The sequence below is a fragment of the Phalacrocorax aristotelis genome, chromosome 5, assembly GCF_949628215.1.
Source record: "Phalacrocorax aristotelis chromosome 5, bGulAri2.1, whole genome shotgun sequence".
NCBI lineage: Eukaryota > Metazoa > Chordata > Aves > Suliformes > Phalacrocoracidae > Phalacrocorax > Phalacrocorax aristotelis.
Window position 1 is genome coordinate 6,900,718 of NC_134280.1, and position 72,089 is coordinate 6,972,806.

The 72,089-nt window shown below is 43.6% G+C and overlaps 1 protein-coding gene across 2 annotated transcripts; it reads left to right on the plus strand.

The window, feature by feature from the left end:
- Positions 1–12,882: 12,882 nt before the first annotated feature.
- Positions 12,883–57,021, plus strand: NXPH2 (neurexophilin 2). 2 transcript variants are annotated; one of them, XM_075092832.1, is made up of 2 exons: positions 12,883–13,474; positions 54,243–57,021. In XM_075092832.1, exons 1-2 carry the CDS (start codon positions 13,421–13,423, stop codon positions 54,984–54,986), a joined length of 798 nt encoding a protein of 265 aa, XP_074948933.1. In that variant the 5' UTR covers positions 12,883–13,420; the 3' UTR covers positions 54,987–57,021. The 2 variants fall into 2 exon arrangements, with proteins under 2 accessions (XP_074948933.1, XP_074948931.1); XM_075092830.1 differs by lacking the exon at positions 12,883–13,474 and adding an exon at positions 19,541–19,741.
- The last annotated feature ends 15,068 nt before the right edge of the window (positions 57,022–72,089 follow it).

Genomic DNA, 72,089 nt, shown 5'->3' on the forward strand with positions numbered 1-72,089 from the left:
AGATAGAAGTGCATAACAGACCTCTTCATTTGTACTAAGAAGTTAAGCAACAATGAGCCTACTTACGCCTGCAGATGGTTCAGTGCCTATAATGTTTGGCTTGGGTTTTAATGCAGAAATATCAGAAGCTGTTAGTGGCAACGCTGAATGACCTCCTGCCTACAGTCAGTGATTTTCTTTTAATACTGAACACACACTACAGAGTGACTGATCATATTTTGAGTCTCATTAGGCAGCCACAAATGGAAGGAAAAGAGGCACCAGCTAACTATCCCTGCCCTAAGGAGCAATTGCAGGATAAACCACCGTCAGACCTCATGGATAAGAACCTGCATGCTCTGGGAACGCTTCAGCGTAAGAAAGGTTGCTGTGTATAACTGGCCTATGCAACATGTGCCAGATGTGACACTGCAGGAAAAACACAGAAAGAAACAAAGAGGCATAATGGATATAACAGCCTTACACGTGGCACTCTGTCTCTCCTGTGAGATGAAGAAATTTCCATATCTTGCCCCGTAATCACATTTAACGGCATAAACCCACTGCTTTATTAAGTTGAATGGCTAAATCAGTGTTTTCCACCTTTCTCAGCTGGCAGGCCCTTAAAAATGTTCCAATATTCCAGTACTGTAAATGTGAAGCAACTTATAATTAGCACGTTGTTCCCAGTTACACTTCTTGGTCCCTGAAAGGAAACGTATTAACCTCAGGACAACAGGTCAGAAGCCACTGAACTAGGCCATTTGGCATTAGCACTGGCCTGCGCTTGGACCATTCCCATTCACACATACACACAGCTGCTAAAAGAAGACTGCAGTAGAAGTAGTTAAGTTTTTTCAAAGCCCCTCCAGCTGCTGTGAAGAGAAGGAAAAATGACAAATCCAGCAGACATAAGAATCATAGAATCATTAAGGTTGGAAAAGACCTTTAAGATCATAAGGTCCAACTACCAACCCAACACCCCCAGGCCTCCTAAACCATGCCCTGAAGTGCCATGTCTACATGTTTTTTGAACACCTCCAGGGATGGTGACTCCCCCACCTCTCTGGGCAGCCTGTGCCAGTGCCTAACCGGTCTTGCAGTAAAGACATTGTAAAATGTGTTCATCTGATTCGTGTCAATATGGAACAATGCTAGAGTCACACGGTGACCCTCTAGCATTTGACCGTTCTGTTTGTGCTTGTGTAACCGAGGGCCGTTCAATTGACTTGTTAACTGTCTTAATGGGTTTGTGCTTGTGTAACCGAGGGCCGTTCAATTGTCTTAATGGTTGGAATGTTGATTGGCGATTTAAGTTAATTGTTAAGAAAGAATTTTAGTTAGGAGTAGAAACTAACACCTGCTTAGGCCAGTCAAGACGGCGTTAGCAATGAATGCTGCATTGACAAGAAGCCTCCTAAAAAGATACAATTCAGTAGAACTTCAAGGACTAACAGTGGAAACACCCTGCTACAAAGGAGAGTGACCAAAAAGACTTGCCCCCCCACACCCGTAAAGAGCATGCGGGCTAATCTACATGGCAAGCGTGGCTAATTTAACTACGGCTGACCAACGGCAAGTGGGATGCTTATCACTGACCAATGAGTGTAAACTTAGGCGTGTTTTTACTAATTGTTATTAATTAAGTAACTGAATATAATGTAATACAATGTAATATAATGTAATTTTGTATGACGGTATGCACGTTAGGCGGAAGGATCCCCCGTGCATCCAGCGCTGCTTGCTTGTCTCTATTCAATAATTTGTAAACTTTGATTGAAATTCCGTTGAAGGCTAAATTAATTATAACAGACATTTTTCCTAATATCCAATCTAAACCTCCCCTGACATAACTTGAGGCAGTTTCCTTTTGTTCTATTGCTTGTTACTTGGGAGAAGAGACCAACCTCCACCTTGCTACAACCTCCTGTCAGGTCATTGTAGAGAGCGACAAGGTCTCCCCTCAGCCTCCTCTTCTCTAGGCTAAACCCCCCCAGCTCCCTCAGCCGCCCCCCAGCACACTTGTGCTCCAGACCCTGCCCCAGCCCCGCTGCCCTTCTCTGGACACGCTCCAGCCCCTCAAGGGCCTTCTTGTCCCGAGGGGCCCAAACCTGAGCCCAGCATTCGAGGTGGGGCCTCCCCAGGGCCGAGCACAGGGGCCCCATCCCTGCCCGGCTCCTGCTGGCCACACCAGTGCTGACACAAGCCCGGGGGCTGGTGGCCTCCTTGGCCACCTGGGCACTGCTGGCTCATGCCCAGCCGGCTGTCAGCCAGCACCCCCAGGGCCATCTCCGCCGGGCACTTCCCAGCCCCTCTGCCCCAGGCCTGGAGCGTTGCCTGGGGTTGGTGTGACCCAAGGGCAGGACCCGGCCCTTGGCCTTGTTAAACCTCATGCAATTGGCCTCGGCCCGGCGATCCAAAACTGCCTCACTGTAACACTTTTTCCTTTTTAAATGTCCCAGAGTCTTTCCATTCCTTACAGTAAGGTTTACCTTGCCAAATACGTTGTATTAAGCACTAGTATCAACAGAGTTCATCTTGAATATCGGTTGTCCTAGAAAATTAACTATGGTAAGTGTTTCTAGAAAACTGTTACAAATGCTGTAAGCGTCTGGAAATTGCAATTACTAAATACAGTTTCCTGGTAACTTAAAAGCTTTCTGACATAACTTTGAAGGACTTGATATATGTCAGATTCCACCTGCTTAAACTTATGTCCACTATTGCCTTGAAATCACTGGAAGCATTGCCACTGATGACAAAGCATGGAGTGGTATCTGTTTATACCAGTGCGTTTGACTCCTAGAATGCATTTTGAGCTGTAGGCCTTTCAACAGTGAACACACTATTGAAGATTTCTACTTGCTACACTTAACTATTCACATTCTGACCACAATGATGTGCCTTACATGATCTGAGAATAAGGAGGGAAACACATGATTGAGTGAAATCCCAAGCTATCTTTTATTAATTATCTAATACTACAAAGCATATTTCCCTCAATTCATTACTTTATTGATGATATTTGCTGATCGAAAAATTACAGTAGTACTTGCCTCCGCTAATCGTCAGATCAAAGAAGGCTGTTAGGGTTTTAATTTTGGTAACTCTTCTGAAGAATGTTTTCTGATTTGAGAAACCTAACTTTTCTCAAGTTTCACCTGGGCATTTTCTTTTCTTCCTCCCTCCTGATTCCAAAAGAAAAGAAAAATTAATCTGCCAAATCTTTCTTTCTCTAATTCTGAGACTTTTAAAGATGGTAGAGGCTTTCGTGGGCCTTTTCAACTTAGTCTTACAACAATAAAGAATTGTCAGAACTCTGCAAGCAAAAAAAATGAGACCATAATAGATTTGTCAAAGCCTCAGTGGATAAAAATGAATGTAACAGGACATATATATGCCTCTTTCTGCTGTAAGTGAAAGAAAACCTATTCAGAGTCACCAGCAGGAACACTCTGTTCCTCATCTTCCAGTCACACCAGGTTTATGGCTTTGTCTTCCTGTGAGGAAAGGGATGATGTCTGCTCTTCAGTCCAGCAGTATCAGACCTGATGACATTGATTATACCTGATGATGCAATTTTAGACTTCTGTAACCTCAAGGCCATTGCAGACTAATGGCCACCACACTTTCCAGGACAGGAGAATCTTAGTCTGTTCCAAATCTCTCAAACATAATGTAACGTCCACTGCCGTATCTCAATTTTCATACAGGTATCTGTCCCCTCAGCTGGACAGTAGAGTGAAATCTGAGGTCAACACCGAACAAACTGCAGTGTCACCTTACATGGAAAATGTTAATAGGTCACTCATAAACTATTGCTGTTCTGAGATAAGCTAACTGGTCTCAATATACCATTTTAGACAGCTAGCCCTTATTGAGACAGGTTTTTCAAAGCAACAGGCAAAGCTAAATAGCATTGACTGGAATATGTGGCAAACTTAACTGCAAACCCAGGGATGTGCCCCCGGGCTTCTGGTCCAGCAAACAACTTCTCCCAGCCAGGCTTCTTTTACCCCACATTTTATTTGAATTTCAAGCACCTGGTCTCCAGAGGCCACAGATTTTTGAAACAAAATCCCAGCAAATAGAAAACAAAAAGCAGCAAAATGAACTACCTCGTTTCAGGGAAGACTCCTTAAGCCCTCTGATTTACTCCAGTGCTGAACAAACCGAGCACCTCTGCAGCAGGCTTTGTCACTTCTCCAAAAGAACTGTGCTGGAAATTAGAGTCTGCCTTTCTCACTCTCTTCATCCATAGAGGGAAGCTGTTTTTCCAAGGGTCAAAGCATAGCTTCATCCAGAGTTCCTCGGTGGCTCTGGTCTGGATTCTAAACAAAAATAAGAGGCTTGTGTTAGTTTTCCCACCCCGGAACTACCCTTCCAAAGTACTTCCCTCCTCCCCCAGAAGCAATGAACCCAGCTGGGCCACAATTTAAAAGTGAATGCAGCAGGATGGTGGTTGCTCCAGGGGCTGCTGTGCCTGAAAAAGGAGTAGATATTTGAAACAACATGGGAAAGGAATTATGAAGCAAATTAAAAGAAAAAAAAAAAAAGGGATGCTGTTTTCAGTCTGGAAATAAGGCGCTGAAGTACACAATTACCTTTACAGTGAGAAATAAATTCCATTTTAGATGTTAAGGATGTTGAACAGGGTTTTTTGCCTTATCATTTAAATTGCAAAGTTTTATATTGAATGTCAGAATAAACTTTTTATTCGTGAAGCAGAAGAAAGGTGCATTTGGAAGTCTGAACTCACAGATGAATGAGTAACAACAGGCTCCAATGGTCTACACCACATTTAGCAGCAGCAGGGTTTGCATTACAGGCTGTAATTCTTTGATCTCATAAGTGTGGCGCCGACTATAGGAAATCAGTGGAAGGAGTTGCACTTACTCTCCACCTCCGCTGCCTAATGACAAGGTTGCAGGCAGGACCTGGGAAACACCAACTCTTTTGTAGTGGCGTGATCGAGCAAAGCATGAAAAATCCCCCGTTTCCCTGGGATATAAAAATGTCTTGTGAATAGCTGCTTTGGTATTGTGGAAGATGATAAAGAAAACAAATAATTTGTGCTAATTTTCAAAACAACCGATTCTGTACTTAGCCTAAGAGCTTGCATTATTTGTCAACCTGCTATAACTGTTCTGATAACATAACACATGTGTGGGATGTTTTATGAAGAATTTTATCTCATGAGGTACCAAAGGCCACTGGGATACGTGCTGCAGTCTAGCCTGGGTAGATTTATAATCATAAAAAAAGAGAGTAATACTATCTGACAATTGCTGGGCAACAATGTGAAAATAGATGCAGAGCACACTGTCTTCGCCAGTGATTCATGTCACTGCTTATGTTGGAAATTATGTAAATAAAGAGATTCCCATTCTGGTCAATTTGGCTGGAAAAATGATCTTTCTAAAAACGTGGGACCTCTTTAAGGAAGAAAAAGATATGTTCTTCTCTATCTTTGAAAAAGTTCGCTTGGGCACATTATCATCTCTTTGGGCTATTTATATCCCTGACTTGCTAAAACTCTAAAAAACATTAAAAATATATTCGTGTTGTCTTTTAGAACTAGCCAGAGTTCACCTTGACACTTAGTAACCGTGCATACCGTTCTACACAGGTTTTTTCTTATCACTCCTCATATGAAAGTTGACAGTAAAAAAATTGCATCTTTTTGTATAAGAGATTATGACTTAGAAGTGTAATAAAAGTGAAAGTGAAGTGGGTTTGGAAGCGTTCACTGAACATTTTTTTTTCAATCCTAAATGAATGCAATAGCAAATTCTAATCTCTCAAGTCACAGTCATCTTTTTAGCACAGCTCTGTGACTTTTTATTTCATAATATTAAGTTGGAATTTTTTTAGCAGAATTACACAGCAGATACTTTTGTCCTAATGCAGATTTGCCTATTTTGTCTCCTGGATCAAACATAAACCACATGGTACAGGTGTGCTGATATGGTTTCTTCATATTCTATGGAAAAACAGTTAAAAAATTAAAATTCAAAAGAAAAATCTTCAAAAATAAAACAATTTTAGAACTCAGAACCTTAAAGCTAAAGTAAACAGGGTAGCCCTAGTGTAAATGAATCTCACACGAGGGCCCATTCTAAGTGATAAAATATCCCTTTGCAAGAAATTAACTGATGAAATAATAGACCCATTTATGATTAGGAAAACATATTAAAAAATCTGAAGGTGGGAAAAATACCCCTGAGAGTATTAAAGCAGGGACACTTTGCCCTCAAACGCTATGATTGCTCTATGTGAATGTTTAGCATTGCAATACATCTAGCTAGTATGACTTCTAAAACCAATTTTATTGAATAGCTCTTTTTACCCAGTTACAGATAACTCATTTTCCTTTAAAGCAGAGTTTTCATTACTTTTTTCTCATTACTGTATCTTCCAAAATCTTTTCCATGTTCCTGCTCTGACATGTCTAGCTATAGTTTATAAACTTTGGAAGTTTAACTCTCCTGGTAAATTATAATACATCTAGTACATTTTAAAATAAAAAACTGTGGACAATTTGAGCAATCTTAACTTTACACCAAGTGTAAAGCACTATCTTACATCAGAATTAATCTCTGCCTAGAGTATCCCCTGCACTTTCACATAGGAACATAAAAACATTGAGGGTGATACAGTAGATTAAATAGCGAACTTGTTTCACCTGACAGTTACTCATATGCCTCAAGTTCAGGAAAGTTTCTCTCTTCAAGATGTTTATTGGAGACTAAAGTCAATTAAGTTGGGCAGATGCTGAAATACTTTCTCAAAAAGGACTTCAATACAGTCTGCAGCACTTATCAAAAAACATTTGATTCACAAAGCAAAATATATAAATAGATACAAAACTAAAAAACAAAACAAAACAAAGCCCATCACACGAATAACTCACATTTCTTGTAACTATTACAGCTGAAACCCTTCTAATTCTTCCTCACATGATAAAATATTATTATTAATGGGAATAGACGTAATCAGGGAAAAAAATGCTGGAATGTTACGTTTGGTCTAGTCTTTGTAGAAGCAGGAAGATCAGTCACCAAATTGTCTTCTAAGTCCTATTGTATGAATTAGTTTAATATTTGCTCAGGTATTCTGCCTGGCATTAGACTTAGACTAATGATCACTGATTTCCAGATGTCCCTTTTTATTCATCCCTTCATGCTCATAAAAAGGTTTAAAATGTATTGATCATCACCAGTGCGTACCTCTCAGTTTCATTTAGTGACTTTCTCTCACCAGTCTTCCTCCAGTATCGTCAGCATGTCTACTCAAATGTTTGTTTTATCAAAAGGTTGTATTTGTCCACAGAATTAGACCTGGATGGGCCTTTGTCTTTACTCACGGATCTGTGCTCATTGGTAAACTGTGTTATACTTTGCTTGCTTGGATTTTAAAACTTCTTTGAGTATATGGAAACTCTAGGAACTCAGAAGGAGTTAGTAAGTACTAGTGACTCATCTCTCTTTCTTTCAAATGGGTTTCAAGATCAAGAATCAAGTTAAAGGGTACAGAAGAAAAACAGCTCAATACAGTGGTCCCTCATAGCCTTCTAAAACCAGGCTTTAAATCTAAATGTGTAATGGACTCCTCTGAGGATCTGAACTAGAGTTTCTCAGTGCTACAGCACAGATCCATTACCTGAGTTCAAGCAGGAGCAGTAAATAGCAGTAGCAGACTATTATTCTCTCTTTAGAATAGTCACTATGGAGAAGCCCAGTACACTAGCTGCACTGAGAAAAAGACTTTGTGTGTAACCCAAATTAAGCAATGTGATGGAAAATTCCAGTGGACAGGCAATCTGAGCTCCAAGCCGAGGTTACAGGTCAACTTAAAGACAAGGGAGATGAGTGAACATGAGTAACACAAATGAGAAGGCAAGAGGATGGATGGCAGAGAGACAGGAAGTGCTGCTGTTGATGCAGCTGTAGAGAAAAAAGTGATAAAAATAAGACTTAAAAATTATATTAAAGTCATCACATCTAGTGAGAGAACAAACTAAAATATTCTGGCTGCAATGTATGGAATCTGGAGAACAGGAGGACCCAGGAGTACCGACGCAGAATATGTCAGCTTGCCGAGTCTTGCTTGGGGAAGCAATGCTGCTAACATCCCTGCATGGACTGGAGGAAAACAACTAGGTATTGGTATACAAAAAAATGGGAAGCTGAAACAGGCGTATTTGCTCAGGGTGTAGCCAGGCCATTTTGAGGAACCAGTTGTAGAAAATCAACCTGTAATGATTTTTAAAAAAAACTTCACATAGTTAAATTAATGGATAAACAAAAATAGGCTACAGCTTAGGTTCCTAAGGTCTGAGTGCCAAGTGTGCTAGGCCTAACTAGATAAAAATTAATATTTAAAGATAAGCACAGACCACAAACAATGGCAAAATATTGATAAACAAAGCTAATGTGCTTTTTAGTGGTCAGAAAGTGCAATAAAGTGAGGAGCATAAAAACTCACTTGAAAAAAGTAGCCAAGATTCTTCAGCCTCGTACAGGAGTATATGGAAAGAAAAAACCAAAGGCACTCTTTCTTTAGGATGAAGAAAGAATTAAAGATAGTCTAGATGTGCCCTCAAATGAATCTCCTCCTTTAGTTTTCAATATGAATGAAGATTCATAGAATCATTAGATTCTCAACATTAGGGCAAATGCAGCTAATACAAAGGGCAGGAGAAAATGGAAGTGGAAGTTGTAACACCCGTGGTAAAACTGAAGTCCAACAGTTGCTATGTTCAGACAAGAGGAGATGCAGAAGCGATGGGAGGCAATCTCCGCTCCAGAATTTTGAAATAACCAACATGGGAAACTGCAGGTCAGGTAGAAGAGATTTGTAATGAATCTTTAAAATCAGGAATGGTATATACGTAGAGCAGCAAATGCAATTCTTACCCGTAAGTATATGGAAAGAAAGAAGAACACAGCATCAGCAAAGACAAGCTTTAGAAATATGCAAAGCTGCTGAAAGCAATCTGCCAGAGGAAAAAAAAGGCTTGGAAACATGGGTAAATGGAAAATTGGATAAATTTGTTTGGGTTTTGGTTTGGTTTGGATTGAGGGTTTGTTTTTTGGTTTTTTTTCAGAAAGGTAGATTATCCTAGGATGACGAATATTTCATTACCAGCCTTTGATTGGGTTACTAATTTTCCAGACAAATGAAATAGAGTCATCTGTCAGGACTTCACGTCAAAATGCGATTGGATGTCATGAGGGGAAAAATTAGATAGGCTGGAGAAGGTGATTAGGAAGATATTGTGAAGATGGTAAGGTATGGTTTAACAGGTTGTATTCAAAGTCTGGAAGGAAATAACTAATAGGGTTCATCAAAGATTGATCTTGGGACTACTACTATTCAAGAAATTAATTAGCAATACTGGCATAAAATTTAGGACCTTGCTATTGAAGTGTGCTGCTGACACAGAACCGGTAGGCAGTCAGCAGAGTAAAGGATCTGGATAACATATTGGAACAACGGGAACAATAGAGAAAAAATATAATTGTGATGCATTCTTGACAAGGAGAATACAATAACAGCGTGTATCAGAGAATATACTTCCAACAGAGGTAGATTAGGCATTAATGATGTTCCACAAGACCACTAACAGTTTGTATGTTCACCCACATTCAAAAAAGATTAATTAATTCCACTGGGAATAGACAAAAGAGAAGTTTTACTAGACTAGCACAAGAAATGGAGTGCTATTGCCTTGAGAGAGATGGCCTGGCTGACATAGTTAATAAAATTTGAGAGGGAATCTGTACCTTATAAATTTTTTGGGCTACACATTGTCAGAAGGAGGAAGAGGAGATCATGAGAAAGCAGTGACTGTAAAAGGACAAGTGTGTATAAAACCAGCTATCAAATACAGTGTATCTGGAAACTAGAAGTTAGAATAAGGTTTCCAAATGCCAGAGGAGTTTATTTTTGGAACAGCTCCCTAATGCAGTGTGGGACTTCCCCCCCACTCCCAATTAGCTAATTTCAAGATGGATCTTGAAGAGTTTCCAAAACGAACCTACACTTCAAGGTCTGCAGTCAAGGGAGATGGACTGAATGACACAGGCCGCTCTTTCCAGTCCAGTGTTTCTAACAGCTGGAAACAGAGTGAGGAGTCTTAGGACTAAGAAGAGCAAAGGTCGATGTCAGTGTTTTGAATTAACTCAGAGGAATGAGATTTAAGAATTTAATTGAGGTTGAATGACAGATGGGTTTGATGCTAACTACAGGTTTTACTTGTTTGCTCTTGTAAATTACTTGATAAAGGAATAAAAATTACTATTGACTTTGTGCACAGGCATTAGAGATCATGTGTTAATCAGATATTTTTCACTGTCTTGTAGCAGCCAAGATGGTTTAGTAGGACCCTGAGCTCTTAGTTTAGTTTCCCCACAGCTGGATCACCAATCTATTTCGAGAGAGATTAGGATTACTTCCTGCAGTGTACAGCTGTTATTTCCTGAGATGAACCAACTCTTTGTTATTGTGTCTGAAAATCAGACCAGCAATTTTTCCTTTCCCCATTTAAATGACGTTTGAAGATCACGCTAACATGCCAAAGCAAAGGAATGCAAAGCGCCAGCCTTACATTCTGTTCTTAACCAACAGCACCGTGACTTTTCTGGGAAGTAATACAAATAACAATAATACTTATCACTTACTGTGCACGGTGCTTTTCATCTTCAAAGCGCTTTACAAATATTTACTGCTAGTTAATCTGGAAAAAGTATGATTTAAGGCCAGCTTCTGATAGCTTGTCTGACAAAGTTAATGTCATTTAAATCGAGTCCGTTTGTATTTAATAGGATAGAACTACAGTACTTTAGTTTAAACACTATTGTTCCATTAAAAGCCAATTATAGAAATTCAGCTTTCCTTGAATTTATAGAGCACAGCTTTTCATTTAAAAAAAAAAGATCTATCTAAATACTTCATCCGAATTTAGCCTTCGTAATTCTAACTAATTGCATAGCAGCCTTTTCACCCGGCTGCATAATGCCAATTCGCCAGGAGGCGCGACCACCCCCGCGCCGCGCTTGCAGGCAGTACCGCCTGCGAGCAGTAGATCGCGCTCAAGATGTTTCCATTTATTTGAGGGGCCGGAGCCCGGCCCGGCGCCGCCGTGCGAGCCCGGCTCAGGGTCAGCTCCCGCCTCCCGGGCTCGCCCCGGCACAGGGTGCTGGGGCCGAGAGCCCTGGGCAGCTCAACAGGGCGCTTCCTCACGGTTAAGCCAATAACGGCTTCATTTACATGTGCAAAAATGTAGTTTCAGTACCATAGAAAACATTATTTTTCGGTACTGAACATATGTGCAGCAGCATTTAACTACTTTCCATCCAGGATGTGAAGAAAACTTTTCGATTTAAATTCTAACAGGTAAATCCTAACGTATTTTATGCTGGTCATTCTATATTAGAAATAAAACCAAATGGTAGCACAGCAGCTTGAAGACCACTAAAATACATTATAATATATTGACTCGGTGACCATTGCTGTTTCAGTTGTTTCTCCGAATCTTTGAACCTCCTGCAAATGAACCCATTTCAGAGTAGTTCGGTTTGTATGTAGTTGCCTTTGCTATACACCAAGCATGTTTTCTGAACCCAAAAGAGAGAAGGCGATCCGTGGCTCAGTCGCATCCAGGTGATACGTTTCACGAGACACCCGGCAGCAGAGCCAGGAAAGGAACCGGTGGGATTTAACAACTAAATAACCACAATCGTTACCTGGTAAAATCATGGCTGCTCTCAGGTGCCATGAAAGAGCTTGCAAAGCTGCTTCCACTGGCAACAGTGTTAGCGGTTGAAAATACAAAGGTAGTCAAGATGTAACCTGAACACAGAGCTAGTAAGAAGATGAGACAGGGCAACCGAGAATGAAGAGGAAACTAATCTGCAAACGACAGGTAGGGTTTGGAAACTGAAACTGCTACCTCCACTTCAGCCCAGCGGCAGAGAGCTCGCGTTATCGCATCTCACGTGAATGTGAATTACCGATGAGCAAACGCCGGCGCTGCTGGCCTCGACGCCGGCGTATCCGACACCAGTAACGGTGCTACCGCGTCAGTCCCCGGCGGCGTGGGAGGCACGTGCGCCGAACGTGGCCGGGGTTTGCGTCCCGCCTCGGCCTCCCGCGCTCAGAACTTTGTGTCCCTTTTCAAGATTGCCATGTTCGGAGGTTGTCCCCCCTGCAGCTCAAAAGCACAGTTTCGGGACAAAAGTTTCAGGCCGCTCACGCTCATCTCAAAAAAGGTTCTGGAGTGTATTCGTTAATTTAAGGTTATTAAATGGATGTATGCTCAGAGTGACTTCTTTGGAGACGCGTTCTCCAGCCCCGGGGCTCCCAGCTCGCTCGGGCGCCATTGCTTGCCCAGTGGCACCAGCAGCACCGCTCTCCCCCGCTCCCTGCGCAGCTCAAGCCCCACGCACGGACCCGCTGGGACAGCACCCCGTCCCTGTGCCCACTCGAGGGGACGCGCCCCCAGCTGTGGGGCACACGGTGTCCCCAGGGCAGGCTGAGGGCCCGGCCGTCCCGCCACGCCGCCTCACAGCCGGGGAGGGGAAACACGTTGTTTCTCCACAAGTCCCACGGCTGCCCACCCGCGTGGGGGCAGATCCACCCGAGAGAAACGCAGTTGTGACAGAGGGATTCCTCATAAAAACGGGACCGGGAGGGGGTGAACGTGAAGCCAAGCCCTTCACCTGACTCTCCTTTTACACCAGAGCGGGAGGCCACGGCGGAGCCGCCAGCGGCCCCCTGAGGGGCGGCGGAGCCGGGCTCGGTCCCCGAGGGCCGCCGCTCCCGCCCGGGCAGGGCGGCGTGGGGGGGGGGCGGCGGCCGCGGGCGGAGGAGGGGCCGCCGCAGCTTTAAACTTCCCGGGAACGGCCTCCCCGCCCGGGACAACGGGGTCTCCCCAGCGCCCGGGGGGGGTGCGCCGCCCCGCTCGCCCTCCATCCCTCCATCCATCCCCCGCGAACGGCTCCTCAACTTCGGCCCGGCCGGGCGGCCCCCTGCCCCGGCAGCACCATGGCAGGCAGCGGGGCGGCGGGGTCTGTCCGCCGGCACGCCGCCGCTCCGCCGGTCGGCGGCGGGCTGTGAGGGGACCTCGCTCTGCCCCGCGGGGGGGGGTGCGGCGGCCGCCCGGCCCGGCAGCGCCGCCGCCTCCCGCCTTCCCGCCTCCTCCTCCTCCCTTCCCGCCTCTCGCCCGCCCGCCATGGCCGCCCGCGGAGCCGAGCGGCGCGGCGCGGAGCGGCGCGGCAGTGCCGGGGTCTGGGCGCTGCCCGCCAGCGCCCGGTGAGCGGGGGGACAAGCGGGGCGGCGTGTCCCTGCGCTCGGTCCTGCCCCCGCTCCCTCCTCCCAGGAGCGGAGATGCGCGAGACCCGTGCGAGGGGAGCCGCCTCCTAGACCGGCAGCCAGGATGGTGCACCTGCAGCCCCTGCCCCTCGTCGTGGTCCAGGGCGTCCTCCAGCTCGTAAGTCTCCTTCCCCCCCCTCGGCCCCCCGCCGCAAGACCTCGGGGGTCGCGGCGCCCCCCCGGCCGAGGCGCCGTCCCCTCCGGAGGCAAAGCAGGGCTGGCTCCGAGCATCCCGCACCGCGCCACACGGGCGGGCAGCCTCCCGCAGCCCGGCGCCGCTTCTTGGGTTTGTTGTTTTTTTTTTTTCCCCTTTTTCTTCTTTTTTAAGCGGGCCCGCGTGTTGCTGGGCCGCCTCGCTGGGGCCGGCGGGGCTCGGCGGGAGCCCCGCAACACCCCAAACTCCCCCTTCCCGAAAAAAGTTTTCCGCTGTCCCCAAGCGCCTCTTTGCGTGTGCACGGCATCGCGGGCCGCGTCGGTCGAGCCGCCGGCGCTTTGAAAGCCGCCTCGCTTTTTCGGCTTGCTGCAGCGAAAAACCCTTGCAGGGTTGTTTGTTGTTGTGGTTGGTTTGGTGGGTTTTTGTGTGGGTTTTTTTTTTTTTTTTGTTAATTTTTATTATAAGCTGTCGCACGTTGTTATGCGCTACACATTCCTTCGCGCGCAGCGGGGAATGTGGGGACCGACGTGGTGAGAGGGTGCACTGCTGCAGGTGCGCGGTTGGAGACCGGTAACGCGAAGGGCGCAACTTCTCCCGAGGCCAGCGGCCGATGCCGCTCGTGGGAACTCGCGGCAGAAACGGGCTTAAGGTGCATGTTATGGCGGGAGAGGTTAGGGGGAGAAAGATCGGATTTGCGAAAGAGTTCGGCAGTCTTCACTTTAACAAGTGTCATTACGATATTGAATTTATTTTTTTTTTTTCCCCCGGAGGTTGTTAACCACTCCCGTAATTATTTCTAATTCGTGCAGCCAAAGTTATGCCTCTCTTCCCCAGCTGCCTGGTATCTGAAAGTTTGTCACTGTAGTCAATAGGGAGCGTGTAATAAACCTTGAAGGGATTAAACACCCTCCTTAAGAACTGGAGTCTAATATTACAGCGTGAGTTGATTGATTAGTTTTTGAGGGAGCTTATGTCAAATTCTAATCCGGTTTTGGATTGTGCTTGTCGTGTAATGTTTTTTGCTCCAGCACTTTATCACAGCAATGAAGTAGCGAGCTGCAGTCCTGCGATAAGGCACCCATTTCTTTCACACTCCTATCCTTTTGGACAAGAAAAGGCTGTTTACATTCTTCACATTCTTGCAGACCAGTTTCCAGCTCAACAGTGCGCAGGGGTGAGAGATGGGAAAGGAAAAAAGCAGTAAATGGATTGCAAAGTTGCTGAGCAGAAGGGAAGGAACTAAATAAAAACGCTCCTTCCTCACAACCTACGACCTCTCTCACTCACTCACACCCTCCTTTTTAGTTTTTTAGATATCGATGGGATTGATTGAGACTTGTATCAGCAAGGATTGGGTTAGTTACACAGTGTTTTGTGGATGATGTTGGGAAGTTGCTTGCTGTGGTCTTACGTGCCTTGAGTGAAGGTTGACTAAAGAAGCAAAGTAGCTGTCTTGACTCAAACAAAAACCACGCAGAGTCAGTGCAGGTGTTCAGGTGGATGTGGTGCTCGGCTCACCCGGGAGTATTCATTCTCTCTGCATTCTTTATATACAAACCAACAAAGTTTTGGTGTCAATTAGTTTTATAGCTTACATAAATCAGTTTAAATAAAAATCAAAGCAAAATGAGAGTGTGTGAGATTTTTGAGGCATTTTAGGTGTACCTTTTAATGCTAATCTATTCCGAAAAAGTTGTGTAAATACATTTTGGCGTGCTGTTACCAGAACTCCTGGTTAAAGTCTGGTTAAAGTTACAGCTTGCTATAAACTGAGTGTGGAAATATTTGACGCCAGTCGTAATGCATTGAATACAAGTCTCTGTACTATTCTTTGTTCTCTGGCCAGTATTTGGAGTAACCAGTGGCTTCCTGGAATCTAATTAGCAGTTTTAACATGCAGGCGTTGGTGGTACTAATTCTTGACTTTTTTAACCAAAGATCAACGTGGTTAATATTAATACAACGCTAAAGGCTCAGCAGTTCAGCCAAGAAAGAAAGAAAAAAATGTGGGTTTCAGTGTTGCAGTACAGCAGCATTCTAGTCACCCAGAAATGCTACCGTCAAACCCGTCCTGATGGTGCAATTTTTAATGAAACAGAAATGATGGAATGCAAAATATTTTTGCACTACATTTTACTGAAGGTAGAAGAACTTTTTTTTTTTTTTAATTAGATTTAACTTCAAAAGCTTGCTTGGCTTTCAAAGGCAGAAGTGTGTTATCTACTTACCTACTTTTTAAAGATGCATAAATGTAGGCTAAAACCCATGTAAAACTTTACAAATCTGAGGACATGCTAAAGATTATGGCAGACAATCTCACTAGATTTCAGGGAGCAGTGTTACTAGCTGATTGTTTATATGCTGGACCTAATATTCTTCAATCAGAAGTTCATGTTTTGTGCTTCTTTAATAGAGTATGGATGTATTTTTGTAGAATATTCTTGGATTATTATTTGCATTACTAGGCGGTGTACCAGTATGCATGCAGTATGTGTATATTTCTTAAAACTACTTTGCATGTTTGTGTATATTAAACAGTAAGGAAGCCTGCTGTCGAGTCAGGTTAAGGTGCTAACTTGCTTCTGTATAAATGCATTCATTTTAAAAGACAGGTTTACCTTCTATTGTCAATATAGATCAAAACAATTTGCAATGCACAGTCAGTACACGCCTGGGCTGTTATTGATAAGAAGACCAAAAACTGTTGTGTTGTGTTGTATTATCGTTAGTAGGTACTCTTGCTTTACTGTTCATTTTCAGTAAGATTTTCCAATTGTCACATAATTGCTGAATGCCCTGTTAGTTCTCACTTTATATATACAAATAACGGAGTTCTACATGTTGGAAACTGAAAAGGCTGAGGTGTTAATGGTTTATCGTATGCCTGCTAGTGTTTTGTGAAGTTAGTTTTAAATGCCTTAAAGGAGGGGAACTTCTGCCACTTCCCTGGAAATATTATTTGCCATTTTAAAGAAGTCTTGTTCTTTTAAAAAAAAAATGTCAGTATTCAGTATTTTCTTTACATGTTATTAATTTGCACCTTTAAAATGTCATGTTTCATAACATTGTTTAAAATAGCTTATATGGGGTCTTCAAAATGTGTGAAAATTACCCATTTAAGACAGAAAGAGTGGAAAAAAAAAAAAGCTGTATATAGGCTTTGAATCAAGAAGTAGAGTTTATTTTAGCTATAGAGATATATATATATATATAGTATAGCCACTACTTTTTCCCTTTGTCTTGGCAAGGTATAGTTACAGACAAACACTCACAGACAGGACAGGGTAATGGAGCACCTTAACTATTTGTTAATTCCTGCATCTTTGCAATCCGAAGTTAAGAAAGGATTACAGCAGCATTTTCTAGTGCCTGTAGTTAAAGTTGCATCAGCATTCCTACCAAGAAACTATCTTCTAACACTGTCATTGGGCAGAGTTGCCACCATGCTGTAAACCTGGGAATCAATTCTTTTACAAACCCTTAAAAGCGGTTAATTTCTTCCCAGTAGTGTTTGTGTAGATGAGAAATAATTCAAAAAAAGACAAAATATGTTATTTTATGATTTTTTTTCTCCACAAAGATTGAATAGCATTTGATATGAGTGATATTCAATGATGGATTATGTTTGTCCTGGACTCTTCAAGGGCAGAAATTTTAATGTATAATGGAAAACAATGTGTCAGACAATTAAGGCTAAAGGTTTTTAAAACAGAGTTTAACAACTTGACCTGAAAAGAGCATTTGTAACTTTCTATAGTACAAGACGTTGCTTCATACACAGAACTAGCTTGAAAAGTGAGATAAAGATGCATATTCGCTTAGAATACGTATACCACGTGAGGTGTGGAAACACAGAGTTTCCTCCTGGCTACTTTAATTTTTGTCTCTGTAGCCTTGCAAACGTGGTCTGCGTAGCATGCTCTTGCAGTTAGAATCAGATATAGGCACCATACAAAACTCTCAACTCTGTTTCGGAAAGGTAAACACTTCCCTCTGGTCATCCTGAAGCGCACAGGTCGAATTCCATCCCCCTTAATTTCAGGGAGATCTTTGTCATGAAATATACTGGGGCCGACATGTCATGTGGTTTATTTTGGTATTTTTCCCGATGCTGTAGGCTTTGTAAGCCTGCATCTCATTCCTGTGTAATAAAGTAATAGAAGTAACCCAAGGAATGCAGGCAGGTTGAAGTTGAAGACAGCTCAACAAATGCTGGTTTCAGTCATTTGAGAATTTATTATCCTGAATGAGGAGTTATGCGTTAAGGTGGATGGGGCTGGGTTTACTTTACGTAGGAGGAGGTTAACATGCAACGCTAAACTCAACTTGTCCTTACGTCACATCTTTTGACCTAGTTCTGTGGAATTGGTGACTGGTATTTTTCGGTTTATTTGTAGGTTGACTGGGGCACAGAAAGGTTATGGATCCTGTTTAAAATCTACAGCAGGTCTGTTTCACTGATGTCCACTAGAGCACAAGATACCTCAGGCTTCCGTAGCACAGGGCATGTAAAATCCAAGTCTCAATCTTTGCATCTGTAACATAGCAAGTATTTTTCTGTCATTGTAAAACACTTTGAGAGCTATGTGTCAGAGATGTGCTGCAAGTACTTCTTGTGACCGGCAGTGCAGTGTAACCGACAGGGAAGCGAAACAGAAAGATTGGCGGAACCCAAACACTGATTTGGGATGCACTGATCAGTCTTGCCTTTCCGTTTTGCTTCCTGAGCCTTGGTTTCTGCAAGACGGGAACTCGGGCATGGGAGTTGAAAGGGTGTAACAGCAGAAACCACTCACTGGTCTGGACTTTAAGGGCATCAAGACCCAGAGAGGTACAGTCCTGCTTTAGGTGCAGCAAATTCCTCCTATACTGTTGAAAATTTTACCCTTAATCAACACTACACAAACAAAAATGTACAAGGAGAAGCAAGAGCTACTCACCATGGCACGGCATGGGAAATGAGCACTGGGCAGTAACCGTCACTGGGGTGCCAGCAATTCGTAGCCTGTGACCCATGGGTGACATGTTAACCTGCATCTGGCTGAAGTATTGAATAAGACATGGTAGTTCTTGGGCACTTCTGGTCAATAGCTGTGATAAGGAAAGATCGGCACTAGTCTGTGCAGAAGGGTTTTAAGACAAAAGCTGTAATTCCATAGGTGCAGAGAGCGAGCTGTTCTGGTGCTCGGGGAAGACTGTCACTTTGAGTCTTTCACATGTACTTGTCAATGTAACAAAACCAAATGCTGCAAGGAAAACGGAAGGATTCTTTGCTTTATCACAAAATTGCTTTGGTAAGTGACTATTTAAAAGCATGTGTACTTCACAGGACAGTGCATTTGCTCTGTTAATCTGTCTTCTAGTACTGATTTTTGCCCACCTCTTTAACTGACCACTCCGCTATACCCATTATAAAGCAAAAATACTGGCCTTGAACTTTTTACTAGATCAAATGTTGCAGAACTAGAAAAGAGGAAAGTGAAAGTTCCTGTTCGCATGACTATTATACATTCATCCTGAACTTGATTTCCAAACATCCTATTTTGCTGCAGCTTTGGCCTTTCACTTCCAATCTTAAACATGGTTGTATATTTCCCCAAGCCCATTCATTGTTCCCATTCCATTTTCATTCTCTCAATTTCCCGCGGTGTTTGTAGCTGTAGTTTGTTTAGGTAGTTAAAGAATCAATCAGAGTTAAAGAAAACAACAGGTGGGCCTGCTAGGTAGGCTCAGCGTCCAGCAGAGAATCACTACTGTTAAGTCCATGAGAGTCACGTTTCACCCTCTTAGGGTCTCATTCCCCCAGTTTAGCACTTTTCACACATGCAGGTTTTCTCTGATACTCTATCTATATTCGTCCCATTTATCTTTTTCCTTGTGGTTCATACTTTAGAAACTATTACTGTACTTCTGTAGCATTGAAAATGTGCTGGCATCTGTGCAGAGTCGCGCAACACCGTCGTGCCTGCACGTCGAGTCGCGCAACACCGTCGTGCCTGCACGTCGAGTCACGCGGTAGGGAAACACCTTGCATTAAATGAAGCGATGGAGGAGCCTCAACATAAGGCTGCAGCCCAGGAGTCTGTACCTTGTGGCAGGGCTCTGCAGCATGGAGCACGGGCTGGAGCCCTAATGTTCACCTGCTCCCAGATTCCACATACGAGGCACTTGGGATGCTGGAAAACCTGTGGGTCCTGTGCAGAAACGTGGAAGTTGCCGGCGCTCTGCCAGGTGAGCGAGAGGTGGGATGGTGGTGGGGTGGATGAGTTTCTGGACGAATCTCGCACAAAACCTATGAGATCTGCAGGTCAGGACTTGGAAAACAATGGTAATTCCTTTCCTGTAGGGAATCTCCTTGTGGGCTGGTGTTCTGTGTCAGCTACAAGCTCCACTGCAGTTAACAAAGACATTCAAGGAAACAAATTAAGAGTGGAGAGGAAATAAAGGGCTATGAAGATGGGTCCACAGTTAAGACCAAGTAGTTTTGCCCTTGCAGCAGAGATTTCAGTGCTGGTGTGATGCTCTGCTCTCCCTGGAATGGCAGCACTTACTGTAAATACAGAATTTGAATGACTTGACTGTAATTTAAGGTAGAATTAAAGAGCTTTAAGAGCTGTAGTTCTTGAGATAGGTTTTCTCTTTGTTCCAAACGATTGGTAGTAATAGAAGCTATTATTAGCATGGAAGTGAAAATGAAAGAATAGGGAGAAATAAAAAATAAAACTAAGAATCTAATGTCTCTAAAACCAGTTTTTATGTGCATTGGGACCAATTATGGTTATTGTGTCATTACAGTTGCATAGTTGAGGCTACTTCGAATGCCCTAGTTCTGCTTCTCCAGATCCAGCAAGTTTGGTTTATGTTTATGATCACTTTAGAATTTCCTGACTTTATAGAACTTGGTTTTGGTGATGACCAGGTATTTCTAATACTATGAATCACCAGTATAAACACAACCTTAATTACCCATTATCTAGGAAAATAAAACACTGTGTATAGAAGTGCTTCCATATTTGTTCTGTTATTATGTAGAAGTAATGGCTTTTATGGTCTGGATGGAGAAGGAGCTGGCTGTGCTTGAGGCTGACCTGAAGAAAAAGAGCACAGGGACTTGGCTGAGGGAGTTAGAGGTGAATATGAGTGGCGGGAAGAAGATGGAAATAAAGCAGCTCCCTGGGCAGGTGGAGTGAGCCTGAGCAGTTGCTGCAGGAAGAGAGAGACAGACTGACAGTAGCAAAGAATACTCCCACAGTGACACCAAGTTCTGCATGTGAGGGGCCGTGATGGGTCCTGTCTGCTGTTATTCTTCCCACTGGAGAAAATTTGGAACTGGGATTTGGAAAATTTGGAACTGAGATTATTCTTCCCACTGGAGAAAACTTGGAAGTGGGATTTTTCTGACCAGCCCCTCAGCAGGGAAAAGCAAGGAAGGAAGATTTGAGCTCTCTGACTTATTCCATCTCTTTGATTGTAAAGTCTGGTGACTGCCATGAGCAGCTGAATTTTAGCGGTGTACCACATGCTTTCCTCAGATACAATTCTAATGTATCTACGTTTTTAATACAATAACACAATAGTCTGGTATTTTTTGTCTCCAAAAGGCAAGCAAATATATAATGAAGAGTATGTATTTAAATAACAATGAACTTTATGTTGGTTATTGTCATCTTGGCGCCATGTATTTGGAAACTGAGTAAATTCAGGGTTTGTACTAGAGAGAATACGTGAAGGTCATAAAGCTTTATCCCTCCTCCTAATTGACACTTTGAGGAGAAAAACCTAAAACACAGAAGAACCTCCTGAATATATTTACAATATATTTTAATATAATTTCAGGACAAACCATAATTATAATATTTCATAAAATGCGGGGCAGAGGTTGCATTATGAGGCCATGGTCTACATGAGTACATGTAAACTCCAATGTACTTCTTTGGTTCATGGGGTTCAACCCAATGTCAGTCTGGAAGTCAAATATGGGAGCACAAGTCAGTGCCGCTAAATCTTGCTGAGAGACCAGAGCAGCAAGGTTTAAACCTAAGTATGTCTAAGCAACCTCCAGATATAAATGCAAATTTAAATCCAGGAGAAACAAGGTATGACTGCTGGTTGTAGGCCACATGGACCTGTTTGCATGGTATTGCATGTGAGAAACTAAACCCCTTATTTCATAGATTTTAATGTTTAATTTGGGGATAATTACAAAATCCTTCTCTGGTGCTTTATTTTGTTATGGATTCTTAAAATACACTTTTAGTTTGGAGCCTCCTTGGTTTAAAAGCAAATAAAAATCTCTCTAAGATATTCAGAAATAATAAAAAAGAAAAAATTGGGAAGTAATATCTTAAGTAACTTAAAAATGAAACTTCAGTCTTCAGACTTATTGTTTTTTACTTTAAAATTAAAGCACTGTAACAGCTGAAAAAAGTTACTGAATCTGATCTTAATTGGACAGTGACAGGGACGTTTTTGGAGCGACATAATGTGGAACAAGGGAGGAACGAAGCCCAGTCTTTCAGTTTCTTGAGCAAACAGTGTGCCAGGGAGAAGGCTAAAGCCTGGGCTGTTTTCCACTCATTAAACTAACAAAATGCTAATCATCTTTGTGGAAAGATTCGTAGTAGATAATGTTACCTCTGTCGCTGTGGCACCACGGAAGAGTTATCGGGTGTGTTAGCCTGGGCTGCTCTAAATTAGATGTTTGAAACACTTATGTGTGACAATCACTAACCAAATTGCACCTCACCTCCTTTTAAAACAGATTAAATTTTATCCATTGGCTAATTTCAATTCTGACACCATTCAAAGCAAGGAAAAGACTGATGTTAAACTCCTCATCGGGCTGGGACAAATCCTGTGATACAGCTGCAGTCGTATCTGACTGCTTCATCCCGCTGCTGAGCTGATGTGTAGTTTACAGTCATTGAATTAGTCATCCAGTACTGGAAACATCCATTTCTGAGTTAATTTTGAATTAAACTGCATGGTCTTCTGTGCTGAATGACAAATCCATCAGTCTTCACGTTCCCCTGGCTTGGGTCTGCTCTCTGCTGTACAGAAGTCTCTGGCCCTCCAGGGAGCTTTTGCAACCTGTACTCTGCCATGAGCTGCCTGCCTGCCATCTCTTTTTCTGCCTCCCTCCCCGCTCCATCCTCCTGATGTTTTTTTCAAGTAGAGAATGCTCAGTTCTTCTGGGAGAAGCAGCGGCTTCCTCACTTGCCTCTTCCTCCTGGAGACGCCTGCCTCATCCGAAGTATGGTAGCCAGGACCAGGTAGAAAGACTATCTTCCTTTCTACTGCCCAGTAGAAAAAATATTTCACCTTTGTTTTTTAAAGCAAAACGTACTGTATTTGTACACTAAACATATTAAATAATTAGAGACACCTTACTGGAATATATTAGTGGTCATTAGTTCACCCCTTGCTGTCAGCTGTCTGTCCAAACTCTCTGGCAGCAGATCAATCAAAGGCTTTATCAGTTTTGCATCCTAGGTTGTATAATGTACTTCTACAGTTTCCATTTAACATTGCTCATTTTTTAAACTCAGTTGTTAAAAGGCAAAATCTGAGTGGATATCCACTACTAAAGCAAAAGACCAGAACATGATGTGGGAGATGTCATGCTTTTTTTTTTTTTCTTTTTTAAGAAGCAAGTTTTACAGAACTGCAGATGTTACAGACACTGCACTGTTTCTCTAAAAAGCCTATTTTTCCTTTCTGACGCCCTCTCCCTGTCAAGGTCTTGCTGTGGCAGTGAGCTCTGGTGTGTAAAATTTAGATCAAGACCAACAGATACAACAAACTGCATTTCTATCACATTAGCATTCTGGGGGCACAGAAGGTTTTTTGTTTCTTTTCGCTTTCTCTCCTTCCTCCTAGAACCCAAAATCCCAGATTTTTTTTTTCTACAGCAGTTCTGGTGAAATCACGGCTGATGTTTTTCCTTAAAGTTCTTAAAGTAGGAGAGCCATTCTCATCCATCTCACTCTTCAAGCCTCTTCTTATTTTTCTTGTTGCTAAAACTCAGTATCCAGTTCCTGCCACTAACTGAAGTTAGCTTAAAAAAATACCAATGTAGTTGAGTGTCTGACAGGAGAATAAATTCATTGTTGAGTTAGAACCTATTTGATTTAGAATAAATGAAATGCCTCTAAATGTAAGAATGAAAAAACATGGCATACCTCATACTCAGATCCACTTTATGGTATTCAACCCATAATAATTCTATTCAGATATGTATGACCTAGGTATTATCAGCAATGGACAGCCTAATGCTGCTGTAACTAAGGAATTTAACAAAACCTTTTTGTGGATATTGGATGGGATCTGTTACTCTCCTTGCTTAGACTGAAAGTTCAGTGTTGCAGGTTTTAATACTTAATGTTGAACAGTGGGGGAAGGAATGAATTTGAAATGGCTAACTTTGTCTTTATGATGACTAAGAATACCATTCTGCAGAAATTTGCCTTCTGATGAGTTTGCAATATTCTTTCAATGAACAGCACAGTTATGTTTTTGGTGGAGTAACAAGATTAGTATAGTGAAAAATACAAATATAATAGGTGGTGTATGTTTCTTGGGTTCTGATGGATTGGGTTGTCCAATTCAAATTAACTACTAGATTTATTTTTACTTGATGTCAGTAAAGCTAGTAACTGTGAAGGAAATTCAACTTGATGTTGTATTTAGATATTAAAACCGTAGTCCTGATAACACAAACCAGTAGTCACTTAACCAACTTGTCCCATACCAGTGATATTAATATCCTGTGCATTCAGGAAATATAGATCTAAACTCATCTATGAGCAAGCAATAATAAAGCTTGCTCTACTATGAATATGTGTCCTATGTCCTGATTTCCGTCTTACCCACTACACACGCAGAGTCATGTAGGTTGGAAAAGACCTTAAAGGTCATCGAGTCCAACCATGAACCTAACAGTGCCAGGTCACTACTAGACCATGTCCCAAAGCACCACATCCAAATGTCCTTTAAATACCTCCAGGGATGGTGACTCAGCCACTTCCCTGGGCAGCCTCTTCCAATGCCTGACAACCTGTTCAGTGAAGTAATATTTCCTAATATCCAACCTAAACCTCCCCTGACATAACTTGAGGCAATTTGCTCTCATCCTATTGCTTGTTATTTTGGAGAAGAGACCAACCCCCACCTCACTACAGCCTCCTGTCAGATCACTGTAGAGAGCGACAAGGTCTCCCCTCAGCCTCCTCCAGGCTAAACCCCCCCCCAGCTCCCTCAGCCACCCCCCAGCACACTTGTGCTCCAGACCCTGCCCCAGCTCCATTGCCCTTCTCTGGACACGCTCCAGCCCCTCAAGGGCCTTCTTGTCCCGAGGGGCCCAACCCTGAGCCCAGCATTCGAGGTGGGGCCTCCCCAGGGCCGAGCACAGGGGCCCCATCCCTGCCCGGCTCCTGCTGGCCACACCAGTGCTGACACAAGCCCGGCGGCTGGTGGCCTCCTTGGCCACCTGGGCACTGCTGGCTCATGCCCAGCCGGCTGTCAGCCAGCACCCCCAGGGCCTTCTCCGCCGGGCACTTCCCAGCCCCTCTGCCCCAGGCCTGGAGTGTTGCCTGGGGTTGGTGTGACCCAAGGGCAGGACCCGGCAATTGGCCTTGTTGAACCTCATGCAGTTGGCCTCAGCCCATCAACCCGGCCTGCCCAGATCCATCTGCAGAGCCTTTTGGCCCTCGAGCAGACCAGCCCTCCTGCCCAATCTGGTGTCGTCTGCAGATTTACTGAGGGTGCACTCGATTCCCTCATCCAGATCATTGATAGAGATATTAAATAAGACTAGCCCCAACACTGAGCCCTGGGGAACACCGCTTGTAACCAGCGGCCAACTGGATTTAGCTCTGTTCACCACAACCCTTTGGGCCTGGCACTACAATTATTCAATAGAAATCTAATTAATCTTGAGATTACCAGCTCTGTCAGATCCGACTGAAGTGCACAGATTGGTTGAACAGTTATTTGAGTGGACTGACATACAGCTGATGGGCAACAATGTCACAGGAAGCTTGACTTTTTTAGAAAATGGGCTAAAATAATATTTGAAACAGAAATGAGTCTGAAAGCCAAAACACATCTGCATCCCAGTCAGAAGCTCACCAGGACTTCCTGGGGTGGCCACATCTTAGAGTTTTGGTTGTTATTGCATAGATATACAGAGGCTACAAAAGATATTTTAATCTTTCCTTGGCTGTAATGAAAATGTGGGCTAGTTTCAAAATTCATTTGTTTCAGGCTTCTCTTCAGAATACTCAACTGGAAAAGGAGTAGTAATCAATTTTAGTGGGGCAAGAAAACCTACACAAATAAAGTTTTTTTTTTCTCATCTCTTCAGTTTGAGAATAACATCTTAACTAAATGTGGTCAGGAATTTTATTACATTTCTGGAAAATTCAAAATCATTAGAAGATAGTACAGAGTTACCCCTGCCACAGCTTTGGATTAAACACCGGCAGTTTGCGTGTGGTGCCTGAGAACGGGATTCAGCAAACTCCCCACATGGAAGGGAGATACCTAGCAAGGTGCCGAGAAGAAAGGAGCAGTAGCTTAAAATGTATCCCTATTAGAAACTTCAGAGCCCCCTTCTGGGTTGCAAGGATGCCTTCTTTCACTTAGACTAGCAGGCTTTTTAAGGGAAGCTGGCTAGCCTAAGGTAAAACCACTTTTAATGACTAATTAATAAATAGGTGATAATATCTCCATTCTCTCTGTGCAAATAAGTCAGCGCTTATCCCCTAATTAGGGTAGCAGAAGGGAAAGTGAGCCTGCATCTCTCAAGACAGTATCATATTTATCAAGGTAGACAGTATTCTACAGGAGGGTTCTCAGTCCCTGCCCCCAAAGGTACTGAGAGCTGCTTGGATCTGCTTTTTGAAGGAAGACAGAGAATAAGTACAAATTCTTTTTTTTTTTTCTTTTTTTTTTGAGGTGGGATATGTATGTTCTAATTCAGTGAGAGCAGAAAAGTGGCTTTCGTTTCACACCTAGCAGATGATGTACTTGCTCCTGCATGGAGACACTGGATTAAAAAACCCTAAAAAATAAAAGAAAAAGTGGTGGAGGCATCATTGCAATAATTTTTTCCTCTTTCTTTGACCTGAGTCAAAGGTGTGTGAAAACCACACCTTGGATTGGATCCTGCAACAGCAATTGATGAAGGAATGCCTAGGTTTGTATCCTGAGGGAGCTCATACATGGATTAGAAGCTCAGGTGCTCAGCAAAGCATGCTCCAAAACAAACTAAAGGGAATTTGCATTCTTAAAACATAAGGACTACCTGAGTCATGTGTCTTACAGTGTGGTTTTACAGGCTATAGATTTAGGATCTACTCATCCATTATGAACCCTGTGGAAAAACAGTACTTGCTGTCTCTCAAGCTCTCCTTGCTCTTTTGTTGTTTACTTTAGCACATGGATACCAGGGCAAGATCACAGAATCACAGGCTGGCAGGGGTTGGAAGGGACCTCTGGAGATCATCCCGTCCAACCCCCTGCTTGAGCAGGCACACCCAGAGCAGGGGCACAGGACCGCGTCCAGGCGGGGTGTGAATGTCTCCAGGGAAGGGACCCCACAGCCTCCCTGGGCAGCCTGTGCCCCTGCTCTGGCACCCGCACAGGGAAGGGGTTTGTCCTCATGTTCAGGTGGAACTTCCTGTGTTCTGATTTGTGCCCGTTGCCCCTTGGCCTGTCATTGGGCACCACTGAAAAGAGTCCAGTCCCATCCTCTTGATACCCACCCTTTAGATATTTATAAGTAGTAATGAGATCCCCCCTCAGCCTTCTCTTCTCCAGGCTGAACAAACCCAGGTCTCTCAGCCTTTCCTCATATGGGAGATGCTCCAGTTCCCTGAGCATCTTGGCAGCTCTCTGCTAGGCTTGCTCCAGCAGTTCCACATCCTTCTTAAACTGGGGATCCCAGAACTGGACGCAGCACTCCAGATGTGGCCTCACCAGGGCAGACCTCCCTCGCCCTGCTGCCCACACTCCTTTTAATGCATCCCAGGACACCATTGGCCTTCTTGGCCACAAGGGCACGGTGCTGGCTCAGGGTCACCTCGCTGCCCCCCAGCACTCCCAGGGCCTTCTCAGCACAGCTGCTTTCCAGTAGTTCAGCCAACTACTGGAAGATAACCAATATCTTCCTGTGATGTAGGATTACTCATACTGAACACTTCCTAGTATTCTTCCTTAGTTTTTTTTAGAAGGTCCCATGATAATCCCTAGGAAGTTTCACAGCTGGCAGTATCATATTGTTTAGTAAGTTTTTCCTAATACTGTACACAACATTTTCCTAATTCCTTCCTGTTATGCTTAGCTATCTTCTTTTCTATTACTCATGAGGCACTTCGCTTTAGGTTGCATTATTTGCCTGTTCCTGGGGACCTTTTCCTCAAAGAACTATATGTGTTAGCATTGTGAGTCACAGCAACTTTTGCCTCTTTAATGGTCTTTTCTAATGATAATGCATGTTTGAGTGACTTCCACCTCTTTTTCTTCCCTCCTTCCTGTTGGTTTTCACAGAACATCTTAATGAAAAGATATCCGCCGTGCTGACCCAACTTTTTAGGGTTAAAAAATGCCATTGAAGCGTATAGGACTGTTGGAGAATATGGCAATTTTGCAGATGAAGAAAATGGGCTAGGTTCAGGAGGAAGGCATTGTATTCTGAATAATTTTCTTGGACATCACCAAAAGGCAGGATGAGTACAGTTACACGGTTTTGATCAGCTCAGAGAGAACATTCTTGTATCTAACCAGAAACATTACCAATCTCCCCGACGGATTACTTCTGTTGCAAGCTCTTCAGGGGTGCCTTCTGCTTCGTGTACAGGGATGAGCACACATCGGTGCTCTGAGTAAATACAGTAGTGGCTGAGAAGAAGAATAACAGCAGGAATGCAGGAATTACACATAAACAGGTTGTATACCTGAATATTTTGCTCAGTCTCTACTTTCTGATAAAAGACATATCCCATTAATTCCTGAGGGACGTGTTTCTTTCCAAGCAGTGACAACCTTTTTAACTGTCAATGCGTAAGAAAAACTTCTGTTGAAAGATGCTGTAAAAAAGCATCAGATGTTCTGTTGCTATAAACCTTACATTGCTTCAAATTTCCTGTTCCTGAAAGAAATACGTGTGGAGTAGTCTGTTAAATAGCCTTCTCACCTGGAACCACCACCTGTTTCTCATACAAGTCATCATCTTTAATAGATAAACTTTCCATTAAGACCTAGACAAAGTGCCAGTTTTTCTTGCAGTGGTCAGAACTAAGAACAAGAAGTGTGTGGGAGAAATTCATCAATTTGGTTAGGAACATCAAGGTACATGCCTATCTGAAATATAGACCGTATGGAAACACAGATAGGTTGAGAGAAGGCTCCAAGTATAGAATTATTGACCCTGGAGGATAAGATACAAAATAACCTTCTTAGGCTGTACTCTGTCAATTTTAAGTAGTATTTGCAAGGTGAGTAGTTTTACAGTTTCATCCCCCTCAGCAAAGATTTAATAGTAGATACATCAGAGCTTTTCCTGAATCTTTTTCTTTTTATAAATTACACTACTGTAAAAGTATATTAATGTTCTCTGCATTTACTAATGTTCTGTAAGACAGTGTAAATAAGTGCAACTGATTGATGTAACTCATAAAAGTACATAAATGCGTCTGGTTTTCCAATCTGGTTGCTCATTTTCTGATTGCGGTCTCAATTCTGGGACCAGCTGGTGGAGCTCTCTCTATGGTGTGTCACAATCCCGGAAGCGATGGGGTCTGCATACTACGTCCATGATTTGGATGAAAGATTAAATCAGTAGATCACAATTTTTTTTATCTTTGTGAAATATAAATACAATTGTCAGACGATAACTTTTAAGATCAGTTCTTCTTTCACATGGTGCTAATCATATACCTGCACTGGGGTATTTTTAAGTCCATCAGGCAAAAAAAAAAATTCTTTTGTTTCAAGGACTGTGTACTTTTGAAACAAGGAAAAAATTGCTAAATTCATTTATATGCTGCCATTCAAAGTCTGTAATTGAGATAATCAACTTGGAGTCATCCAAGCCGCTAGGAATTTTTTTTTTTAACGGATCATATCCAGCATTTTGGCACAAGCGTTTCTCTGAGGAAGGAAACCCACCCTCCCAGGAATCTTGCACTGCAGGCATAAATACGGGCCTTGAGGGGCGAAGGCACACTACTAATATTGAGAGGAAGGAGCTAACTTATTCGCCACAGATGGGTGCTGAGTATTTGAATTGAAAGTTACATTTTCATTAACATGGAAATTCTGGGTGTTTAATAACACCCCTCCTCCGGATTCTTCAAACCCAACAGCAACAATTTTCAACAATATATTCTGAAAATAACTTTATAATGAAATCTGAAGCAAACAAGATTGTTTAAATCATCTTTGGGAAGATTAGTTTTCAGGGGGGTTATTTTGTTTATACTGTGTTTTCCAGCAAACTACATCAAAAGTTTTCAGTAGTGATAGTGATTATGAAAATTTAAGCCCACAAAATCCCTCTGTGAATTCAGTTTGTAGTCTTACAGAAGAATGGGAATCCATTTGTTACTGACCTCCAGTTAGAGTATGGCTCATTAACCACTACCTTCTGAGCCTGAGTCCAGCCGCTTTTTCACCCAAAGAGTAGTCTACTTGTCAAGGCACTAACATCCCAACTTGGCGACAGAGATGTTTAGGAGACTCTGTCAAAAACTTTGATAAAGTAGATGACATTCCTCTGCTCTCTCCTCGTCCACAGATCTAGTCTTTTGATAAATATTTGGCAATCGGTTTAGTCAAGCATGGTAAATTTAGTAAATCCATGGTAAATCTATGCTGGCTATTCCCAGTCATCATCTTCCCCTTCATGTGCCCAGATATGACTTTAGAAAGGATTTGCTCCGTGATTTCCCCAGGGGCTGAAGTGAGTCTGAGCAGCTGGTAATCTCCTGGATTGTTTTTAGCCTTTTCTGAGAAAGGTCACTACATTTGGGTTTTTCCTGGTCATCAGGGACCTCCCCCAATCTCCAAAACCTTTCAAACTTGATAGTGAACAGCCTCACAATAACATCAGCCAGCTCCTTCAGCACACTTGAATGATACCCATCCATCTCTGTGGACTATGTATGGGTTCAGATTGCTCAGGGGATCCCTGTCTCAATTCTCCTCTGCGGCTGATAGTAAGGATTATGTAGGGAATAGGATCAAAACTTCAGAGGACTTGAATTAGTTGCACTTAGTCGTGCAAGAGTCAAATGCATCCCTCGGAGTTCAATACTGTACCACTGAGATAGGCACCAGTGTTTTTGTTTAGTGATGGATGCTAAATGATCATTAAGCCAAAATTTAAATGATCATCTGCAAAAGAATAGTTGTTATTTACAATTTTTTCTGTAAATTAACTAGAAGGACGTGATGGTTCTCTTCAGGTGTCTTTAGGAGATCTAAGCTTTACTTACAAGGGTAGGTCTTGAGTTTGGTCTTCCAATACCTACAGCAGAGAGTGGTCTTGTAGAGGCAGAAGGAAATGTGCTTGTGGGGCATCGGAGATGTTCGCTGTGGATGCGGATGTTCCGGGGGGAGCAGCAATGTGCACTTTCTTGGTGACTCTGGAGCACCAGTCCTGTAAGAACTGCGTCATTCTCCCATCTTTCTCTATCCCTATATAGTTTGAACATGGAATACTTTTCCCTAAAGTGTACATCAGCAGTATATAATATTCAGCAAAAATTCCGAGAAGAGCATTAGAGCAGGTTAGCCCCATTTTTGGAGTAAAAACTCAAGACCAGCTTGCTTAAGATACTGATTATTATATTCTTTGCTGGGTTACAATTTAGCAGTTCCCACAGATACAGAAATAATATATGCTTAAGGCAGACACAGGAAGATGATTTGTAATTCTTTGTAAATCTCATCTTTCTGAATTCAGCCAGTCTTTTATGGATAGCAAGCGCAGAGGTAAAACTGCCAGCCTGTGCTTCAAGCCAGACTAACAACTTTTGCTCCTGCAAAAACTATTTGCATTTTTAATCATTTGTTAGTTTGTGTCCTACATATTAAGGGCTTGTAGATCAATTATTAAATTGAGGAAATGTAGATAGGCAAACGAACCTCAAAGCAATTATAACACCTGCAAATTTATCAAGTGTAGTGATATTTTTCAGCTATGAAAAGAAATTATCATTAACCATTGTCAAGCACTTGCAGTTTTCTACCATACGGGAACTTCATTCTCCCCTCAGTTTGTTAGCTGATGTAGTGACAAGCTGCGGAGAGATGACAGATTTAGCTAAGGATTTGGATTCCGAACACCTGTGCAGTGTCATGCATTTAAAAATAGAACGTGACAGCAAAACACATCAGCCCTCTAATGTCCAAATGGAAACCACAGGGGTTTTTCCTTCAACTTTTATCCAGGGAAATAGCTTTCAATCATCATTGTCCAAGTAAAAATACAAAGCAAAAGCTCTTTTGTTGAGGTCCAAAATAAACAGGAACAAATTGGAGTGGTAGACACCAGTTAAATAAAAATACTCAGGAATCACCATTTCTTTCTTCTCAGTGACGTTCTGGTGGCCTGCATCTTTGAGGGGTGCAGATTATTAATGTTCAGTAGCAATTTCTTTAGGAAGCAATTGCTGGCAGGTTAGAAGAGGACCGTCAACTAAAGCTACTTTGCATACCTTGACTTCTGTATGACTCATTCCACCCTCCAATGAAGCTAACAAAAAACAACCGAAACATGTTTTGTTTCGTATAATCTTCTCTATGGGAAAAAAAAAAAGCATAAATCAATGACAGAAAGATAAAAACAATCTTGCTTGATTACTGGGTTAGATTTGCACATTATGCTCTCCTCTGAAGGAGCCAACGTCATTGACAGTGTTTGAAGGGAACATCTCTATTTCCCATCTCCTTTAATAGTATCCTTGACATGTTAGTCAAAGCTAAAGCACATAATCTTTTTTTTTTCTTGCCGTCATTTTTTTTTTTATGGAGGGGGACAAGGTTTCCCAGTCTGTCTGAGATGCTAAGCCCACTGCGGTCCCTGCTGGCTGCCAGCATCCTCTGCTGTCTTCTAGGGCTGAGCATAATTACTGGGCAGCACCACAGGCAGGCAGTGAACCCAGTCCACCCCCCATTTCCCATTGCAGAGTGCTAGTCTTCCAGCATGTGCTCTTTCTTCAGCAAAACCTTTGTTTTCAAAGGTTGTATGTTGTTTTTTCATATTGGGTGCAATAATTTTGAGAGGGCATTTTGGCCTCTTTTCTACTGCAATCCTATTAATTGTGTTAAAAAGGACATTCAGTATTTTGGGACAACAGTTGTAGGTGATTGTGTGACGGGCAATTAAGGAAGGTCCATGTTTAGCTCTTCGGTGCTCTTGTATGAGAAAGGACAAATCTACTTTAAACTCAGACAAGAATTAGCATTTTGGATTATAAAAGCTATCACACATGAATGGCTTTCTTCTTAAAATCAATGAAATACATTAGACTCCTTGTTTAGGAGCATCTGGCACCCTTAGAACCTAGTTCACATAATGATATCTCTGTTTATTAAAAAGAATTCTGTAACAATATGGTTGATTTATTTCAAGATGATTGGCTTAGCACCTTAATTGGACTATGCAGTATACCAGAGCAAAAAAAAATTATTTAATTAGTTCATTCATTTGCGGGTGACTGGAAGCACTGCACGTCATGCTCGGCTTCTTTAAAGGTGTGCAGCCATTTGATCCCGATCTTGCAGGAAGCCGAGCCTTTTCAGCTTCCACAGAAACAGCCTTCGCACCTACTGAACCATCAGCACCATGCCGATGTTCAGGCACTGGGCCCCAGTTGAACCCCACAGAAACCAGCAAGATGTTTCCTTTGAATCCAAAGAGCATTCAATGATTCCTTGCAGATGAAGGAACCTTCCTGGAGACAAAGCAAGACAAAAATGCCTTGAAGAATAAAACTTGTTTTCCCCCACTGTGGTTTCTCTTTTCCCTTGAGCTGAAACTCCTGTCTTCCAACTCCCAAATACTGTTAAATACCAGAAAATTACCATGCTGTATCCAAGTTTTATATTAGTGAAAAATTTTACTTCGTCTATCTCCAGGATGACTGCTTACACATGAAAAACATGCTCTTGTAACACTATTTCACTGCTTTCTGAGGTTAACACTTCTCAGTTGAGACACAACAGTAATATTTTTTTTTAATACAGAATCCTAGAATAGTTTGGGTTGGAAGGGACCGTTAGAGGCCATCCAGTCCAACCCCCCTGCAGGGAGCAGGGACATCCCCAACTAGATCAGGTTGCTCAGAGCCCCGTCCAGCCTGGCCTTGAATGATTCCAGGGCTGGGGCATCGACCACCCCGCTGGGCAACTGGGCCAGCGTTTCACCACCCTCAGTGTAAACAATTTCTTCCTTATATCCAGTCTAAATCTCCCCTCCTTTATTTTAAAACCATCACCCCTTGTCCTGTCACAACAGGCCCTGCTAAGGAGATTGCCCCCTTCTTTCCTATAGTCCCCCGTTAAGTACTAAAAGGCCACAATAAGGTCTCCCACAGCCGCCTTTTCTCCAGGCTGAACAACCCCAGCTCTCCCAGCCCGGCCTCACAGCAGAGGGGCTCCGGCCCTCGGAGCATTTTTGTGGCCCCCTCTGGCCCCGATCCAACAGCCCCATGTCCCTCCTGCGCTGAGGGGCCCAGAGCTGGCCGCAGCGCTGCGGGGGGTCTCCCCAGAGCGGGGCAGAGGGGCAGGATCCCCTCCCTCGCCCTGCTGCCCACGCTGCCTTTGGTGCAGCCCAGGACACGGTTGGCTTCAGGGCTGCGAGCGCACGTTGCTGGCTCATGTCTGGCCTTTCGTTCACCAGCACCCCAAGTCCTTCTCCGCAGGGCTGCTCTCAGTCCCTTCATCCCCCAGCCTGTGTCGATACCGGGGGTTGCCCCGACCCAGGCGCAGGGCCTTGCCCTTGGCCTTGTTGAACCTCATGGGGTTCTCAGAGGCCCACCTCTCCAGCTTGTCCAGGTCTCTCTGGATGACAACTCCTCCTTCTGGTGTGTCAACTGCACTGCTCAGCTTGGTGTCATCTGCAAATGTGCTGAGGGTGCACATGATCCCACTATGTTGTTTATGATATTAAACAGTACTGGTCCCAGTATGGACATCTGAGGGATATCACTTGTCACTGATCTCCATCTGGACATTGAGCTGTTGACCACTAGCCTGTGGATTTGACCATCCCACCTATTCCTCTTCCATGAACAGCCCACTCATCGAATCCATATCTCTCCAATTTAGAAAGAAGGAGGATGCTGAGGAGGACTGTATCAAAGGCAGTACAGAAGTCCAGATAGATGACATCCGTAGCTCTTTCCTTGTCCACTGATGTAGTCACTCCATCATAGAAGGCCACTAGGTTGGTCAGGCAGGACTTGCCCTTGGTGACACCGTGCTGGCTGTCTCGAATCACCTTCCTGTCCTGTGCCTTAGCATAGCTTCTAGGAGGAGCTGTTCCATGGTCTTCCCAGGCACAGAGGTGAGGCAGCATCCCTATATTCTTCCCAGGATACCGGTCCCTGCTTCCACTGCCTGTGCATTTCCTTCTGCCCTTTGATTTGACCAGCAGGTCTCAACTCATCCATCCTGGTATAATATAACCTTATTATTATTATTGGTGAACCACTTAGTAACACAAAAGTAACATTTATTGAAATGTATTCAAATTACTTAATATCCAAACAGTATTTTCAGAATAGCATTTGACAGTGGTTCAAATAACTTTCAAGATCTTTGCACTTCATTTCAGTTCCAAAGGCAGCTGCTTGTGTCAGCCAAGAGACTGCCGTCTTACAGGCAAATTCCACTTAAGTGGAGTTAATCACATCAGCATAAGTTGTTTCTATACTCTAGTTTTACACCAATTTAAATAAAATTAGAGGTTTGGATGTTGATTTCTCTTGTGTTGTTAACTTAAGATATTCTGAGTCCCAGATGAGTTCTTTTTCCATTTCTATAATTGAATGCCAAACTCCCCACTTCTCTTCCACCCTCCAAAGCACACAGAAAACAAGACAAAACCTAAATTAAAATCAGAGTAAGGATTTGACTTAAAACATAAAAGAAGAAATAGGGCTGAAATTCCATACTTATCGCACCCTGTTGTACCTAGATACTGCTGCACATCTGGTATGTGAGATAATGCACTGTTTAGAGACCATGTTACGAACACAGAAAATTGGAAATGAGTTTCAAGTCTTAACGCTACATTTCTTTACTACTGGGAGCAAATAAGGCCCTGTTTTTCACTCTTTTTGTAGGTTGTGTGATTTGATTCCCTCTGTTTGCTCTGTAAATAATATAGGCATGAAGGAAATAGAAAAAAGGAATGGTTCTGTAAGAAGTATTTTGTGCAGCACAGCTGAGAAGGTTTTATTATAAATTCCCAGATTGTATGCCAAGGTTTAATTATAATATTAGCCCCAGCAAAAAATGAGAGATGCTCAGTTGAAGCCATGGGTGGAGCAATAAAAAACACATGTAGCTTGTTCATTCATTTATCACTTAATATACATTAAAACCAAAGGCAGTGGTTAGCCATTCTTGACGTGCAACAGAGTATATTCTCTCAGGACTACCTGGTGTTATAATTCACTTTGGTCACAATCACACATATCAGTTATTTGCATGAGTCTAGCCTGTAGCTGTCAGACAGGAGAAGTTAAATCTGCAGCCAGCGTGATTTCCAGTTACTCCTTACTGCAACTCGTGGAAGGCTGCATGAGTCTGACTTCCAGTAGGGAATGTTTTCCTATACATTCATGCAAAATGCAAGATATTTTATTACAAAAAATGACCCAGGTGTAGTACATTTAGCTTTGGACTGAATGTACAGGAAATCAAGTACATCTTGAAATGTGGAATATCAGGCTTTGTCTGACCTTTTAGTACTTACATGCTTCCAAATTAAATGCTTTCTCTCGGTTTTGTGTGTGCATGCCTGAATGCCCGTTCACCAATAGTGCGGAACAAGAGGGTTTCCATGACAAGCCAGGATACAAAAGAGGAGACTGGCTGCCTTTAATGCAAAGCCTGGTATTAGTGACGTGCCCCCAACGTACAGCACCAGGCAGAATGGCACCGGGGAGGCATACAACCAGCAGGTAATCTGTTGGCATGTGGCTGACCCCCTGTTCTTGACTCCAGACCTGAGTGAGAGCAGCTCTTGTACCTTGAGAAGAGAGGAACAGTGCTGGGAACATCATGGCCTGGCTATGAGGCCAGGAAAGCAGCATCCTGAACCCGAAAGAGGAGCAAACCAGCAGCGCAGCCACCTCTCCTCCTCCCTCCAACCTGTGCTATGTCAGTCCTGTGTAGTGACCATGAAGACAAGGGGAGAAAAAGCAGCTAAGTGAAGCATGCTGTTGCCCCCCTGGAGAAGATGTCCCTCTGAGTACTGAGCAGCAATGAAGTGCACATCAAAATTGTTTAGACATTTTGATCCATATTCAGCTATCAGAATTTTGGCTGAAGTTCAGCTGAGCCCTAAGCAAAGTCAAATATGAGCCACATACATCTTATCTACACTAATGAGGTGTTGCCCTTTGCTGACTGGAAGGAGATCTGCCAAGGTTTTCTTTTCTGGAGCATGATTTGGAAATACCGACTCTCTGTTCAGTGAAATGATGTATTCAAGCTTCTTGTTCTCTGAATGTAGGTGATAATAATCCCTGTTTCTCACTGCAAGTCCAGCTGTCCTGCTCTCCTCTGTGCACGGCTTGAAGACAGCGAGAAGCTGCTACACCTCAAAGAGAAGCTGGAAGGTTTCTTGCTTCAACCCCAGCCAAGATGAACAGGGAAACCAGATCAGGGAAACCAACATCAGCAGCACAGGAGCATGCGTATACTCTGGCTAATTTGGTGGTCATGTCTGGTCTGTACTGGTGGGTGATCCAGTCACACAGGGAGCTGGCACAGGGCTGTGCCCCCTGCATCCTTATCCCAGCAGCACTGCAGGCAGGTAGGACAGACAGACAAGCCAAGCCCTTCCTGAAACTGTTCATCACCGGCACTTTCATAGCTATCGGAAGTTGTAATGTTATTTGATGTAACATGGTTTATTGGCCAAATCACGGAGACTCAGAGATTTATAAAATCACATTTTTAATACTGATTCAGTCATGCACATACATATTTATAGACATCAGAAAGTCTTTGTAATTGATCACATAGGGCAGTACCTTCAATTTTAATACAAGGGATTACTTGCTGTCCCTGTAGAACCACCTTTTGTATCCCCAGAAGGCAGTTTAAAACATTTACAACAGAGTTGCTTCTTTGTCTACCATATGGTTATTGCCAACTTTGGTCTAGGCAGCAGTTACATTTAGATTTGTTTCCTTCTTTGATCTCCACTCTCTGTATGAAAACACACATTAGAAACAAGAAGGAATGTGTGACTTCTTAAGCCCGACTTCACTTACACATCTCCAGTTCTTGTACCTTCTGCTTATCACCTCACAACTCATATCTCTTGCTTTAAAAAACTGTTCTTCCTAACCCCAATTTGAGTTTTGAGGTTACTCATGCCACTTGTTAGCATTCAGTCCCAAAGCCATTCATAAATTGAGGTTAGGTTTTTTTATACAGACTCAAAATTCGGCTACTTAATTAGAAAAGCCTCATTTCATATTAAACCCTTTCAGATAGTGTGTGAATTAAGCAGTGACCTGTAAGTCTTATCTGCAATTATGTATTCTTCAGAACTGGCCGGTTCTGCTTTTTAAAATGTAGTGAGATCTGATTGCTGCGGAGTGGCTGTTTTCAGAGTAAATCTTAAATTAACAAACTCCATTTCGGAAGCAAATTCATTACCTGCCAGAGAACTCAAGACTATGGTCAACTGAAAAAGAAAAATCCCCAAATAAATTTGAACATTGAGGTGCAAAAGGAACACTTTAGTTTTGTTATCATGCATGGTCAAGTCCAGGAGCAGGGAAGAGGGTCAAAGGGGTTGTTCACAGAGGGATGTGGATAATGCAGGCATTATCTGAACTTTTGGTCTGCTGTGAGTGAAGTCAACAGAGCTGAGATTTCTCACTGAATGCTTGTCCAGGCTGGTCTCGTATTTAGGCCTTTGGAGGTTTTGCAGTCAAAAGTTTGGGGTACTGTTTGCTAGTACAGCGCATGGATCCACCGAAATTTGCATTCTAATTTGCATTATTCGTGGTAACACAGGGAAGACTTTTTAAGGTTATGCTTTTATATAGCCTTTCCTCTAAAACACCTTTAGTACGCATCCGAAGAGAGTGCTTCCTGCCGTCTTGTTTCTAGGATTGTACATTTTCTAGGGTGTATGTTTTAGACGTGTGTGCCTTAAAAGCAATGTGCTAGAGTCCCATTTCCCCCGCCCCCCGTCTTCCAGTGGGTGATTTATCTGCCTTTAGTGCTTGTTTCACCAGCTGCAAGCACCCTGCTAGTACAGTTCTTTTGTACAACCTTAAAGTGTTGTTCTTTATAAGCGAATTGAAATACATCAAATGCATCATGGAATGAGACCAAATTAATACTTGGGGTTATGTGCACAGTAATTCACAATAAAAGAAAGATTGAAAGATGTAAAGATGTGTTGAATGCATTCCCTTTTTGTTTGATACAGATACAGCATATGTGGAGCAAATAGGTTTGAAATTATATTTTTATATGCAAATGACAGCAATTTTTGTTAACTCCTATTGTGCTAGAACATAACATTTTCATCTGATGTAAGCCTTCCTTTCTTCAGGTCCTCTTTCTGTTCTTCCAATACACGTACAAAGATCTTAGATATTAAATATCTCCGTAAATTACTGAAAGGGTACAAGCCAGGCCCATGTTGTGACATTCTTCAACTTGAACTGGATATCAAACTCATCTCTTACCCCTTTTTTAAACCCAAGTCATGGATTTAGTATATCAGGACAGATGACTAACCAACTTTTAATTAAACCCTGTAAAAACTTACATGGTGACTTGTCTTCAAATTTGGACCTCATTGCTTTTTAAGTGTTTCAAACCTATCATTTCAGTTTGGAATTAACATTTCATGTACTTCACACTGGACTTGAACGGGACTAATTGTGGTTGGTTTGTTTGTTCGCTTTAAAAAACTAGTCAAAAAAGCTGAGTTTTTAAATAGATAAGTAGCTAAAAAATGTTAAGGAAAATGCTTCTATTTAGGAAGCTTTTAATTTAGAAGGGATTTGACCAACTAATTTCAAACTGTTCCCCAAATCTTCAAAACACAAACAAATTCAGGCTGAAAGGAATTCTGGTTTTCCTCTTCCTGAGGACATAAAACATGGCTGAATAAATTAAAGGGATTAAAAATGGGTTTCAATAGGACCTTACAGTATGAAGTCACTGTTACCGTACCATTATGCAGTGCACAATGGCTGCAGGCGTGGCTGGCTGCTGCTAGGCAAAGGCTAATATTGTTTCACCTTAAAACTTAATAATAAGGCAGCTTCAGTCAATGATTTTCTCTTCTTTAAGAGAGTAATTCGTTTAGGAAAGCAGCATGCATGCATGTGTGTAGGCAGCAATAAAATATCTTGAAGTGCCCCGATGTGGTACCTCATGCTAAGTGGTTTGAAAAGGAAAAATATTTTAATTTAATTTAGAAAACTGCCGTGGTCTTTCACACATACTGTGAGGAGGAGAGAGGCTGTGAGCTAGCATGCCACTGCTGACCCGGCAGGCATGAGGATAGGCAGCTCCCAGTGCAACCCCAGCTTCCACACCCCGCTGCATGGCGGGGAGGAAGACAAACCTCAGCCCTGCCTTCGTCCCGAATCGGTGCGATGGAGCCGTCTCAGCTGGAGCAGGCAGGGAAAGGCAGCGAGAAGGGGCTGCTCGGTACCCCCCAGCAAGGTACCGTGTTCAGCACGGTCCTGGGAAGGCTACACCCCCGTCCTAGCCAGGCTTTTCCCAGAGGGCCTCCACTGCATTAAAAAGACCTAAGTGGAAGACCTTCTCCCTGGCATGTGGCTCTCGTATCTGCCTACTGTGCTTCTGAAGCAGCCTCGGCCCCGGCGTGTGTACCCCTTCCCTCCCCGGGCAGCCTAACCCGCAACACGTAGCATTTCTTGTTGAGGGGTAGGTCATCTTTCTCCTCCCTATTGGTAGCAATCCAGCATACTCTTGTTAATTCCTGCGTGTTTCTATCACAAAGCTTTTAAGCAGAAATATTTTTCATAGGGACATGCCAAGAATGTATGGAGCAGCTCCCAGTTAGCAGTGGCTTGGGTCTGGCTGCCCCGCTCCCAGTGCATTAACAAAAGCGCGCAGGGGGAGCAGGATTTCCAGGAAGGAACATCATGCTTCAAGTAAACAACAAAATGTGTTCTCTGGACGAAAGCTTTGAACTTGAGATTACCAGTCATTCCTCCCCATCCCTGCCCAGCTGACGGACTCCTGGATACATCCACACGTGTTCTTCAAATAGCAGGAAGGTTCGTGACGAATCACCAAGAGTCACTGAATAACCCCAGTTAACAGGTTCTTTAGCTGAGGGGGTTTTGCCCGGGGGCTTGGGGTGACCACAGCTTCCCAAGATGTCAGTGCAGAAAGCACTTGTGGCAGCTCTTTTCAACTGGGAGCTTTGCATGCTGAGCTCTGTGGTGCCCCAAAGCTGAGCTTAAACCACGGCGCGGTTTAAGCACGAGTTGTGCTCAGCCAGGGCCATGGCAGCTCTTGACGGGTACCACCTCGAGCCAGCTTGGCACCGCGCGGCACTGCAGCCACGCAGCGTGTCCTGCCATCCAACCTGCAGGACCCTGGTGTGAGCCAGGAGTGGTGCCAGGAAAATATCTGCATTCTTGTATTCTTTAAACTGAGCATTTCCTCCCTAACCTGGCAGAGAGTTATGCACCCTCTGACAAGATGCGTTTAACAGTGAAAACTGAGATAAAGTTCAGAAACTTGGAATTTGTTCCAGCTCGCTCTCCTCTTGCTACAGTTGTCTCCCATTAAAGGCAGCAGAGTTTGCCAGCACACGGTGTCTTCCAGGAATGGGCTCTTTATCTCTATCATGTCAGTGACAGGTTGTTAGGAAATGCAGCCTGCAGTGAAGCAACACAAAAATCGTATGCCTTATTTAAATAATGATGTTCATTGCCTATTAAAATGTAACTTCTTGCTTTAAAATAGGATTAATTAAAATGTACAAGAATGCAATTCAGTTACATTTTATGCTTCAGCCCAGTGCGTACTTTTCATAAGTCATTCCCAGAAGTAATATTCAGGGCAGCACGGCATTCTCAGTCCTGCCATTAAAGCACAAATGACTATAAAACCTGTTCTTTTCAGAAACTTGGCTCAAGTATTGCCATTGTTAGATTTTTCATAACATATTACTTTGGTCATTACTGTTTTGCAAGATAATTGTATCGGTGATCTAACTTTTGACAGTATCCAAAGTGGCTGAAAATAGTTTGCTGCAGCACCTTTGTCTTTTAAAGGCCATTTGGGGCTTGTTATTTTAATCCTTGTGCAGCCTGATTTATCACTTCAAACATCTGTCAGCTGTGCTTTGTCTTGAAATTGATAGTGATAGTGTTACTGATTTTTCAACAGCAGCTGTTAGAGGTTCATTAGTTAAACTCTCAAAGGGAGTAGATAACTGTAATATTTTTCTTTGTTAATCATCTCTTACGCGTTGTAATAATCCAGAGCTTGAAATCTGCTAGAAATGCGCAGCTCCTCTCTGTTTAAAACTTGTCAGAAGCATCCCTTTATTCATTTAATCTGGCTCGATTATTAAAACTCTCCTCTTCATAATGCAGTAAAAAATTGAATAATGGCACGCGAGTAGTGAGATGGAAAATCGGCCTTTGCTGGGTCATACTTAGCGCGGAGGGAGGTCACTCAGGGTCTCAGAGTTCTCATCCAAATGTGAATCAGCTCCGAAGATGAGATTAAGGGCTGTTCCGTAATTGATTTTTAATTTAAAATTTACAAGGCATACAAAACCTCGATGACAACTTGAGTAAAATTAGGTTCATTTCTAACAGATACAGCACTTTTCTGTTAATGCATCTTCCCTACCACATAAAATAGCCTTAATGGCTAACTATGATTCTTAAAGCATTTCCCCCAAAAAATCCTTGCAAGCCTGCCTCTAGCTGAGTGCCACAGTGACTCTGGCTAGGAGCTTCAAGGGACCCGAGCATCTGTGAACTTTCCTGCAGCTACGAGCGTATCAGTGCTACTGCTGCTTCAACCGGCAATGCTCACCAACAGATAATTACAGTTTGAAATTAGTATTTTAATGAACTGATCTCAGCAAATGTAAAGTGAAATCTCCCAGGCATTAAAGAAATAAGCAGGATGGAAAATTATTAACTGTAAAGTTCGACAGACGGATGGTCAGCAGGTGCTGTCTTGGCAAAGGGGTTGAGTGTTCCTGTTTCAATTTGTGATAAGAGGAGCCTTGGTCAGGTTTCGGTCCTGCAGGCTGCTGAGCAGCATCTGCAAGCGGCATGGTGACTTCGGTGGAGATTGAAAACATCTGGGGCATCTCTCAAGCTTTCCAGGTGAATAGAAATGTCTTCTAAAAATAACTGAATGCCAGGTCTTCATCCTAAAAGCACAAGCCTCTGTCCCGTAAGACAATACATGTGTCCATAGCACCAGTGAAGCTCAGTGCAAAACAGATTGCAAGAGTGCAGCCTGGATTCCAAGGAAATGTACAGAGTGACTCAAAAAGCACCTGAAAATCAGTTCCTTTTTATATGTTGTCAAAGCATGAATTGTTTTTTCTTCTTAAAGATGGACTAGTACCTCGATCTGGTTTGCATCAGGCACCATGGTCATGCCAGGCCTAGGGAGAAGAGGTTTGTGCAGAGAGCAGAAGCAAACAGCTAGAGGTACCTGCTTGGAGACCCCTGCCAAAAACGGTGTCCTCCACACCACCGCCTTTACATGCACTCGGACGGCCAGAAGCACAGGCCATCGCCAAACAGGAGCCCACACACTCAGCTCACCTCCTCCCATTCAGTTACCAGGGTTAGAAACTATTCTTGAAATAAACACACATTGATTTTTGAAGTCAGAGTTTCAGCTTTTAGCCATCTATCTTCAGAAGTCCTTCAGAGGTCCCACCTAGCTAGATTATGCCATTAGCATTTCAGAGACTTGATGACGTTTATATTTTATTGGCTGAAGGACAGTCGATCTCTAACACAGTTGAAGACATTGTGCAGGCAGTTAGGGGGATCACTGACCCACTCCGTGGCAGCAATCCCTTGTCTGTCCTGTTATGAACCAAGCATTCTCCTTGAACATTTAATGTATTTTTATATGTGTATCTCTCTTAAAAGCTAAGATTACTATATCCATCATACCCAAATTAGGTATTTTTATACAAGACCTTTTTTCAGATGATTCATGGAATAGTTTACATTTATATTATGTCTCCATGCTTCAAAAGGAGCTGGATGCAAAGAGAATCATAGAATGGTTAAGGTTGGAAGGGACCGTTAGAGGCCATCCAGCCCAACCCCCCTGCAGGGAGCAGGGACATCCCCAACTAGATCAGGTTGCTCAGAGCCCCATCCAGCCTGACCTTGAATGTTTCCAGGGCTGGGGCATCAGCCACCTCTCTGGGCAACTGGGCCAGTGCTTCACCACCCTCAGTGTAAACAATTTCTTCCTTATATCCAGTCTAAATCTCCCCTCCTTTAGTTTAAAACCATCACCCCTTGTCCTGTCACAACAGGCCTTGTTAAAAAGATTGCCCCCTTCTTTCCTATAGCCCCCCTTTAAGCACTGAAAGGCCACAATAAGGTCTCCCACAGCCTTCTCTTCTCCAGGCTGAACAACCCCAGCTCTCCCAGCCCGGCCTCACAGCAGGAGGGGCTCCGGCCCTCGGAGCATTTTTGTGGCCCCCTCTGGCCCCGCTCCAACAGCCCCGTGTCCCTCCTGCGCTGAGGAGCCCAGAGCTGGCCGCAGCGCTGCGGGGGGTCTCCCCAGAGCGGGGCAGAGGGGCAGGATCCCCTCCCTCGCCCTGCTGCCCACGCTGCCTTTGGTGCAGCCCAGGACACGGTTGGCTTCAGGGCTGCGAGCGCACGTTGCTGGCTCATGTCTGGCCTTTCGTTCACCAGCACCCCAAGTCCTTCTCCGCAGGGCTGCTCTCAGTCCCTTCATCCCCCAGCCTGTGTCGATACCGGGGGTTGCCCCGACCCAGGCGCAGGGCCTTGCCCTTGGCCTTGTTGAACCTCATGGGGTTCTCAGAGGCCCACCTCTCCAGCTTGTCCAGGTCTCTCTGGATGGCATCCCGTCCCTCAGGCGTGTCAACTACTTAGTAAATTAGTTTTTACTTAAGAAAAACTACTTAGTAATATCAGACCAAATGATAAGAGTTGTTCCCCTGCAAACATACAGATGAGATACCTATTTTTTATCTCAGAGATCTCTGGTTTAGATTTAGGCAAAAAAAATGGGCAAGTAGAAGGAGGTGATGTCTTCAAGGGTAGAATTTCTGCACATTTTTTGGCAAGAAGGATTTCTCTGAACAAATTTTCTGTTCTCCCAGCAAAAAGGTAGATCAATTCAATGCATGGATATAATTTAAAAGATATCTATGCTCTAAGCAATTTATCCAATTGTGGCTGGAGGGAACACTTCAGATAACCTCAAACTACTTGTCAGGTTGTGGGAAAGACGGCACATACTTTCCACAAATACATTTTCAGAAAAAGGAATTCTTTCAGGCTTTATTTTTCATTTTCACTCTTTTTTCTTCTGCTGCTTCTTCTTCCCAATTTTGTTTCTTTACTGAAGTGTTGTTTTAGTAAAACACTATTTCGCTTTCTCACAAAAATTGGATAATTTTAAAGTGATTTTTTAATTTCTGTAAAATGATGCTGAGTTTGAAGTATCTGTTTTGGTTAAAAATATGCAATGAAATCGTAGCCTGAATTGGAACTTCTCCCAGCATACCCCTTCGGTTTAGATTTGTATGTTTGTCTGTGGGTTATTTGAATGTTATCATCTCATATTCTCATTAAAGTAAGGATTTCTACATGTTACCTTGCCTAGCCTTTAGGTACGTACAGATTTGATAGAGATCTTTCTCTCTCAGATCTTTTGAGGAAAAATGGCAAAGCACCTTTCAGCAGTGCGCCGTGAACCGCGCTTCATTAGCTTCCCGTACGCCTGCCGTGAGAGCAGAAGAGGAACTTGCCATATTATAGGATGGAAAAATAGCGCCGAGTCGTGCTTTGGCTTTCATGTTTCCAATTTATGTTTTCTGACTTACCTTCTGTGACAGCTTGAAACTCCTGGAAGGCAAAAGGCTAAGAAGTGAGAGAAAGCTTTGGGCTTACCCTTACTGTCATGTCTCTTTCAGGTATTTTACGTGTGTACTTGTGTTCAGCAGTATCAATTGACTTTCAGACAATGCTATGTCAGAAAGTATTAATACTCACAATTAATATATTGATATATAGTTTTATTCTGTCATTCCTCATTTTGTTTCTGTCGCTGTCCTGTACGCTGCTGTGACACTTTCCCAGTGATGCTGAAGAGCAATGGCTTTGGAGGAAGCCCCATCCCCACTCACTGAGAGCAGAAAGCGGTACGGCAATGATCGGCTTCCCTTCTGTCAGCCGGGGATGCTGGTACAGCACCCCTCTGCAGGGGGAGAATTTCTTTGTAGGGTTCATTTACAAGCAGAAAATTTAATGGGCTGCGAGGTTCGATCATGAAGGCTTTTTTTCTGCTGAAGCAGCTTGTCATTTTATTTTAACTACAGGAGACAGGACAAAATTGTTAAAGCAATCCAATTATATTAGCTATTGAACAGGGGATTTCTGTCTACCTTTTCTGAGTGAAAGAAAGTACCAATGGCTGCATTAGTCTTTAAAATTTTCCAAACTGCAACCCCCCCCAACATGGCCGGGGGACTTTGAGAAGTCTGGGTATTCTGCTACAGTTCAGCACTTCTGACAATCCACCCCCTGCTCTGCAGTTTCCCCCCCGTAAAGGCTGTCTTTGCTGGAATTAGAACAATGAACCCCATAGTCCTTCTTTTTGATCCGTTTTAAAATGAGACAGGAATTAAGTAGGGGAACTCTGAATTTCTGACTTGATTTTATCTTTGTATCAGAGTATTTCAGAGAGTCTGTCATCGTCCAAAGGAGAAAGCAAGCCAGTCACAACAACTAGCTGGTATTTATTTATTTATTTACAGTTTAGCAAGGGAGAGGTTGTACAAGCGTAGGAAAACGTTTGGGGTGCCTGGAGAGCAAGGGCACCCTCAGTTACGAGGTGCAGCTTCTCTTCTAAATATTCACACCCCACCACCCCCATTAGCATGGGTAAATGGCGACAGCAATGTCTGTGGAGCCTTTTTATATACGTGGGGAAATAATTAAGTCCCCACTTTTGAAAAATGCGTAACGACCTAGGGTTGCTCAGCTGTTCAAGCTAATGGTCAGGACCTTCAGTATTATTCGGGTCCCGCTCTTGCCAGCACACTTCTCACACCTCTCCTCTCTTCCAGGCTGCAAACTGCAAGCGCTGCTTCCAGAGCCACACAGGACACAAAGACCTTGCTCTCCACCTCCAGTTGAGATGGTTTTTGTCATTTCTTTTGTTTTGACACAAGTACCTCCCTGCTCACGCCGTTCCTTCCCACCCACTCAGTGCTCAGAGCATTGTATGCCACACGGACGGCTCACGGGCTCCTCATGGGTCAGCCCAGGAGTCATGCAGGTAGTTACCACCGCCAGGACCTGGGGAGCACCATCGGCAGCCTGCAGCCTTCCTGGCTGGCTGCCCATCGTCACCCACTGGGGAGGGGACGGTCACCCTGAGCACCTCGGGGTCCCTCCTCAACTGCACCATAACCAGGGCAGAATTATTTGGCTCAGGAAGTAAAGCAAGCAGCCAAATATGTGGCCATGTTTTAGCAGTCCCTCCATCTCAAATATTTCAAGTAATGTTTGTGCTTTATTCACAACTGAAATAAAAACACAGAAGTCAGTTGTATTTCTTTGGAGCTCTCTTGTTATTTTCCCAGTATGAGAGCCACATACCCTGCTGTCAGACCCTCAGGTATTCACATACCCTTTTTAACTTACAAAACCAAGTTCTAACAAGTAGCTTATATCAATTCCTCTGTACTTACCTAATTTAAAATACACCTTCTGAGAAAAAAAAAACACAAACTCCAGACTGTGGCAGGATGTTACATGCTTCCTACAAAGCAGCGCGCACACTCCATTTCCACTTGCCGCAGCTACCACTGTCTAATTCCCGGTGTCAGGGGCTAGGTGGCTGGGAGCTGCAGCTGATCGCAAAGTCAGGAGGAGGAGGAGGAGGAGGAGGAAGGGGAGGAATCAGTGCAAATCTTAGGACCTGTCTGGAAGTGAAAGATTTTTGATTCAGTGCAAAACAACTCCTTGTTTCTTGGGGCAGGCCGACCTGCACAATTTTGTTTTATCAAGGGAAATCCAAAAGCTTCCCAGCAGAATTTTGGGGAGAAGGGATCAAAAAAATCAAAAATTTCCAAGCCAAAACCTGAGCCTGTGTTTGAGCAGCTGAAGATCGAGGCATCCTTAAGGATTTTTCTGCATGGTAACCCAACTAGTTAATGCACAGCTTTCATTCCTAGCAAAAGCTGCAGTGGTAAACGAAGGTTAATCCACCTTGCAATTATGAAAGCACACGACCTTATAACATCCTGGAAAGTAAGGCTGTGACTAGATGGAACAAACACGGCTCTTCCCACTAAAAGAAGATGTTGCTTAATTCCTGAATTCCTTGAAGCATTCCTGACAGCAGTCACATCTGCTGCCATAAAACCCATCACAGCCTCTGCCTTTGGGAAAAACGTATTTAATAATCAGTAAAGTTCAAGCTCAGCTTGTTGTGATGAATTATTAGAACCCGTCATCATTTTCTTGCAAAAAAAAAAAAAAAAAAGGCTATAATGGAACACAATTTTATGTTTTTCCATTTAATTGATGACGGGCTGAGTTTTTATTAATCTTCCTGGGCTCCAGTGTAAGATGCTGAAAAAGCTAATGTGAGATCATTGTATCTGGTTAATGTGTGTGCTTTGCAAAATTGATAAGGCCTGTCAAGGCATAAATTATTTAAAATTTGATAAATGTGTTGAAATCATTGAATTTTCAAACAGACAAAGCAGAGCTATTTCTCTTCCCCCCCCACCCCCTTCACACTGAGGAGTTTGTGGAGCTGCTCAATGATGCATTATTCTCACAGCACACGGCTTGTAAGGTACCAAAGTGAGCACGAGGAAGCCAGAGAAGCATCCTGCGCTGCCGCAGTGGTGACACAAATATAAACCCGTGAGTTACAGTGTCAGGGATGGAACTATCGAGAAGGAGAAGGCCACTGGAAGCCTCCCCCAGTATGAGTTTTTTACTGGTGAAACTGGGGGCGGGAGGAGGTTTCTGAGTACCACCTCCCTCCTACCACCCCTGCCTCTCCATCGGTGGGATAAAAAGCTCACAGCAGCACCAGCGAGTGGCTGAATTGTGCTTCAGAGCTGTTTATCCCAACAGATCTATTTATTTCAACTAATTGCCGAGAGTTTTTAAATGATTTCTGGCAGGGGTGAAGCTGTAGAAATGATTACTGGTGATTGATGAATAACCTGGATAAAATTCCCACAGCATCAGAACGATTAACTCTTGCACAGGTACACCTGCTTGTACTTAGTGCCTTGCCCACAGAGAAAGGCGTGGGAGCAAGTTCCAGATGAACCCAGATTTATTTGGGCAAACAGAGAAAATACAGCTCTTACAGATACCAGTGTCTCATCAGTGCAGGCTCACTTCTCAAATATAGCTCCCAGGCAACGTTATTTAACGCTGTGCAGCTCTACTGTGGTCAGGATCATTCACGGAAGAGAAAGGTTTTGAAGAGCAATCACAATCTTTCAGTGAAGCGCACAGGGAGAACCCATGGTTTGAAGTTCAAAACTACATAAATATAAACCCCATCACCCTTCGGTTTGAGCTATCCTTGCCGTTAATGTAGCAAAAGAAAACAGCAAGGCACGTTGTGGATTCTGTACGTCTTGAGGGAGTCCAAGATTATGTCACCTACTGGAAAATACCTACAGTCTAATGGAAATTTTTGGTAACTAGGTGACATTTTACAGCCTCTGTAATACGGAAAAAGATTAGGTGATTTCTTCTGTTTGGAAACTGATGGTTTGGAGGGAATGGGAAAATGCAGGTGCAGCAGAGGAGGACTACAGCAATAGCCATCTATTTGAATGTATACACCAACTTCCCTAAGCTAGTATTTTTCAAATATCCTACTAGCAATATTTTCCACTACAGAGAAGCATTATATTGAAATGGGAAGATGCTGAGGAAGTAATTTTTCTCCAGCATGTGCTGCATTCTTTTAATACAGGTTCTTTTATTTCCCGGAAATTGCTAACCAACGTGAATAAGCAGCTGAACAAAGAGCATCGGCCCATCCTTGCTAACAGCAAAAAGCTGTCATCAAGTGAAGGGCCTTTGCAACATATAGAGGAAAAGGACGCGTTGGAGTTCGGTTCTCTTATATTGCAGAAAGCTTTATTCAAACTAGGAAAAAATCTGCACACGCACAAAGGAGGTTTTACATTAAAAGAGCACAAATATTATTCACGTTTCTGAACAATGTGCCCTCATTCCTGCTCCTGCGCTGGGCACTGAGCAGAACCAGGCGGTTCTTTGTTAGACACCTTTTTACTGAACATATGCAAAACACAACAAATGTACTACCCAGAGCCTGCAAGGTCCCCTTCCCTGCAACCGACCGAGCTGACAACTCTGTCAGCCTCTGAATCTCGTTCCTGTAATGAAATCAGTGAAACAAGACAGCACTAGGATGAAGCAGAGTCGAGAGTTAAGGCTGTGAAAGACTGGAGAATCCTACAGTCTGCAAACTCTTTCACAGAGGAGGAAAAAATTACTTGGGTTAAATGTAATGTGCCGATTTCAGCAGTGGCTAGTGATTGCCATCGAGGCCTTAAACAGGAATATTACATCCTTATAACTCAACATATTAACTATTTTGTGTCCCCATGTTATGAAAGCTGCTTTGTTGCCACATGAAATAGTCCACGTCACTGCAGCTCCAGGGATGTGTTTCATTATCTTACGGGTACACATCATTCGGTGTAACACACAGATAATGAAAAGCAGTAGTAGCTCAGCACAGTGCAACTCTGCAGTTCCACCATTGTGGTTTTGAAATAATTGTGCCCTAATATCTTATCAATGTGACCAAGCCACTTGGTTTTAGCATGCATTAACGTTTCCCACCCTTCAGCCATCCCGAACCTTGTACCTACATATTTCTTCTTTTTATATCAGAGCCTTCTGAAAAAAGCAGTTCAGAAAGCAATGCTCTGCACTCTCATTTGGAGTGAGAGCCCCCTGAAGAGACATACATTGAGTATTACCGGTAACACATGCCTCAATGCCCTCTAGATCTCTTCATAAAAGGAGGAGGGAGAAAAGCCAAAGAGCCATTGCAAGGATTTCAATAAACATTGCAAAAGAAAAGTAGCCCAGAAGGACAATTGTGTGTGTTCCTGTGCCCTTGCCAGAGGACAGTCAGAGCTGGGTGCGGACACAAGCAAAGTTAGAACCTCCTGTGAAGCAGGCAGCTTTTTTCCTATGTATTTCTCCTTAAAATTTCCTACCGCAATCCCCTCCGGTTCAATTGCTAACAGCAATACCAACTATAGGTGTCCATTAGCATTTGAAGCAGCAGATCATTTAGCTGTGCAGACACAGAGGAAAGTTTTTGGTATTTCAGTACTGCCAGGCTCCTGGTCCTAGCTGGAATCTAGGAATGCAATAGAAAAGCCTCTTTTCTGTGCTTCTAAAGGCCTCAGGTCAGTTTTAGGGTGAAGGATGGGTGAACATGTGCATCAGTTCTTGTTTCATCTGAGCAGAGTCACATCTCTGCAGCAGGGGAATTATTTCCCTGGCAGTGGGGATGGCCAGCTGTTCTCAGCATCTCCTGGCTGATTTTGAGCTTGCGAGCAGGCTTAAAAGTGGCTGAAGAACCATGCATAAACATGACTTTGCTTCACCAGAAGCTTTCCATCACAGTGGAAACGATGCTTCCCCCAGCATGGTTATGACAGCGCTATTTGTGCTGGTGCAGATAAGCATCTGTCACTGTTTCCATTAGAATCTCCTATTTTCCTGGGTTCCTAGCTCAGCCATAAAAAATGTAGCGTAGAGGCAGAAAGTTGACATGCAAGGTCTCAGGCTGAGAGCGATCAGTGTTGTCTCCCCCCCTCCCTTTCTAATCTGAAGAAAAAAATAACGTGTCTCTGCAGAGACACACCTGACTGCTGCCTTTCAATCCAGCCATAGATTTATTTGGCAATAGTGATGGCCACCTTTCAACATTCAAGTTGTGAACGTTGCCGCGATGGCTGCCTTGCACCATTCAGTCTTAATTACTGCAGTAGGGGTGATCAGGAAGAACACGTGGTAAGTGGGTAAGGTGGGTGTGGGCTCTGGTTTAGAGCCTATTGCTAGAGAACAGGCCCCAGTGAAGATTAAGGGCTTTGGAGTTTCTGATCTTTGCCAGATGATGAATTGAAAAATTGAAGATTATAGAAATAGCAATTGAATAGTATAGGAACTGAGTACCACTAGGAGCTAAAGGTGTAGAAGACACCTTTGGGAGCAGTAGCAGAAGGAAAAGCAAGCCCGGTGCTGCAGATTCCCTAGTGAGACAGGCAGCACAAAATCCCACCCTATGAATTCAGTATCAGCACTCGGTGTTTTGGCTGCTTTAGGCAAACGTCCACCCCATGATCTTGCTGTCCCATCCCGTGCAGTGGTAATACTGGGAGCCCACCATCCCGATCCTGGCGCTGCAAGGTCGGTGATGAAGTGAGAGCAGCAGTTTGGGGATGTGGACAGTACAATACTTCTTTCTTCTTTCCCTTTTAAGCACCTTTTCTTTCTGTTCACACATTTTGTAGAAACAACTGCAGCTGAAAGTTTTTCTTTGTACATTAGTATGATGGTATAAGAAAGTCCTGAAGAGAACAAACCCTGACGACACGTTCTCCCAAATTTATATTCAAGCTTTAAAGGACATAAAAAGTTAGATAATGGTTTCTAGCCTGTTGAAACAGAGATCCTGCTTCTGACCTCTTGAGTACATGCTCCAGTTCTGCATTTTCAACAGGACTTCTCTTTCACGGCGTACAGGAAGAACGAACATGGGCAGTGTGTCTCTATATTAAATTGGAAATCTGCTCTTTACTGGGACCTGCGTGTTTGATTGAAATCTAACGCCATTCTGTCACTACCAGAAGTAGTTATGTGCTTCCTGATTGCAAACAATCTTGCATTAGACTTAGCTCAGTCTAGTCATGTTTCTGAAGAACGCTGAGGTGTGCTCTATGGCCAGGATGGCTCAGCACTTCTTGAAGGTTAGGCCTTGCTAAATACAGGCATCTTCGCACCTGGAACCAACACACCAAAAACACGGTTCCTTTCATTGCCTGTCTCAAATTAAGAGCACAAATGAACATGCTGAGTTTGGAAAAAAAGGAAGAAGGAACACCAGAAAAGACAAAGGTATAATAAACATTTTAGTACACAATTACAGTACTAGAAGCAGCTGAGTAAGAGAGGACTTTAAGCTTAAAGCAGTTGGGAGGTTAAGTGGGGAGAAAAAAAAAGGGGAATGGAAAATTCTGTTCTATTTCACTTCGTCTTTTAGCAGAGATGCCACTTTGCTGTTCAGGTTTTCCAGCATCCTTAGACATGTTCTTAGGTAACAAATCCAAGAGCAAAGGGTGTCTGTCGCAGTCGTGGTTTAATCCCAGCCAGCAACTAAGCCCCACACAGCCCATCCCCGTGGGATGTGGGAGAGAATCAGAAGAGTAAGAGTGAGAAAACCCGTGGGTTATGATAAAGACAGTTTAACAAGTAAAGCAAAAGCCGCACATGCAAGCACAGCAAACCAAGGAATTCAGTCACTCCTTCCCATGGGCAGGCGGGTGCTCAGCCATCTCTGGGACAGCAGGGCTTCATCACACGTAACGGTGACTTGGGAAGACAAACACCATCACTCTGAACGTCCCCTCCTCCCTCCTTCTTCCCCCAGCTCTATATGCTGAGCATGACGCCATGTGGTGTGGGACATCCCTGGGGTCAGTTGGGGTCACTGTCACAGCCGTGTCCCCTCCCGACTCCTTGTGCCCCCCCCAGCTCCTCGCTGGTGGGTGGGGTGAGGGGCAGGAAATGCCTTGGCTCTGTCTAAGCCCCGCTCAGCAGTAATGAAAACATCTCTATCATCAGCACTGTTTTCAGCACAGATCCAAACCATAGCCCCATACTGGTTACAATGAATAAAATTAACTCTACCCCAGAGAACAGCACAGTTCCCAGTCCTCAACCTATCCAGAGATTCATCCATTTGTCCCAGTGGATGGCTCCCATTGAGCTTTTTGCATCTTCACTAAGCTATTTTGAGTAAAAACCTTGAGCTTCCATGGGGTAGCAGAAACTACTCATTACAATAGCCCACGGGTCGGGGCTGGTTCAGACCCTATTCGTGTAAAAATATATATTAATGGCTTCTTTTGCATCTTGACAGGTTTTTTTCACACTTTGTACAATTCTTTCTTTCTGTTTTGAAACAGGTACTTTGCGACGCTAATCACGTCGTACAAGCCACAGATGTGCTGGACTGGGAAGACAAGGATGCTGCAGAGACTTTGGTCGACAACGCGGTCCATTCCAGGATCATCAATCCTTTACGCCTGTTTGTTAAGCCATCTCCAGTACTGAAACACGGCCAGGTGTCCTACTCAGACAGCATAGAAAACTTTTGGGATTGGTTGTCCAACATCACGGAGGTTCAGGAATCTCTCGCACGAACTAAACGCAGACCTATAGTAAAAACTGGGAAATTCAAGAAAATGTTTGGATGGGGCGACTTCCACTCTAACATCAAAACTGTTAAGCTGAACCTCCTGATCACAGGGAAAATCGTTGATCACGGCAATGGGACCTTCAGTGTTTATTTCCGACATAACTCCACAGGTCTGGGAAATGTTTCTGTAAGCCTGGTGCCACCTTCCAAGGTGGTTGAGTTTGAATCATCTCCACAGTCAACACTGGAGACCAAGGAATCCAAGTCCTTCAATTGCCGAATTGAGTACGAAAAAACAGACCGTGCTAAAAAGACTGCCTTGTGCAACTTCGACCCTTCAAAGATCTGCTATCAAGAGCAGACTCAAAGCCATGTCTCCTGGTTGTGTTCCAAACCATTTAAAGTCATCTGCATTTACATTGCTTTTTACAGCGTAGATTACAAACTGGTGCAAAAGGTCTGTCCTGATTATAACTACCATAGTGAGACTCCGTACTTGTCCTCTGGCTGATACAGTCGTGGGTAACTGTAGAGATACAGCATCAGTAGTAAAAATAACCATTTCCATTAACCTTCTGGAGAAGAATATGGTTTCCTATCAGGTTAAAAAGTCTTTAAAAACTGTAGCTGTGTTTGTGCTGTATCGTAAATAATCAAACTATTTATGTAACAACCATTTTCATTTGAGACCGTTGCATTTTAGCTCTCTCATCATTAATAAGGGAACTACCAGGCAGACGTGACAAAAATCTAACAAAATTATGTCTATAATGAGCATTGATTTTGAAAATCAGTTTTTCAAACTAGATTCGACGGCAAAGAGGTTGTCTTTTACTTGAACTGGAGAGCGCTTAGCAGGATCCTATTTCTCATTGGGAACTTTAGAAGACAGCAATATAAAGAGCAAACAATGAAGCAGACTCGCAGCTGCTTATACACAAAATCCAAATAAAGAGCTCTCCCACTAACTTCATAAAGAATGTTACACACGTGGGGCTCAAGGAATCAAGTCCAAATACTAAGAGAAAGTGCTATTTCTAGGACAAAAGAAAAAAAAGGAAAGGAACCTGTATTTCTATGAGTTGTAGTAGTTGTACATATTCACTGAGGTGAAGAGGGAGTAGTTCTTCCTTCAGACTTCTTACCGGTACATGATTATGCAATGATGTAATTAGACATTGATGAGCTTTAGTTTATTAGACCCACCTGGTGTGCAGGTTTGGTGTACGTTTCTTCCTTCCATGGTCACCCTTGGTTTTGATTCTTCTCAAATGTTTACATACACACCGGTACTAGTTTTACAGCGATAGAGAATAAACATACCTTGGAAAAAGATGATCTCTGTTTAAGTCTGATGATAACGGGGCTGGCTTCCACTTAACAGAAGTACTTATCTTGCTATCTAGCCCTCTGAGCGCTGCACTGTAGCAAGGAAAGCGCATCACAGCATAAGGACGATGCCTGAACACCACAAGCTTTCTGCATAATGGCACCCAGTTGCCTTCCTTAGTATCGCATTGCATACCTGAAGCCAAAATACAAGCAATGACAGAGAGGACAACAAAAATCTATGCATCTTTGCCTCATAAAATAGATTTCAAACAATTGCAATCAATATAAAAATATTCAGCCAGACTTTCCCCTAGTACAGAACAGCATCGCTTCGCTAGAGGTAGGCGTAAGAGCCGAGGGTCCGGCTGTGGTGTTGCTTCCACAGGATAGATGTTGCTCCCATTGCAGTTCGCTCCAGCGATGCTGCTCCAAGCATCAATCCCCCGCGCTTTCGTTGGGTATCGATTTTGCTGCTGCTGCCAATTTGCTATCCTAGTCCTTTGTGACGGTTCAATGCCACAGGTCCCGTGGAAAGAGCTGGCTGAGGAAGTGCTTTTTATTGCCTACAATCAAACTTACATGCAGGGTCCAAGAAGTTACATACCGCTTAAATAAAGTACTATTAAAATCCTCTGTTCAAGTGGTGTGCACCCAGACAAATGATTATGACAGGTCGGAAGGACTCACTTGTGAGATGAATTCTGATTTCCTTGGTAAAGTCTCATACAAGAAAAAAAAATTACTCTGTTAAAAATATACTACAAGTAACTGACTAATTTGTTTTTCTTTTTAGGTGACAAATTTAAATGTGTGGTTTAGTTTGATCAATAATCTAAATGTTTTCCTTCACCTTATTTCATGCAGAGTCTCTCCTGGTCTAAATGATGGTTTTTTAGTTTGTCTGTTACTGTTGATCCCTACAAGATGGTCTACTTTGTATTCTGTATAGCGTGCCCTCGTTCTGGCTGTATATAAGCTTGGATTTATTGCTATGAGTTCAGTGGTTGGTGCTTTTGTAACTTAGCTGTAAGCCATGATTTTATTGCCATGTTATTTTTACTCAGCACTGTAGGCAATTAAAAGAAAACCCTACATGCTGTTTATTATAGAGTATGTGGAAATGATGTATGTATATACACTTAAATATGTGTACATATACAGAATATATGTGTACATGTATTTGTATGTAAATAAAGAGAGTTTGCTAAATCTGGCACTTGCTTATGGCATATTTGATTTTTTTTTGTTACTTTGTGTTTTTATATATATACAAAAACAAGGCACTGCAACACATCACTGAATATTTTTTCCCAGCTGGAGTTTGCTTTCTTAGGAGATACTTAAGTGTGCACTGCAGTGAACTGCGCTACAAGCCTCGGCAGACGGGGTTCAATAGCATTTCACGATTTGTGAGAAATGAAGTGCGTGTTTTGACAAAGACAACCATGAACTATTTAATAGTTGTGCAAGGTGCATTAAAAGCAGAGAGGTTAGTCTAAATTGGAAAGCATACAGCAGCTCCTCCCAAGCAGGAACGCGCTGGGAGACGTGGCAGCCCTTGCTCAGAGGTGGTCATCGAAACAGGAGCTGGATTCTGGCCCCGCGCAGACATCCTCTCGCTGTGCAGTGTCATCCCAGGCTGAGGTTTCCAGACCTCAGGAAGACAAACCCACACCTTGGACAAACAAACATTGCTCTGGAAACGTGGGGCCCCTGGGCCACGTGGGGATTCAGATGGAAAGGCTATTACAAATCAAGAGACAAGTATTTTAATAGGTTGAACACCCGAGCTTCTTGAACACTGAGAAGACATGCACCCAACTGGCAGCTTTTGACTTAAAACAACTCAAGCTCTCCAAGCAAGGCCCAGGCCGGTGCCACGCCGCCAGAGCAGCACTAGGTACAGGGAGCGGCAGAGAAACAGAGGCCATGGGAGCAGGAGGGGAGGGTTAACCCAGACCATGTCAGTCCTGCCACCCTGGGACACAGCTGCGACCGCCTGCAGCCCATCCTGCAGCAGAACATTGGGAAGAGCTGTTACCTCTCACCTGTAAGTCCCCCCAAGGAGCTTTCCTGCCCCCAGACCTCCTAATGATCGAGGAGCAACCATCATCAAACCCGCCTGGCTCCCTCCACACCCAGTTTGGCGAAAGCCAGGGTTTGCTGAAAGACAAAAGCAACGGCACAGAGGGCCCGCGCACCCAGAGGAGGCTGCCTCTGGAGACTTAGCGTTTGCTTTAACGTAGCCCAAACGTTTTCCCAGGGAGAAGCGAACCCACAACAGCAGCATCTGCCCAGCATTCTGCTGCTCTGGTGCTGGGGCGATGGGAGAGGCTTGGACCGCTGTCCTCGCACCGAGCCCTGGCACAAGGCGGCAGCAGGAGGGGAGGGAGGCAGCCTTGGCACCAAAGCCCATCATCCCAGAGGACTCCCCACCACGCTTTTTCCAATCACAATACTTGAAAAATACTTAAAAGCATTACCTTTTTTCAGATCAATAGTGAGAAAGTCACCACAAAAAAGCACTTACAATCTTATTGCAGTCAAAATCAGATCAAAAAGAAATTACTTACACCTAGCCAGGTATGCAAAATACAATCCAATGAAACAAAGAAAGTGACAGACTTCATGAGGTCAAATTTCACACTGCCCGTGTAAACACAACTAAAACTGATGTAATTTCACATGGAACAGGCCATATTTTAGAAAAGTTTCAAATTTCAGTGATTGTTCCTCTCATGACTCTTACTCAAAGGATTTTAAAATAAAAATTGGGAAGATTAAGTACCATTTGTTGATCTGCTGGAGGGCAGGAAGGCCCTACAGAGGAACCTGGGCAGGCTGGATCGTTGGGCCAGAGTCAACAGTATGAGATTCAACAAGGCCAAGGGCCGGGTCCTGCCCTGGGGTCACACCAACCCCAGGCAACGCTCCAGGCCTGGGGCAGAGGGGCTGGGAAGTGCCAGGGGGGAGAAGGCCCTGGGGGTGCTGGCTGACAGCTGGCTGGGCATGAGCCAGCAGTGCCCAGGTGGCCAAGGAGGCCACCAGCCCCCGGGCTTGTGTCAGCACTGGTGTGGCCAGCAGGAGCCGGGCAGGGATGGGGCCCCTGTGCTCGGCCCTGGGGAGGCCCCACCTCGAATGCTGGGCTCAGGTTTGGGCCCCTCAGGACAAGAAGGCCCTTGAGGGGCTGGAGCGTGTCCAGAGAAGGGCAGCGGGGCTGGGGCAGGGTCTGGAGCACAAGTGTGCTGGGGGGCGGCTGAGGGAGCTGGGGGGGTTTAGCCCAGAGAAGAGGGGGCTGAGGGGACACCTTGTCGCTCTCTGCAACTGCCTGACAGGAGGCTGTAGTGAGGCGGGGGTCGCTCTCTTCTCCCTAGTAACAAGTGATAGGATGAGAGGAAATGGCCTCAAGCTGCACCAGGGGAAGTTCAGGTTGGACATTAGGAAAAAATTCTTCACCGAAAGGGTTGTCAGGCATTGGAAGAGGCTGCCCAGGGAGGTGGCTGAGTTTCCATCCCTAGAAGTATTTAAAAGAAGGGTAGATGTGGTGCTTGAGGATATGGTTTAGTGGTGGGCTTGGCAGTGATAGGTTAGCGGTTGGACCTTATGAACTTAAGGGTCTTTTCCAGCCTACATGATTCTACGATTCTATGATTTTCAGGAAGTGTTCCAAGTGGGCAATAATGACTTACTACTGCAGAACTTAATCTGAAAGTTTTTAGTAGGCATACTTCAATCCAAATCGCAACAGCATAGTTTTGCATGCATTTATATCGATGTAAATATGTATTTAAGCTCCTTACTAGACACACTTCCTACTGTTCTCCCCATCCCATGGATATACATATAGAAATCCCAGTAAACAGCTAATTCAGGATACACACATAAGCACTGGCTTTCTGTCCTTAGACCGCCCACCGGACAGTTCCGCGGGAACCCCGATCATTCAGGTTTTTCTTCTTTAATCATTTCAAGTTGAACAAGGAAGTAACTTAGTTTGGTTTTTCTTTTCCCCTCAAGAATTTCATCCGTTGGATCCTCGGCCTCTCAGTCATCGCCGTGCCAGCGATATTGCGCTGGGACCCGGGGCTCTCTGCCCGCCTCGCCTCCTGCACGCCAATTCCCAAGCTCGAGCTTGTACTACACTGGCAAGCAAGACAGGAGAAAGGCAAAAAGCCGCGAGTTGTTTGCTGTGAGCTCCCTGGGGTTGCTACATTTTCTTTTTAGGGAGAATTTACCGGGCAGTGCTGAAAGAGCAAACCCCTGAATAATCCCAATGCAGCTGGAAAAACTCTCATAGCAGCTAGGCGAAGGTGCTCAGTGCAAATCAGCATCCTGTGCTGCCTTTGTTAATTGTAATTCAAGGACATTAGAACTTGCTATTTGTTTTATGCTCTGTTGACCAGCATAATCTGGATAATGTTTTATTTATAGTACAATAATGATTCGTCATTACCACTGTCCCTGTTCAAATATGCACAGTTAAAAAGACAATAACAATTCACATATACTAAGTAGCTCAATGAAATACACATCCATCAAGTAGATTTTTAGCTGTAGGGTGTCTCATTTGAAAAACTAGACTTTGCCATTCCCATCTGTCTCTCGTGAACACCTCTTATGTGCATCTGCCAGAAGCGGCTTCCTTCTTTGTTTTAAAACTAGCAAATAAAATGACGTTTCTCACGTATTGGCTGTGCTTAGAGGATATTGCCTGTACTGTATTAGACAAAAACCTAGGAGTTAGTGTAACCCCCTCCGCAGGTTGATAAAACCAAAAATCACAAATTTCTATCACATGCCTTGTGGATTTGGGTCTCTGGAGCCAGTGAACAGAAGCTAAACCACCTGTCAGCAGACTGGTCCCTATTGCCTACATAGCCCAGCCTGCCGCACACCGGCTCCACAAGAGAGGGATCCGAGGGACTGGTTTTATAGAAGAGTTGAATTGTCATGAAACATCCCACTTCACTCAAACCACACCTCACCTGGAGGGTTGTTGAGCACAGGTCTGCAAAAATCTGTTTGAATCTGCATTTAAAAGTGATGGAAACCAAACGGAGTCTGCTGGACGCTGCCACCAGCACAGCAGCATCTTCCTGCCGAGACTGCTGCGACCGACCACATCACACAGCTCTCCAGCCCAAAATGCCTGTGGGCTTTCAGTCAGAAGCGATCCTCCAGCTGTGGGTACTCTCAAGCAAGAACCCCGGTCATCTAGACTAAATTTTGAAGGAAAAAAACCCACAAAAAATGCTTTTCCAAAGACAATTGAGTCTCCAGCTCAGCATAAATCCAGCACCAGCTGCAGCCCAATTAAAAAGCAATTATGTTCATGGGAAACCAGTTTACTCAGGGATAGAGAAGAAAAAAAAAATCTACCTACATGAACATTGGTAGGACTCTAAAACAAGGCTCCAAACGAAATACCAGCACCTTCCTATTCATCAGTAATGAAAGAGCCAAGCAGGTCAAACAGTATTTCTTGCACTGCCCCCTGGTTTTGCCCTAAAGTCAGAACAGAAAAAAAAAAAAGAAATCCACTAGTTCAGGGACTTAATATATTTTCTTCATCTTATGAGAAATGCACATCTGTAATTCCTCACCCTGACATGGGAAGCTAAATTCTTCGAGGGTACAGAGATGATGAGCATTCTTTTGCTGAAGTCAAAAGGCTCAACTCCCTTTCTTAAGTAGAAGGAGCGGAGCCATGTGGGAAGCCGGGCTGGCATGCGGCGAGACTGCGATGCCTTTTGGCTTGTCAGAAGGCAGCAGGCAGGGTGCGGGGGTCTCGCCCAGAGCTGGGCTGTCAGCAGGGCACAGGACACCGTGGGACGCAGCCTGACTGCAGCAGTCGAGCACAGCCGCAACGAAGGAGCAACAGCGTGAGATCTGCTTCAGAAACATTTTCTCAGACATCCCACCACTCACCCTGCCCCTCCCACTTGAACTGTTGTCAGGAAAAAAAAGACAGTTTTATTACCAGCCTGATCCGACAAGCATCTCGCATTTCAGTCATCATCCTGCGCATCTGCCCTTGGCAGCTCTACATTTTAGCCACCTCAGATGCAAATCCTGTTTCTCTATTCTCTTGCCTCATTCCCAGACAGTGCGTGGCTCTTCCATCATTATGCAGTCAATTAAGCTTTGGCCACCTTATCTTAACAGCTCCAAATAAGCTGGTGATCTTCCTGAAAGGTGGTACATTATAATTGGTTCCAAACCAGCAAGAAAGAGGATAGGGAAATATGAGACTTGGATGTTATTTGAATTAGCCCTGAAGTTAAAAATGGCCAAAAAAAACCCCAAAGTTATTGGGGTGTTTGTTTAGATCTTCTAGTGTTGGCCAGGTTTGTATCAGCTCGTACAGCCAGGAAGCAAGACTCGGGATGTTTTGTTCTAGAGATCGTACAGGTAAGCGATGCTGCCAGCTCCCAGATGCAGGCGATGAAATAGATCCACTGTGCTCCCTAGCACAGAGCCGCATCGCGGGGGAGGGTAATGGGTGCAGAAGCCTGGCAGAGGGCACACTTCGGGTGTGCTCTATAGGTGTGTCTATTATACATAACCTCAACAGTTTTTCAGTCTACAGCTCAGTCCCAGGCAAGCTCAAAGCAAACAGCTCGCTCTTCCTTCCAGCTGGGACTCGGGAACACCCCAGTAGGTTTCTTGCATTGCTGTGATCCTCATTTCATCCCTATGAGGAGAGTGATAAACACCTAAGCAGCCACGAGAGCCAGGTCTGGATAAATGTCCTGGCTACGAGTTTGTAGGTGGGTGGACAATTACATCCACATTTCAAAGGCCCCTGAAGAAATGCAACTCACTCCAAGCTCCTGTAGGGAATAACAAAGCTATCTCCTCGCAGGAAAGGATTTCAGGCTCTCCACCCCAGTCAAAGTGCCCCGGCTCAGAGGTGGGGTGGAAGCCAGGCTGCTGCTCCCCGCAGCACGCAGACTTCCACGGGCGCAGGGAGTGGGCGGCGGTGCCGACCGGGGGACCCCACCGCAGGAGCCAGCACAGCTCCCCCGGGTCAAGCTCTGGGCGTTCCCCCAGGGACGTGGCAACAGCAGCGTTACCTGCTACAGTTACGTGCCTAACAAGTCACATTATTTCCTTCTAGTCTGGTCTTAAAAAAAAACATTTAAAAATCAGTTCAGGTTTTCGAAATGTGTCAAGGTGGTATTCTTGAACATGAGCACGTGGGTTTCAGCCAAGTATGAGAACCGATCAGTGAGGAGCCTTCAGTCTATTCTTAAGCCAACAGTATTTACTGTTCCACCACCTTTTCTTTTAAGGTGTTATCTGAGGCAGATGCCGCAAAGGCAGGCGATGCTGAGCAGACCTGCACTGCTAACCTGGGATCCCAGCACAGAATATTCAACACAGATTTCTGAGCAGGTAAACCAAAGGATTAAAAATATTTCAAGTTGCCATACTGAAGATAAGAAGCCTATTTATTATATAGTACTTAAGACTACTTAATTCCCATCCACTTCTCATGTCGGATATATTAAACTGTAGCATTTCTGACTTCAATCACTGAAGATTTGGATTAGCCCGAGTACTCTGGGAAAACAAGACGCCTACTCACCCGAGCCTCCTGGAGCCAGTGCCATTCAGGGCAATTGCCCTGTCCTGTGGGAATACCCTCTCTTCCACTTCCTTCTCCTGGTTTTAAAGTAAATACACCACAGGTACTGCATGCGCCGTGTTTTGCCACAGCCAAGCACAACCTGACTGTTCAAAGTAAAAATGGCACCACAGATGAACTGTGTCCAAGGCCAGTCCAGACCCAACTCAGCCAAGCTTATCGGTGTGTCAAGGCATTAAGGGGCACTTATTTTATCCAGCAAAAGGAGCTGAGAGAGAAAAATGTTTTGATTCACATCAGCTATCTTTAAAACAAGCAGAGGCCCTTATTTAAAATACGAGTATTGGATTGTGTTGCCAGAAGCAGATTAATTGCAGCTTCCAGGAAAAACTCTGAGCTTATTTCACATTGACTTTTATTCCCACTTGAATTAAGTTCCTTATGTTACACCAACTCATTTGAATTTTTTGAATTGGTTTTGCATAGTATCATTTACTGATGTACTATCTTTAATTACATAACACACATACACTCTCCAACTGCATTATTAATGAAAGTGTTTTTAATTAAATGGCTCTCAGCATAATATTCAGTCATTAATTTCACATGCTCAGGATGTGGAGAGATTCTGTTCTGATGGTCTGGGGAAACTTTGTACTTTAGATGAGGGATACTTCCAAAGTGATAGTTTTAGAGTGAAGTTGAAAATCATTATGAGCACTGAATTACCCTCTCAGCAGCTGGTACCACAGTTCTGCTCTACTGGGTATTATCTATTCTTCAGCTCAAGTGCTCCTTTTGCTCTGTCATGCTTCATCACTGATAATTTTCAGATGCCTCTCACTGGATTCACATATATCCCAGGGTGAATAATATCAGAGTTACCTTTTAGGAAGAGTTTATACTTAGACAACGGCACTAAGGCTGCACCCTCTACAAGAAAGAGCTCTGCACTCCCCTTTCCAACGATGTCACCCACCTGCCTCCACTCAAACTTTCAGTGCTCTTTGAAGTGACAAAGGGCATTCATGCTCTTGGGGACTGGGATTTTTTTTGCCCATCCACCAGACAGAGGCACAGACACACTAGTACATCACACAGGCTTTGCTGTAACACATCCTTAGTGCTCACCTGCTGCAAAGATAGCCAATTATGGCCAAGAGACAAAAGAACAGCATTAAAATATTCCCCCCCCCCATTCTAGCACCAATCTACCATTGCCTTATTCAAGGCAAGCAGACTTCTCCAGCCCAGCCTGAGAAAGAAGCCCACCCAAGCAGTCCTGTACAAGCTTTTCCTTTCCACAAAGCCTCCAGAGAGGATTTATTTTCACCTCAGTTTATGCCTTTATTTATTGATCAGAAATAAACCCCTACTTCTTAAAAAAACACCTTCTAGGACAGCATTTTCCAGGGACATTTTGGAAGTCTTAGAAGAAATTTTTCTGTCTTTCTAGAAGAGCTCAAAGGAATAAGAGTAATGAGGTTACATACCACTGTACGCATCTGACCCGTGAATTTTGTGGTAAGTTTGCCCACCTTCCCCAAGGAGATCTGGGACTCTTGCCATCAAATTAGTCCCTAGGCAATTAAGTCCTAGCAACAAAGTTCTGGACTTTTGTTTTTGAGTAACAAAGTCCTCTTAGAGGACAACTGTCCTCTAATTTCTTAGGCTTAAAAGCCCTCTCCCAGTGCTAACGCACACGAGGAGAGGAGCAGGTCTTCTGAAAGCACAGCATCTTACAGGATTACATCTTACCTACCCGTCCCTCTCTGCTGTAATGCTCACGCTTTGGATTCCTCTCTGCTATGCTGCCCTACGGCTGCTCTCCTCTTTGAGCTCGAGGCTGGCCCTTCCAGCTCTGCTCCTGCAGCCTAACTGCAGCGAGATACCTGCCACGAGCTCTCGCAGTCTCCCCCTCACTCCAGCTGAGCAAAGAAAACCTTGTGAAGAAAACGACAGGGAGAGTGTAAATTAGAGTAAATGCTCAGAAACCTTCTGTCAGTAAGATGATAGGTCGTTTACTTCCTTGGGAACTAAAAGGACTTCACCTAGCAAGTTCAAAACCTCACTAAAAGTCATAGCGAGACTCATCTGAGTCACCACGTTTCAGCGCTCTGACTGGAGAAAAGGCGTCAGGGCAGACCACGGCTAGCTCTGGGCTAGCAGCGGCAGAGCCTGTATTTACAAAGCCTCACCATTAAAGAGGATTGCTTCACAGCAGGGGAAAGAAAGAGTGAACATAAAATTTAATAAAAACCTACTATGTCAAAAAGATACTAGACATGGACCCGCAGTGCATTTCAAATGGATTTTAGAGAAGAGAAATAACTATTTTTACATGACAAGACTAATAACAACATATGCCCCCATTCCTAGCATTTCATGTCTACATAAAACATTGCACCATAATGAAGATAATTGAAAGTATGAATTTCATCAATATTTAATTAGCATTTGGTACTAACTCATTATTTTGGTACAATTAATTTGACAGCTTGCGGTGTGGCCTGCAGAGATTTCCTTCTAGGGAGTTTTTTTTATTGGTGGGACATACGTAACACGCGACATGCGCACCTTCCCTGAGGCTTCTAGAGGACTATGAAATATGGAGAATATGACTGACATTTTAATCTACTGCAGGATGCAAAAGAATAATTCTGAAGCTCAAAACACGCACATGAATTTGGCTATTGCATTTTCAGAATAAGGGATGGTGGACTTCTACTAAACTTAACGTTTTTAGAAAACAAACTGTACCATCATCACACCTGCCTTTTTCTCATTGAATCCCATGGCTTACATACCCAGTGATAATTCAAGAAACCAAACCAGCAGTGCCTTAGGATAGCAGTTTGAAACCTCTGCAACTAACAATTTTAAGATGATTCCCCATAAATGTGTGGAAATCTCTATAAAAAAGTAGGTTTTCAGATGATCACTGAATATGAGGACTCCTGATGACTGGGATATACTTTACAACAGCAGGTAGACAAAGGACAGAAGATGCTTCAGTCATTTCGTCAGCCTGACTTAAAATTACTTTAAAGAGCTGTTAGTAGCAGACATGATGCAAAGTGCAGTTTTCTTTCTACATCGTTAGAGCAGCGCTCCCCACCCAGAGGAGACTCCAGTTAGTAAGTGGGGTATTGCCACCATGAAGGAAGAGACGCAAGGAAGTAGCCCAACAGTCCTGACTGAATTTGAAAATACGCTGCTTCTATGCCCAGATATTAAATGAAGTGCTTGGAGAGATCCCGAGCATGCTGCACGCAGGGATTTTCTGAACTACCCTGAGTCAACACATTTCCAGAAATGGAGAGCAGCCATTGAGAGTAGCAGGCATGAAAACGATCTGAGGGCTGGAGCACCTCTCCTTTGAAAAAAGGCTGAGAGAGTTGGGGTTGTTCAGCCTGGAGAAGAGAAGGCTGTGGGAGACTTTATTGCTGCCTTTCAGTACTTAGAAGGGGACTATAGAAAGGAGGGGGACACTCTCTTTAGCAAGGCCTATTGTGACAGGACAAGGGGTGATGGTTTTAAACTAAAGGAGGGGAGATTTAGACTGGATATAAGGAAGAAATTGTTTACACTGAGGGTGGTGAAATGCTGGCCCAGTTGCCCAGAGAGGTGGCCGATGCCCCAGCCCTGGAATCATTCAAGGCCAGGCTGGATGGGGCTCTGAGCAACCTGATCTAGTTGGGGATGTCCCTGCTCCCTGCAGGGGGGTTGGACTGGATGGCCTCTAAAGGTCCCTTCCAACCCAAACTATTCTATGATTCTGTGATACACATGCTTAGTTAACACCTAATCTAGCATTTTCCAAAAGACAAGGGACTACAGTTGGTAGAACGTGTGATAAGAGTTTCAAACCTGCTGCAGCACATTCACAATTGTCATTCACTGGAAATTTGACCAATTTTAAGCATCTTAAGTTGGCTGGACCGCCAAAATTTGAGATTCCTCAAATCATTATTTTCCTACACTTCAGACATTTGAATGAAGTGTTTAATGAAGCTTTAATGAGAGCTACAAATCATGAACTGGTACTAACAGCTGTAAGCGGGAAGTTTTAAGACCTGCTTTAAGAGCTGCTTTCCTTTGCTTTGCACATACTCACTTTTATTAAACATAATCCCCTCCAGCTGAGGTTTGGAATTTTCCTCACTTCTACGTTTTCAAAAGTGTACTACTTGCCATTTTTAAGGCAAAATGGTTCTTTTTAAATGATTTTCAAGTAAAGGCAAATCTAATAGATTCTAGTAACTTTGTTACTTTTGAAAATGAGTAAGACAATAATATTCATGACTAGCATGCTAATGTAGCAACACATTTAAAGACAAACAAGTAATCACTAACATTGAAAAACATTCCTCAGCCAGCTTGGCAAGTGCCATTTTTTATTTGCAGGCTCTTGCATGTGTTTTCATTCAAATCCCATTACTGGCCTCCAGAAGGACACACATCACATCAGCACACAGTTACTGGGCAAGGACCAAAGAAAAATCCTGTTCCCCTCTGAACTCCTCCTGCAGACCTTCCCAGTACACCCTTCGGCCATACACCTACTCAGAAACAGGCTGCTGACCACGGCACTCACGACAGAGCCAGTTCTCTGTCATTTCTCTTCCCCTCCTCCCTTAGCAGCTGTTACTCAAGAGAGTGGGAGAAAAATATTTTGCAAGGTGCAAATGGGAAAGAGTAGTTGGCCTGCAGCGCAGAGGCGGCATCAAGTCCTTCCAGCTCAAACTCACTGGAAATAAAAGCACTCGTCACCCCTGCACAATATCAATTATTTGATGAATCCTCTGTTTCAAGTATTTGCTTAAGACACAGAAGAAAAAAATCCACAACATAAGCTGCAATTGCCCCTTTCTTCTGGTTTGCAGAAGACATTCCCACGTACGATGGCTCATACACAAGAATTAAGTGTGAATAGCCCCCTAACAAATCCTAGCGGCCATTTTTGCTGGATGTGTATGCGCATGCACTCCGGGTTAAGTGTACTTCAGGGAAATTAATCCTAAATGCATGGAGCTTGTAATCAAGCCAACAGAACGTTCGGCTGCCAATTCCAATGATGCAACATGCCCAAATATATTTATATTACGTTTAAAGAACTGGTTAGAAAACACCCAAGTGTTTTTACTGGTGGAGAAAAGTACTGATGTGACAGCTGAAGACTAGATACAAGGTGCACACGCACCGTGAAAATAACTGGAGCGATCAGGGCTCTAGTACAGTCTGTACTGCTTAACTGGTGGTTCCTACTGCCCTGCTGGAGAGCTCTGCTATGGGCAGCACAAACGCCCTCCTTCAACCTCAACTATTTAAGCTAAAATTGCTGAATAAGTAGCTCTGCCAACCATGTACAAGGATATTAACTGTTGGCAGATGAGCTGCGATGCCTCAGCTCTACCCAGTCACGCCCTTTGCCTTCCTCCTAGGCAGCAGTTCCTCCGGGGGGACTGGCATTTCCCTTATAGGTGTTTAAACCCTGTTCATCTGCAGGAATAGAAGCCAGTTCGGACACTGAAAGTTTAGCCTTATAAGAAACAAGTAAAGATTACACAACTATGCTAGCACTACTGATGGTTCTGTGATAGGAATCTCTACATACAGCTAAGCAAGCTTCTTATTTTTATTACTGATGTGGTTGCAGCAGCACTGAACATTGCTGAGCCTGGTTTTTGTGTTTGTTTTTAAAGAATGAAGTAAGAAAAGCATTCATGCCAGGAAAAACTTCCTTCCATCTTTGTAATTCATGCCAACACACAAGCAAGGATTATTGTTAAAGACTGTCTCAGCACAACGGCACCTTCCTCCACATGTTTTTATCCAGAGGAATCAGGAATAAACATTTGGTTTGCTCTCTGCAAACAAGCAATGAGGGAAGATTATGGACTTGCTGATAGCACTGACTTAAAGTAAATACAACAACTGTTCATAGAATCACTACGACTGAGATTGCAGAGATGATTATTTACACAAAGTGAGCCCAACTTAGAAATGCACTTGGTTTTATGCCACATGGAGTAATCACCAGCTGATTATTTTACATATTTTTTTAAAAAACAAAAACCAGGCCTTTAGCATTCTTCACCATTAAACTGAAACATCCTCTTCATATAAACTACTCACAAAATACCCACATTTTTTACCTCCTTTTCTTTTTCTAACTGCCCAGGATATCACCATATTGGAAAACTGCAGCCATCTGCTCAGTGCGCACCTCCGTTGCTTAGCCCCCACCTCAACACTGCCTGAATATTCTTACTAAACATTTTTTTCAGGATAATTCTTCCAGAGAGCCTGTTTCAATATTCTGCTTGAGTACTTTGATTAAAAATTGTACAGAATATTAACAGGTGAATATAACCGGGGCACGCTGCCCCAGTAAACACCATATATTTCACTAAACAAGTGGCGAGACAACTAGAATGAAATATCTGTTGATTACAGAAAGCAGTTGATATTGCCAGCACTCCATTTCTTTGACAAGGTATTCCTAAACAAATAGCCTTTTTGTACCTACCCAAAGCGATGCCAGCCTCAGGCGTACCGACCCTGCAACTCCTGCAGGCTCCCAGAGCTCGGCCAGACCCGTTCCTACGCTCCTGCCAATCTCGGTGGTCATCTTAATCACACCAGAGGCACCGCCGGTTTCGGAGTCCTGAACCAGTTACAAGCAGAACCCATCCTAGTACATATAGCCCAAAGTTTTCACACCTTCTACCAGCCATGAATTACTCTAAGAACCATCTGAAATATCTGCCCTCCAGCCCGCAGGCAGGAGAGCTGCAGAGCTGGGGGAGCCCTTGCACGCAGAGGCAGGGCAGCTTTAACTGTGGCTTCCAATAATGGGGCAGCACCACTCCCAGAACTTCTCGTTGACCGTTTATAATGGAACCATCTCCTGCATTTTGATATCTTTAACACCGAGTCTCACACCCCGCTCCCTAAGGTACTTAACTGAGGTGGGCTGGGGGAGCCCTTTGTTCTAACCACCTGCTGGTCCTGTACACCTCACAGCTTGTGAGTGTTTAAATCCACACATCTGCCTTCAAACCTGTGAAAGAGGACAAGCATTCTGCAGAAGACATCTTCATTTTCACCGCCTAAATCTTTATGTTCTCTGTCCCCATGTGTTCCCAGGCGCAGAAGAATGCCGAAATCATCTAGAACCACATGGTGGTTTGGGCACGATCACAAGGTGAATATAAACATTGAAGGGGAAATTCTAATTGTAACTGCTCAGCAGTAACATTTCTCCTCAGACCTTAGATGACACCTAACTGTCTGTAACTCAGTCATGCTGACTAGTTTGTTTCTGCAAGGTCCCATCTTGCATGTTCATTATAAGCCTCAAGGTATTTTTCGGCCTTAGCAGCTTTAAAGCATCTCCTCTGCACAAAATCTGTTTCAGCTGATTATCCTGCCAAATATTACGTTCTATTTCTTCAAGTTGAATCTTTATTTCTTGCCAATCTATTATGAAGCTTTATCCTGCTGCCCTTTTTTCTACTACCGAGAAAATACTTTCGTTTGATCTCAGTTCTTTCTTCTGGATGAGCATTTATTTGTATCAGAACAGGCAAAACTAAGCAGAAGCCAAAACTGTTTTTTTTGTTTTGGGGTTTTTTTATGTTTTTTGGTTTTTTAAAGAGTGAAAGGTTAGATACCTGCAGAGCAGTGTGGAACGCTCGAGTTCCTACACAGGCAAAAAAGCCACAATGGCTTTCCAAACCTTTGATTTTAAACACAAAATTCATAGGATGATATATTTGGATAAATCCTTCCACGTGTGAATGTTAGGAGTAGGACAAAACTGAATGACAACATAAAGGGGGCATGTAGAGACTCTAAAAAACAAAGAAAGCCTCTAAAGAGCAGATGCCCTTCATCAGGATTTACATGGCTTTGCTATCTTGCAGCTCTAAATGTTTTCCAAAGCTGATGCAAACTCCAGAATGAGTTAATGCTCCTGATGATAGCTTTGCATCCCTACATTCCCCACCTACCCACTAGAGTAGCTGGGAAGAAGCCACTTTACAGAGAAGATCCAAGACCTGGGTTGTGCCCAAATTATTTCTTACGGAAAAGGCATATCAAACTACCTAATGCATCTACCACAGTCTCCCTGCTCAAGTGAAAACACAGAACTGAAAATCTGGAAAACCCCAACACCCCAAATAACAGACAGGCCTGGCTCACCCACATACCCAAATCTACTTTTTTTTAAAGAAACACTGGAGCCTGAATATGCAAATTGTAAGAATGTATTAATTATCATTAATCATTCCTTCACAAAGACTAGAACTAATTGGAGAAATAATTTGAGAAAATTGAAGTACATGACAGAAAGCATTAAGATTCATTAAGTTTCAATTCTCCAGTCTGTCAGCTTGTCAAAAGTAGATGCCTGCTATTCTAGCATTGCTAGTAAAACGCTTCATATTTTCCTAATGTAGTATAAAATTCAACCCCCCCCGTATAGTTTGTTCTGAGATTAACTACAGCTTCTGATGTGTTTTCCATTAAAAGGCACTGTTACAAAGAAATTTGTGTCTCCACTTCTTTTAAATTGGGGAAACTGAACTTGCTGAAATTCCATTATAAAGCATTTGCGGGTTCACTAGATATTTTGCATTCATTTGTCTCGAGAGGTGCCGGTGCACACGAGAGAAAAGACAT

What these genes read in the sequence shown, in the direction of transcription:
- NXPH2 (XM_075092830.1), top strand. Translation starts at nt 19,556, where the DNA reads ATGGAGGAGCCTCAACATAAGGCTGCAGCCCAGGAGTCTGTACCTTGT. An exon ending in AGTTGCCGGCGCTCTGCCAG is followed by an intron (nt 19,742 to 54,242) that starts GTGAGCGAGAGG and finishes GTTTTGAAACAG; the next exon opens with GTACTTTGCGACGCTAATCA.